Source organism: Pinus tabuliformis, chromosome 4_1, assembly GCF_031772625.1.
Source record: "Pinus tabuliformis cultivar Carrire ecotype Pingquan chromosome 4_1, CPIR1, whole genome shotgun sequence".
NCBI classification, from domain to species: Eukaryota; Viridiplantae; Streptophyta; class Pinopsida; order Pinales; family Pinaceae; genus Pinus; species Pinus tabuliformis.
Window position 1 is genome coordinate 728,312,584 of NC_142303.1, and position 72,089 is coordinate 728,384,672.

General features: G+C 33.5%; 1 pseudogene; it reads right to left on the bottom strand.

Annotated features, from left to right (window-relative positions):
* Positions 1–27,413: 27,413 nt before the first annotated feature.
* LOC149178203 (putative protein phosphatase 2C 25 pseudogene) lies at positions 27,414–28,154 on the bottom strand (annotated as a pseudogene).
* Between the last annotated feature and the right edge of the window lie 43,935 nt (positions 28,155–72,089).

A 72,089-nucleotide genomic window follows, 5' to 3' on the forward strand; every position in this document is an offset into this window, starting at 1 on the left:
TATATGCACAAGCATATGACACATAGTCCTATACAAACATAGAATTCCTATGTTTCGATATTATTCTTAAAAATTAACAAACCAACTAGATGATGATAGTCACATTACTACAAATAAAAAAAATAGTTGTATATAAAAGGAAAAATATAAACCATAAGAATGACAGACATATGTGGAAATATCAAAGGTACAAGAGATTAGAAACATTCAGACCTATAATCCAGTGAAAAGTCTAGTTTCAATTATAACCCCCAAAGTACGATAGATCTATAACACGACTGTGGAAATTTTATCATCAACACAAACCACCTTCACAATGTCAAATAATGGACACATAATTAAACCCTCTATGTTATCTAACCAATGTGATTCTAATAAATAAATAAAAAAGAAAATAAGTTACATCATATAAATTTAAATTCGCTCAATAAGCCACTAGAAATGTCAACAATAATATGAATCAACTTTATTAATCAATTGGGCAGCTTACAGTTGTGAAACACCACCTGTAAGACTGCCACTGTAGTACATGCCCTACCTCATTCATTACATGAGGAATATATATACAACAAACACACATTCAGGGAAGTTGAATAGAATCCTATCAAACAGGAACATAATCCTAATCTAGGGTTCGGTTTGAACTATTTCTACATTAATGTCAACGCTCCCCCTTAATGGAGAAATGGATTCATAGATATTCCTATCACTTACCTAAACAACTCAAACTTGATTCTACCAAGAGGTTTGGTAAAAATATCAGCAGCATTGCCACAACTATTACAATACTTAATATGGATTTATTTTGACTGAACTTTCTCCATGACAAAATGAAACTGCATATCGATATGATTTTTGTTCTTATGAAATACTAGGTTATTTTCAAGTTTGATGGAACTCTAATTGTTGCATTTGATCACTGTTGCAACCTTATATTCTTCTCCAGCATCAAGGATAAGTCTCCTCAACCAAACTGCTTCACATGTTGCTGCACACATAGCTTGATATTCAGCTTCTGTAAAAGACAAGGATACTATGTTCTGCTTTCTTCTACTCCATGTAATGACCTCAGATCCAATGCTGAATGCATGGCCTGTTATGGATCACCTGTCATCTACATTTCTAGCCCAATTGAAGTATGAAAAAACCCGTCAATCTAACATCACACGAATCAGTATAAATAATACCAAAATCTAAGGTTCCCTAGAGATAACTTAAAACACCATCCCAATGGCTCTCAAGGGGCTTTGACATAAAATGGCACAATGCACTGACTGCATAAGTCAAATCAAGCCTAGTTGTAGTCAAGTATATTAGACTTCGAGCCAGTTATCTATAGAACATCGTATCTACCTCCTTAGATCCATCATCATCTTGAAGTTTTAAATTCTTTTGTAAAGGTACCACTGCAACTTTTCACTGATCCATTCTAAACTTTTCCAGTAATCTCCTTACATACTTACTTTGTGATAGAAAAGTTTGTCCATAATCCCTCCAGACTTCCAAACCCAAACAGTAGTGTAGCTCTCCAAGGTCTTTCATCTCAATACTTGTGACATCTTCTGTTTGATTTCTTTAATGAGATCATCAACATTCCCTGTGATGATTAGATCATCTACATATAAATAAATCAAAACAATCATTCCCTCTTTATCAAACACGGTATAAAGATTAGGTTCATTTTTGCTTATTTTATAACCATGTTGCAAGAAAAATGAATCAATTTTTTCATACCATGACCTGGGTGCCTATTTTAGTCCATACAATGCTTTCTTCAACCTGCAAACTAAATGTTCTTCCCCCTATTTGACAAACCCCTCAAGTTGCACTAAGTATACTTCTTCTTTTAAGTCCCCATTTAAAAATGCACATTTAACATCTAGCTGGTGAATCATCCAATGGTGTTTGGTAGCTAAAGAAATTATCATTCTAATTGTGTTTAGTTTAGCTATAGGGGAAAATGTTTCATCATAATCCATGCCTTCTTGCTGCGAATACCCCTTTGCAACCAACATTGATTTATACTTATCTATGCTCCTATCTGATTTAAATTTAGGCTTATACAACCATTTGCATCCTGTGGGTTGTTTGTCTTTAGGTAATTTAACTAAATACCAAGTTTTATTTTACGCAATTGATTCATATTCCTCTTCCATATCAACCCTCCATTCACTATATTGACTAGATTCTTTATAACTAGAGGGTTCAACAACATTCATCTTCCTAGTTATAAAATCATTTTCCCTATATCTTGATGGCAACTGAGCTTTCCTACCTGATCTCCTAGGTGGTGGGGTAGCTTCAAACCTTGTCTGATCATCATTTTCTGGACTGGGCTTGACAGCTACATCATCTTCTTTCCCTTCCTGTTGTTGTTGTTGCATTTGTTGCTTCTAATTTCTATTACCTGATTCATCACTTCCTTCTTCCATTAACAATGGCACATGCCAATATTCATTAGCACTCTCATGGATTCCTTCATTAACCTGAAACACTACATCTCTGCTCATAAAAAATTATGAGTAGAGGGATTAAATAGTTTGTAAGCCTTAAATTTTGTACAATACCCAACAAAGATACATTTGATGGCCTTTGAGTCATGTTTCTTTTTATCTTCCTTTGGGATATGGGCAAAGACTTTGCAGCCAAAAACTCTCAAATTCTTTACTATAGGCTTATAACCAAATAAAGCTTTAAACAGAGTTTTAGAATCTAAACTTCTTGTTGGACTCCTATTCTTTAGATATACTACAGTATTAATCGCTTCAGCCCAAAAGCCATTAGAAAGATTCTTTCCTTTTAAAATACTGCGAGCACACTCCATAAGGGTTCTATTCTTCCTCTTTGCAACCTCGTTTTGTTGAGGATTTTGGGGTACTATAAACTGCTGCTATATCCCATTATCTTTGCAGTATTTGAGTACACAAGCTTTCTTGTACTCTCCCTGTTATGAAACCAACTCACAAAAAGATAGAAAAGATAGATCAACAACTTAGAAATAAGCCTCCTCGAGGGGGCAACCTCCTTTACATTACACAAATGAGAAATTCTTGGATGATACAAATGATAAGACCTCATTTCTATATATAGGAGTCTAAAGGGTCATAATATAATCAGAGCCAACATAACAATAATAATGTAAGGGCACAATAATAACAATAGTGGGCTTCTATGGGGCACAATAATAAAAATATGGGGACTACATGGGCATAATAATATAATAAGGGGGTTGTGCTAATAACAATAAGGGGTTACACTAGTAGTATATGGACCTAACATGCCCCTCTCCTTCAAAAAATGTTGTCCTCAACGCTTGAATAGTTCTTGATGCTTATATATAAATTCTTGTCCTCCCATGTGGAATCTTCAGTGGGTAAGTTCTTCCACTTGATGAGATACTCTTAAATTTATCTATTTCGTACCTTTCAATTCTCGTTTCTGTGACTGCTTTAGGTTCTAATATGATTTTTCCTTCCTTGTTAAGTTCTCACAATACTGTTTGAACTAGGATCTTCTACAACTTTTGAATGAGTTCCCACTCCTTTGGGCATATGGATATATGGAAGGCCTGATTTTTGGAGGAAAACTTCATGGAATCAAATGAATAGCATGATCATGATCACGAATAGGTGGGAGGCCTTTGGGAGTCTCAAATACCTTAGAATGATTGTCCAAAACATTTTGGAAATCTGGAGGAATACATGATTTCGATGTGGGATCCTCTAGTGAATATAATTGTGCAATTACACCCCGTTGTTCTTTATTTAGAAGCTTCGTCATGATGTTAGAGTTGATTATCTTTCCAAGTTTTCCCTCGATACCCCTAAATTCAACTTCCTTTCATTCCAAAAAAAATTCGAGAAAAGTTCTTGAAAATTAAAAGCTATCGTACCCAAAGATTGTAGCCATTGGACTCCTAGTAAAACATCAACACCGCCCATTGGAATGGAAAGAATTGGGCTACTCAATACATATTCTCCGATGGATAGCTTGATATTATGGCACTTTCCAAATAAATTTATGGTTCCTCCACTTTCAACCACCACTTGACACTCCGATGCTAGATATAGGAAGCAATTCAATTCCTTGGCTATCTTACAATCAATAAATTATGGGTACTGCCCGAATCAATCAACACTCTAACCTTTTTCTTCTTGATATGTCCTTCTATATTAATAGTTTGAGGAGTGGTAACTTCTTCCAATGCATTACAAGATATGGTCGGATTGATTTCTTTAGACTCGATGTGATCTTTCAATTCTTGAACATTTTTCTTCTTGATATGTCCTTCTATATTGATAGTTTGAGGAGCGGTAATTCTGTCCAATGCATTACAAGATATGGTCAGATTCATTTCTTCTTTCTCGATGTGATCTTTCATTTTTTGAACCTTTTTCTTCTTGATACATCCTTCTATCTTGAGATTTTTAGAAGTGGTAATTCTTTTCAGTGCTTTACAAGATATGGTCGTATTCATTTCTTCTTTCTCTGGGGTTGGTTCCTAGCGTATATACTATTCTTTTGACGTTTCTCGATCATTTTCTTCCTCCACTCCACAATCAATGTAAAATAATTTCTTCTCAGCACATTTATGACCTTTAATGTATTTGTTATCAAAATTGTAACAAAGCCCTTTTTCTCTTTTTTCTTCCAATTGTTGTGGTTTAACCCTTGTAGGTTGTGGAAGGCTAGGAGAAACAACACTTCCATCCTGATAGTTATGAGGAGTAGACTTCCTTATTGCCATAATTTTGCTTTCAACTTTGTAACAAAGCTCCTTTTCTCTTTTTTCATCCAATTGTTGTGGTGTTTCTCTAAAGAAGGTGTTGCTCTGTGTATCCTCACAATGTGCTATCATTTACTCTGCAAAAATTGACCACATAACAAGTTGTTTACGAGAAAAAAGCCCTTTATACCATAAAAATTGATCCGGTTCTAAATATGGAGATGCAATACATACCTTTTGTAAGAGTGGTACACCATGTAGATAAAAATATTGCTCCATCTGTAGTATCCAATTTAATGTATCCTTTCCATCAAACATCCTCATATCGCCTTGTCTTAATTTCAGGAGATCGCCCGTGAAATGACTGTAACGCCATACTTTCAAATTGCAATGTTTTGAAGTTATCTCCCTGTGGTAGCCCTCTGCGTTCTCTTTCTAATGACACAAGTCTGATCAAGATTGGATTCTGTAAGGAAATGTTATGTCAAATCGTCCACGATGACCTGATTATAGACTAGTTCAGTAGAGAGAACTTGTATGAAGCTCCACATGTCACTATTTCAACCTTAGTACTTGAAACTGATACACAAAAAACTACAGGGCGTTCTCTTTCTGAAACTTCTGATGAAATTTTAATCTGATGCTCAGAACAAAAGCTATGACGATTTTCCCCAGGTCACCTGTTTGGAATGTAATTCAGGAGCCTAAAAAAACTCTAAGGGCATAATAATGTAAGGGCACAATAATAACAATAGTGGGATTCTATGGGGCACAATAATAACAATATGGGGACTTCATGGGCCCAACAATATAATAAGGGGGTTTTACTAATAACAATAAGCGGTTACACCAGCAGTATACAGACCTAACACTCCCCCTTGATCTGAGCGGAGAATCTTGATGCTTTTACCTATCTGCCTTTCAACCATACTTGTAAACTCCTTGAAGTGTTCAAAAGTACACCCAAGTAAATCTAGTACAATCATCAATAAAGAGTAAAAAATAGTATGCACTACCTAACGATCTTGTCTTCATAGGCTCGCATAGATCTGTGTATACCATCTCGAGTATATCTCTCTTATTTCTATCGGGATTCACAAGAAATTCATCTCTGTGCAATTTTCTCAGTGCACATGCATCACAATCAATATGAGCAGATTTTAAAATAGGAAGACCTTCGACCATACCTCTTTTGTGTAAAAGCACCAGATCATTGAAGTTAATATGACCGAACCTCTGGTGCCATAAGTCCATTGTAGTCATGGCAGATGATGCCAATACTTGATGTGGTGCACTTTTGAGATTTAGCTTGTACAATCCTCCCACACGAACACCTGATGCAATAGGTTTCATACAATCCAACGGGTCTTTGATGACACAATATTATTTATAAAACTCTACCTTGAGATTTTGATCAGTGTTAGTATAAACAGAGATCAGATTCTTTTTGATCCATGGAACATATGTCACATTATGGATATGTCTAATATTTCCATCAGACAAAACAATAGGAATATTACCATGACCTTTGATTTGGTACCCTCTATCATCGCCAAGATAGATGTTTGCTCCACTGTTGGTTTCTTTGATGTCTTCAAACCACTTTCTGTTCCATGTCATGTGGATGGATGCACCTGAGTCAACAAAACATGTATCTACTTCATCCTCCTTAGTTGAAAGCACAGAGTCAGATATGAACCGTTAGATGTTTTGACCTTCATCAAACTTCTTCTTCATACAATATCTGGCTATATGGCCAATTCTACCACAATAAAAACATTTTGTCACAGAGTCATTTCTATTGAAAGACGTACCTTAGGGTGAGGGCATCTTTCTCTGTGGGGTTGCATTGCTCTTTGGTGATACATATGGATTTCCTCTGAAGGGCTTCTTCTCTGCAATGAAGGCTAGATCTGAACTCTGAGGTTTATGAGTTAGTCACCTTTCCTCCTCTTGAATGAGGATCCCTATAAATTCTTCAAACATGGGGGCTTTTTCTATTGCATTCAAGCTAGTGATGAACATCTGATACTCGTTAGTCATACCATTCATGGTAATCGTGACCAGATCTATATCTTACATAACTTCACTGATATCACCCAACTTGTTCTTGAGCTCCTTGATCCATGAAATGAATGTTACAACTGTCTCATTCTCATCCATCTCATGGAGAGAATCTTTCTCTTCAAGAGAAACAATTGACTGGTGTTCTTGACCACATAAATATCCTTGAGCATCTTCCACATCTACGGTGCAGTCTTGCAATCACAGATATGGGGAGTAATGCAATCCTTGACCCATAATTTCAAGAGCATTTTCGCCTTAGCCTCACGCTTGTCCCAGTCTTGAATTGTTGTTGTTGTTCCTTCTGCAACGAGTTTTGGCTTCTGATGTAGGAGCATCTAACCCCCCTTTAATTAAAAGAGGAATCAAAAGCGGAGAAGGAGGAGATGTGGAACATATAGCAAAATAGGGAACAATTTTGTTTAAATAGAGCTAGATTGATGGAACTAATAAAGTCTCTAGAAGACTTTAGTTAATGTAATCTGCCATGTATTCATATGTATAGTGAGCTGTAGAGAGAATCTAGGGAGTTGTTGAGTGTTTCATGGAGATGATTGATCAGATCCTTCCAGTGATCCGATCCAATGTTTCCTATATATATATGAGCCACCGTGTTCAATGAATAAGGCAAGAATAAACAGAAAACTGTGAGGATAGAGTAGTCATGTTGTAGTCCAGAGGAGAACTGTTTCTAAGGCTAAAATGCCTTAAGATTTACTCATACTGTGTATAATAAATAGCTGCGTGTTGTGTGAATTCCGTTATATGTGTATAATGCCTTTTCCCAGTTATACTGTCTATATATGCATTAGTGTCTTCAATCTTGTTTGTATGCATGTTGATCAACCATAGATCACTGTAGGATAAATGGTGATCCAAATATATAAATAAACGAATGTTGTGTGTGTCATAGCAGAGTATGGCAGAAACCGTGTTAAGTGCAAAAATCCATCGAAGGCAAGCTAAATTCGAGTTACACTAAGGAACAACAAAAACATAGTCCGAGTTTGAAATCCGGACCTGAAATTTTATAGACGGGACCTATACCCTTATCGGGTCCAGAAGGCATATCAGGTCAGTGCATTGAACTAATCGGAATGGGCCTTGAATGATTACAATTGCAATGATGTGATGGAACATGGACCGTCAGATCAAAAGCCAAATCGATGGTCCAGATCTAATCACTGATCACAATCGGGGAGGTCAAAGGGCTAACAGTAATGAATGTTGCGATAGCGCCGATGTGGTGGAATGTCGATACACTGATAGCAATAAATCGGCGATCGGAGCAATGGAAAGGGTCAGAGCGAAGAGCGGACCCGATGGATATATAGATCTGGGTGAATTATTTTTGAAGTCCGAACAAAGGGTTCGGAGGAGAGTTTCCGTGTGTTTCTATGTTTCCCTTTGTTTTGTGATAAAGTAATGTAGTTCAGATTTATAAAGGAAAATCCGAATAAATTTGTGTCCATGGTTTTAAGGCTTAAACGCCTAAAAAACACTTCTGATGGGGTCTATGGGCCATAACCCATAGGCCTTAGGATCGAATATTGGTATGAAAGGGGAAATTGGTTATACTATTATTTTCCTTTTCATCAAGTGGTATTAGAGCAGGGAAAGCTTTCCTGTGAGAAGGAAGAAGGGAAAGGAGGTACAGTTGTTTAAAGCTCGAGATTTTGTGGTCTTACTGTCATGCAGAGAGCGGCAGTGAAAGGTGAGAAGATTTGCAGCAACCTAGAGCAAGATGTGCTCAATTGGTTCCAGAGAAGAGAACTAGAAGGATGCAAAAAGACTGAGTGAGGATAGCTTGGTGAGGTATCGTGTAGCAAAAGAAGACTGTTACTGCAGAGGTTGGTTGCAGCTCACAGAAGATCATAAAGGTAATTCCACAGAGATGTGGGTAGAATTGCTAAGGACAAGGAGAAGCATATGACTAGGAGGTCATAAATTTTTGTGCCTCGAGAGTCTGATGCAAGAGCATCTAACCCCCCCTTAATTAAAGGAGGAATCCAAAGCAGAAAAGGAGGAGATGTGGACCATCGAGCAAAATAGGAAACAATTCTATTTAAACAGTAGTATCGAGAAGACTTTAGTTAATGTAATCTGCCATGTATTCATATGTATAGTGAGTTGTAGAGAGAATCTAGGGAGTTGTTGAGTGTTTCATGGAGAGGTATTATTGGATCCTTTTAGTGATCCGATCCAATGTTTCCTATATATATATATAGATATGAGCCTGCGTGTTCAATGAATAAGGGAGGAATAAACAGAAAACTGTGAGGATAGAGTATTCATGATGTAGTCTAAAGGATAATTGTTTCTAAGGCTAACATGCCTTAGGATGTACTCATACTATGTATAATAAATAGTTGTGTGTTGTGCAAATTCTATTATTTGTGTATAATGCATTTTCCCATTTATACTATGTATATATGCATTGGTGTCTTGAATCTCGTTTGTATGCATGTTGATCGACTATCGATCACTGTAGCATTGATGGCGATCCAAAGTATATATTAATGAATGTTGTGTGCATCATAGCAGAGTATGGCAAAAACTGTGTTAAGTGCAAAAATCCATCGAAGGCAAGCCGAATTCTAGTTACACTAAGGAACAACAAAAACGTTGTCCGAGTTTGAAATCTGGACCTAAAATTTTATAAATGGGACCTATAACCTTATCGGGTTCGAAAGGCATATCGCGTTGGTGCATTGAATTGATTGGATTGGGCCTTGAATGATTACGATTGCGATGATGCGATGGAACATGGACCGTCAGATCGGAAGCTAGATCGACGATACAGATCTAATCATTGATCGCAATCGGGAAGGTCAAAGGGCTAATAGTAATGTATGTTGCAATAGCACTGATGTGGTGGAATACCGATATGCCGATAGTGATAAATCGACGATCGGAGGTCGGGGCGATCGGAGCAACGGAAAGGGTCAGAGTGAAGAGTGGACCTGACGGATATCTAGATCTAGGTGAATTGTTTTTGAAGTCTGAACAAAGGGTTTGGAGTGGAGTTTCCGTGTGTTTCTATGTTTCCCTTTGTTTTGCAATAAAGTAATGTAGTTAGGATTTATAAAGGAAAATCCGAATAAATGTGTGTCCATGGTTTTAAGGCTTAAAGGGCTCTATGGGCCATAACCCACAGGCATCAGGATCGAATATTGATATGAAAGGGAAAATTGATTATACCCCTATTTTCCTTTTCATCAGCTTCACATCATCATTGTTCACAATTGTCTATCCATTGTATCCCTCAAGTAAGTTTTGTAGCTTGAATTTCCAACCAAAATAATTGGATCCATCTAACTTGTTGTTTTCATTAAGATAAGCTTCTATTAATGAATAAAAAAATTCAATCCCAATAATTAAAAAACAACCGCAATCTTCTTAAAAAAACAACCGTCTATTAAAAAAAACCAAATCCAAAACAAAAAAAAGCCCAGATCCCCCTTTTTCCAATCGCCCCCACTTTCTTTCCTTAAATAATCGTCCCTTTCTAAATAACGATCCGCCTCCTTTTTTAATTAAGGAATTAAAAAATTTAATTTGAAAAACTTAAAAAAAATCCAATCGAAATGGCACCATTCCTCCAATTTTTTTGAAATGTATTTCAACCTCACTTTAATCAAACTGGTTTCAATGCGTCAATTTTCCTCTATAGTGGCTCTCCTCTGTCACAGATAGTGGCAATGCCTCCTCCATGCGACCTTCGATCTATGAACGGATCTCAACAGCTTACCATGCATTCAACAACCTCAACCATGGCCTCAGACACGCGGTGAGCTCTTACTCACTCCAGGGCCTACAATCTCTGCTCGGCCTCAAGATTTCACACAGATGGAAGAGGCTCTCATGCTACACCGAGGATGGCGACCTCCTACACGCCTCCAGTGAAGAACAGGTAGAAGGTTCCCTCTGATTTCTTCTCTGCGCGCACTCCTCCTTCCCCATGCCTCTTGCGGCCTCCACGACAATTTTAACAATTGACTCAGACGATGTCAGCGGCTATGCTAACAACGGCTATCAGGACCCTCGAGGCTGTCCGCAACGATTCTCATGCGGGCAGATCACCTCACGCCTCCTGCGCAAGAATGAAGTAAGAACGACTGGCAGCAAATTACTACACAGCTGCAACTTACCACGCAGTGGCGTCTTCCTCCTCGCAGTCCCGCAACGATCCAAAAAACGGGTCCAATTATGCAGCGAGAAAAACAAACTCGTCCTCTTCTTAGACGGCAACCCACTACAAAAAACCATGCAACATTTTCACCTCAAGGTCGGCGCGATTTTCCAATGCTCACTCACGTCGTTGTGCCCAATAAAAAACGCGTAAGTTTAGAGTTGAAATCGACACGACTGTCACTTTAAAAACCACGCTGATCGCCCTCGGCAACCCATTAATGCCAGAGGCAACCCCAATGAAACTCCCCTAAGCATTCCCATCGTACAAGCATAGGCATTTTAACCTTTTAAACCATAAATAACCCATAATTGTGGCATATCAAAATTTAGACATTAAAGGTGGAAGTAGTCAGCCATGACGAAACCTAGGTCATTATCAAATCTACAGAATTAATTTAATGGCCACATAGGAACCATAAATAATTGATATTTACTGGAAATAGAATCTGTAACATAGAATATCGTAATAAATAATAGAGTACTAAATGATTAGGTTTAAATAAATCACACAAAAAAGCACTTTACAATTATTTCTAAACTAGAAACTCTCCAATGGGTGTATAATGTATAAATATGAAGGAAAAAAAAAAATTGATTGGAAATTGGGGACATGAGCACTTCACACTTCATCAAAATTTTCTTTTGCACTGGCGAATATCGTTCCAATTCTCATGTGATGGTCACTACATTTATGTACTCACAATTTTGTACATTCGTGCTTTTTTGCATGCCTCGAGATTTTATTATTCCATGAAGGTAAATGAACGAGTCTACAAACGTTAAATAATATCCTTTTTAGCTAATATACAATATACTTTTGAAATTTTTCTGTTCTTTTTCGTTGGGTTAAAACGCAATGAAACATTTCTCAACTCGGCCAACTACATAGGACTAGCAGTAATTGAAGTTGGTGGTTCTATCGTGCATTAATATTTAGTCCAATTGAGATATGTGAGGGATGTCTTAATCATTAACACAATTGAAAATATGTGAGTAATATCTATTGGCATCATTATTTTGACAATTTGACATGGGCATCAAAATGTAATGGTAACAGGATGTGGCAACATCAATTTACTAAATATATAGATATATAAAAAGTCTAATGAATAGAACTCATTATAAGCTTGCATTAATATTTACATTATAGATATATTTTAGTTTTGATATATTTAAATATTGCAAATCAAATCATTATAATTTAAAAATAAGTGTTTGGGATATTGAAAAGGAGAAACCTAAGTTTTTTATTATGATTTTTTTTTTTTAATAATATGAGATATATCATAAATAAAATATGTTTGTGTTTATTACAAAATGATATATATTGATATTTATCAACTATTTAATTGATATAGTTGTGTTATTATATATTTCTAGTTGACATTAACATATTTGATCTAAAATGGGGTAAGATAATTGTTTCACACAGTCACTTTTTTTTGTTTTGTTAGTATATTTAACAATTTCAACTTTATATCTAGATAATACACATGACGACCCTGCCTACAAAACTAATCAAACATACCAATCTACAAGTGAAATTTACATTCTCACCTACAATGTTGCTTATAATTAACCATAATTCCCTTATAAAAAATATTAACTCACACTTATACCATAATATTTATGCTTTGAGTTAACTCAGAAAACTCCTAATTACTATCAGGGAATGAATTAGATTCATGAATTATATAATATTTTTAACTCTCCTAAGTCCTTGTAACATTAGTCATTCAAAATCGTATTAACGCATATGTATCCTATTACCATTTTTGCACTGCTTACTAGGCTTCTACATATTTCGTTGATGTTGATAATTTTTGATAATTTCATAACAGACAGACAAAAAAAAATGCTCTATTTTGACTCTGTTTTTAACATAGAAAACTGAAAATCGTTTGCTGGAAACGATGTTGCAGCAACGTAGTTTGGTGTTGCCGCAACGGTGAATAACACTCTGTTTTAACACAGAACAATACTCTGTTTTTTTTTAACACAGCAGAATGCGGTGTTACAACATCGGTGGAACTGGTATAACAGCAACAGAAAAAAAACTTGTGTTTATTAAAACAAATGAACTAACTGTTACAGATTTGTCCCTCTCTCACAACAAACAACCAAAAAAAACAAATTACATTCAAAATATCTGCACTGCTGTGCATTTTTCCCTTTCTATTCTCTGCTATGCTGCTGCATCTACTCTGCTATGCACTGCTATGCGTTTCACTATTCTGGAAGAATTTTTCTTCACGCCGCTGCATGCTCTCCTCTGCTCTTTATCATTCTTCTGCTAACCTCAAAACAGAACTGTTGTGTGATGTATTTATATGCTAAAACATATCTGATTTAAACAATAAATTAATACAAAATATCTTCTAATACCTATCTCCGTAATGAATGCAGCAAGGCGGTTGCAGGGGAATTCAATTCTAAGAGTTTAATGCACATTAATGTGCAAAATATCAGGCGTGATTTTGATGCACTGAACAGCCTGGAGTATTTACTGCAAATCAAATTCCTATCCAGCTTTTCATTGTTGCAGTTGGAATTAAACTCCAACACTTGACCCTTATACATATTTATATAAGTAAGTTCGGGACTTCTCCCCTTTATTCCTATTAATCCTTATATAATTATAGTGTTATAACTTTCGCTATAAACATAATTCTCATTTCAAATGTTCCTTAAGGCATTTATGTTTATGCATTCATCCTACAGCTTACGTGTTGCATGACTTGGATTGTGGCGAATGCCAATTGCACACGTAATTATGTTTGATGGGACTACGTACAAGCCCCTCCACCTACCTTCACATGCCCATACATGACATGTGTACTTGATGAATCAATGGTTTGAATTGTGCCTAGAAATATGATGGTAGAGATTCAGAACGTTTGCACTAGGGTAGAGAAAACCTAATCTTAATCTCATTTGGTCATTTTGCACTTAATATTTGTGGCCAGAGTGTCACTTGGATCTGTTCTCCAACCTACGTTATTTCTTGCCACATTTCCTCTAATATAAAATTAATGAATCATATTTCCTCCACACGCTCTCACTGATTAAATTGATGGATGAAATTTTCATTTCCTCAACTGAATTGGTAAGAATAGATTGCATGTGTACTCATATTTTTCTCTACATTTTCTGGATTCTTGGTTACTAAGGTTCCTTAAACATTTTAATGTGATTTGTATCTTATGCCACAGGTGTATTTTGAAAAATTCCACTGAGTATGTAGTGAATCTCTTTACAACCTACGACACATTAGACTCTATCATTTTTCTCACTTCAAGTGAACTTTCTGTAACCTTCATATATCTCTAAATTTATTACAATTTTTATAATGTTTCAGGGTTTTTAATTTGGCCTCTTGTTTTCATGTCCCGGGTATTTCCTTTCAAAACGATGTCAATCTCTTGCTCCTTAACCATGGGTTTTCCTTCTTAAAGTAATTTATCTCCTTATTTCCTTTGTTTAATTAATTTATCCTTTACACTTCACGGTATAACCTAGGGATTTTAAAGATTATTACCTTAGAAGTTTCACTGTTATGGTATGGCCTATAAAAAGGGCCTCACAGTATTTTTCATATCTTAAAAGTATTTTGTACTAAAATTATTATTTGGGTTTTTTTATTGTCTTTGCATGATACTGCGTTCACCCATTTTGAAATTATATTGATTGCGAAATCTTGTGGTAGCTTGCAGATGGTTTGAAAAAGACGAGGTTATTTCCTTCCATATATATGTGTGTGTGTTCTCTTAAATGAGAATAGCGATAATTTTACAATAAAACCCATATCGATTAGTTCTTATCGTGTCCCTACTACAGTTGCATCATTTGATATATTCATAGGAAATCTCTCACCAAATTGATCAGAATGAATACAAAAATTATTTTTTTTAATATGTTGTGTATGAGGTATATTACAATTTGAGAAAGCCCATATGTGGATATGATGTCTTAACAAGTTTTTTCTAGAATAGTAAGAAGTTGTTCTGTTCATGTTTTTCTTTTTTTTTTATTTCTAAATGTCAAATTATTTATTTATTATATAAAATTTAATTACATCATCCATTTGTTTGAATTTTGACTTCCATAGTAAGTAAGTTCAAACAATAATTCAATAGTGTAATTATAGTCATATTTTTAGAAAGAAAAACACGGGCATCACACATGTATATTGAAATATTTTATTTATGAACTGCGTTTTAATTTAAAATTTTGAAATATTTATATTTTTTGGTTCTTAATATGTCGATGAACTCCATTTGAATTTATAGTTTTGAAGTATTATAACTTTTTTATCATTAATATATTTGTAAATATTTCTTAACCTGCCATATTAATATATATTTTATTTATAACTCACATTAAATTTATCAATATTACTTAAATGTCCCATATTAAAATGTAAAATTTCGAAATATTTATATTTTTTTTTCTTAACATTTCCATGAACTCCATTTGAATTTATAGTTTTGAAGTATTATAAGTTTTTTATCATTAATATATTTTTAAATACTTCTTAACCCGCCATATTAATATGTATTTTATTTATAACTCATATTAAATTTATTAATATTACTTAAATGGCACATATTATTTTTATATTTTCTCTTATTCGAAAAATTTGACTTTTTTTACTTTTAATTATTTGATTTCTTTAAAAATTAAATATTTTTAAATATTTTATTACGATGAAAAATAAAATAATTTTCTCTTCACTCTTTTATACATTAATTAATTTGGATATTCAAATAATCATGCCATAAGTCGTTACCTCTAGGAACAACTCCCCTCCCGTGCGATTGTGTATAGTTGTGTGTCGTAGATTTTATATGTTAGATGATCAGAAGATTTTATGCCTTTGGATTATCACAGGTGGTGGAGAATGTTGCACTCCTATGTTACGGTGGAAGGTGGTTACACTTGTATTTTGTATCACTAGGGAAGCAACCCGTTTTTAGGGAAGCAACCCGTTTTTTTGAAATTCCAGAAGGGTTTGTCATTCCTATGATTCTTCTTGGTGTAGAGACCCACCAGTTTTTCATATCCGAGGACCCCTGCTAATGGCGTGATTTCCGCCTTTGTCTAACACATTCATCGCATTGTACATGTAAATATTCCTTTTTTTGTTCTCCTTTTTTTTTTCTATCACGTTTGTCTAGGATTAGGTTAATCATAGTGATGATTCTTACCCAATTACTTATTGTTAAGATTCTCTTCATGGTTTTCTGGTTTTGAAGATGAGGCATAATAGCCAGGAGTGTTGTGGTTTTGACATGGGTTTTAACTTCAGTTTGAGGATTCAAGCTTTCCTTCTCCAGTAACCCTCACTTCAATAGTTTTTAGGTAACTTACAAATTCTTCTTATCATGGGTTTTCTTTTCATTATGAGGTTATACTCCTCTTTTCCTTTTCCTTTTCATAAGCTAAGTTCAATCAGTTATAATTTTGTGTAAGGGTGGCTTCATGCCCTGTTGTGAAGAGATTTCGTTGTCAAACTATGCTCAGGTGAGAAATTTCTTCGCCTATTAATTTTTACTTAAATTTATTTATTTTCTTTTAACTTATTTTCTCTATGTTTCTTCCCAGCAAGATTTACTTAAATTTATGTCTTTTCTTTAACTTATTTTAACCCATAAAGAGACTCATCACTAATCTTATTTCTCTGTTTTCTCACAGGTACCCTAACCTGGTCCTAAGCTCGATATTCAAACCTACACCCAACCTTCATGCTATTCATGTCATTGCAACCAACAGAATAATTCCAAGCATGTGGTTTTAAGGTATACAGTGAGTGCCTAACAAACAAATATGTTGGAGATTTCTACAAAAATTTAAATAATCCCATACTAGCAACTTCAAATGTTGTAAATAACTCTTATAAATTCTGACGAGGGAAAGAATAAAATTTAGGCACTAAACTACACAGAAGTTCCTAACCGACCAGCCATATATAAATCCATAAAAAGATTTGTCTTGAGATCCAACCCACCGTGTTGTTTTGATGGTACTCTGGGAATATGAAATATTTGTTTCTTTGTTTCTTTTATCCTCCTCAGTTACAAGAATTGATATGTATTTGATGTATTTCCAATTTTTTTTAATTGTAAGAAAGAACAATTAAACCAGTGGACATCTCTCAGTAATTTTATCAAAACCCTCGAAGAATTTCTTTATATTCATGAATCTATTTTTCAGTTAGGGTGCTTCCCTGTAGAGGGTTCTTTGTTCGGCTTTATAGTTAACTCGAAATTTTCACCAAAAAAAAGAGCATTGTATGGAACCCCATTCTTTTATACGGTAAAGAATTTATGTTGCTGTATATATGTAAATTATTTCTGTTCCAATCATGTTTCAATTTTATGCTTAATTTTCAAAGAAAAGAAAGACTTTAACACAAAAACTTTCTGTTCCAATCTTGTTTCAATTTTATGGTTGATTTTCAAAGAAAAGAAAGACTTTAAAATAAACACTATAAATAATCTGACATATATAAATTGATTTATCAACTCTAAATATTATCCTCTGAATTCTCTTTTCATCTAATCTCAGAGAAAAGACTGGAACATAGAAGTTTTCTATTTTTTTCTAAACAAATCATTCTAGTGTACTGTTGAATTACATGTGGGTGCTTCGTAGTTGATGTTTTGTTCATCCTCCAATAGTGTTCGTTGATAATCGATTGTTTTCTAACGAGTTGAAATTGAATTACATTGATAGGTTTCCATGGATTTTATCCTTTCACATTAGGGGAAGAGGTTCTTTTGATTGTGTTCTTATAGGATTTTGTGGGGAGTTAAATTTATTACAGAATATATGATTGAATTCTTTTGACCACCTTGATGGAACTTAGAAATTGTTTATTTGTCTTAGTGATTATATCCTTTCACATTAAGGGGGAGAGGCTTTTTTGATTGTGTTCTTATAGGATTTTCTGGGGAGTTAAATTTACTACAGAGTATATGATTGAATTCTTTTGACTTTATTGATGGAAATTAGAGATTGTAGTTACAGGAGGTTATCAAACAAGAAAGGAAAAGACACTGAATACAACCACACAAGTAAAAATTCAAGATTTGCATCGTAAAACCCTGACAGGGTGTCAAGAAAACATCCATGGGGCTAGGGATTGGAATTTTTATTCAATCAATAAATGATTCTCCTTATAATAGTTTGAGCATTAATATGTTTTATATATGAGCCTCCTCAGTTAAATAACCACTGATTCGGTATGAAACTAACTTGTCAATAACTATTGCAATTTACCCAAATTTACATTAATTAGTTGTCAATTACAAACAAACTCCACCATGACAACAATTTTCCTAATCCCTTGCCCATGCCCATTCATCATCTCTTCTACAATCCAAGAGAAGCTAAACACCATTGAAACTTCTCTATTGTAACTAGCTTTTTCAATATGTCTGCACAGTTCTCCTGTGTATGGACCTTTTGAAGAGCTACTTTTCCGCCATCGATCACATGTCTCAGAGAATGATACATTACATCAATGTGCTTGGTTCTGCTGTGATAGGCAAGATTTGTAGCCAAGTGAATAGCACTCTGATTGTCACAAAGTACATTAACTTTCTCCTGCGAACTTCCAATCTCATCAAGTAGACCCTTTAACCGGATTGCTTCTTTACTGGTATCTAAAACAGCTATATATTCTGCTTCGGTAGTCGTCAACACAACTATTTCTTGAAGCTTTGACATCCAACTAATTGCTCCACCTGCAATACTAAAGACATAACCTATAGTAGATCTTCTTTTGTCCAAATCACGTGCATAATCAGCATCTACATATTCGCAGACTAATCCTTCACTACCATTAAAGATGATGAAATGGTCACTTGTGCCTCTTAGATATCGAAGCACCCATTTCACTGCTCACCAATGTTCTTCAGCTGGATTTTCCATGAACCTACTGACAACTCCAACTGCGTGTGAAATGTCAGGTCTTGTAGATACCATCTCATACATTAAGTTGCCTACAACATTTGCATATGGTACATGAGACATATATTGCTTTTCTTCATCAGTTCTAGGACTCAAAAGCGAAGAAATCTTAAAATGGGAAGCTAATGGAACATTAACACGTTTCACATTGTTCATATAGAAATTTTCAAGTACTTTCTCCACATACTTCTACTGTGATAACCAAAGCTTACCATTTTTCCTGTGTTTGTGTATCTCCATGCCCAAGATATGTTTTGCTACTCCAATATTCTTCATATCAAACATCCTAGATAGCTGAACCTTTAACCTGTTGATCTCTTCGATGATTTTTCTTGCAATAAGCATATCGTCAACATACAAAGCTAAGATAATGAATATGCCATTGAAACTTTTGAAGTATGCACAATGATCATACTCACTTCTAATAAAGTTCTAGATCACCATGTAGGAGTCAAACTTCTTGTACCATTGGCTAAGAGACTACCTTAGACCATACAATGATTTCCTGAGCTTGCAAACTAGTCTTCTGCTGCGACCTTGTACAAAACCTTCTGGTTGTTCCATATATAACTCTTCATTCAAATCACCATGTAGAAAAGTTGTTTTAACATCTAACTGTTCTTACTCAAGGTTAATTAATACAGTTAGTGCCAACACAGTATGAATAGAAACAAGTTTTACAACTAGTGAAAAAATCTCATGAAAGTCGATACCTTCAACCTGAGAATACCCTTTTGCTACCAATCTTGCCTTATATCTTTCGATACTTCAATCAACTTTTCGTTTTAGTTTGAAAGACCATTTGCATCCAACAACACTTCTCCCTTCAGGAAGTTCTACAAGATCCCAGGTATTGTTCTTGGCTAAGGAATCCATTTCTTCTTCCATAACCATTTTCCATTTTTTGCTATCTGTATCATCTACTGCTTCCTGATAACAAGAAGGTTCCCCATCTTCAGTAATCAAAGCAAAAGATGAAGTGGAATCTTCATACCTTTTGGGAGTTTTTCTTTTGCTTGTAGACCTTCTTAGAGTGACTGGTTGCTGAATAGGTTCAGAAACTTCAACAGTATCTTCAACACCATTTTCTCCAGAAGTCTCATCTTCCTTTTGACTTTCACAGGAGGGTCTACCCTCCAACTAGATTTTTTGATTTGGCGATCCCTGTTCCTGTTCAATTCTTTCAAAATTTGATTTTAATATAGAAGATTCATCAAATGTTACATCTATACTAATGACTATCTTTCACAATGTAGGATCCCACAACCTCTATCCTTTCACAGTATAGTCATACCCAACAAAGACATAACATTTTGATTTTGGATTTAATTTTGAACGCTGATTTTTAGGAATAATAGCATAAGCATCACAACCAAATATCCTTAAATGTGAATAATCGCAAGACTAACCTGACCAAACTTCTTCAGGAATTTTACAATTAATTGCTACTAAAGGTGATCTGTTAACTAAATAACAAACAACAGATACTGCTTCTACCCACAACTCCTTTTCCAATTTAGCATTTCTGATCATGCTTCTGGCTCTTTCCATAAGAGCCTGATTCATACGTTCAACAACACCATTTTGCTGACGAATATAAACAGTAGTTTTGTGTCTAACAATTCTTTCATCCTTACAGTGTTCTTCAAATTCTATTGAAGTAAATTGACCACCATGTTTTCAGTTCTTAAACATTTAATTGATTTTCTTATTCTTTTCTATACCATTGCTTTAAATTGTTTAAAGATATTGAATACATCAGCTTTCTTTTTCAGCATAAAGACCCAAACTTTACAAGAGAAATCATCAATAAACATTAAAAAATATAGAGCACTTCCATATGATACAACAGGAGATGGTCCCCAATAGATCAGAATGAATATAGTCTAAAATATCTTTACTATTATGATTTCTAGTTTTAAATAGTTGTTCACACTGTTTTCCATACACACAATGCTTACATAAATCCAACTTGAAAGATTTCAAATCGGAAAGAGATTTACGTTTCATTAGTATCTAAAGACCATTCTTGCTCATGTGACCCAATCGCTGATTCCATAGGCGAGTACCTTCTTCTTCTTTTCTTGACACAATCATTGCTGCACTGACCTGAATACTTCCTTTGAGTTTGTAAAGATTTCTAACCTTTTCTGCTTTCATAGCAACTAGGGCGCCTTTAGAGACTTTCAGCACTTCATTCTAACCTGTAAACTTATAACCATCCGAATCCAACACTCCCAAAGAAATCCTTTTTTTTTACAATTCAGGTACATGTTTAACACTAGTTAATGTTCTAACTGCATTATTATACATTTTAATCCTGATATTTCCCATGCCAATAGTCTCACATGATACATTATTACCCATAAACACAAAACTACCATTTACATCCTCATATGAAGTAAATCAATTTCTATGTAGACACATGTGGTGAGAAGCACCAGAGTCTAACAACCGGCTTTCAAAACCATGAGAGACATTACATACAGGTAAAGTTTCATCTATCATACATAATTCTTCAACAGATAAAACTTCGTCTATCATACCTAAATCAACCTGATTTGCTTCCTTCTTCGGGTTATCAGACTCTCTTCATTTCCAACAGTCTTTCTTTGAGTGTCCAATTTTATTACAGTGCCAACATTTTTCCTTACACTTCTTTCCCTTTGATTTAGATCTAGAAGACCCCCTTGTTTTTTCTCCTCTTTCCATTGACAGTCCTCTAGCTATCATGGCTTTTGATGTTGCTATTTTAGTACTGGATTTCCTTCGTACTTCTTCAGATAAGAGAGCTCCCACAACTGATTAAAATTTCAAAGAATCAACGGTGCTAAAACTGATTGAAGTTACGAAGTGGTCCCATGACTCAGGCAGAGAACACAACAAGGTTATAGCTTTGTCTTCTTCCTGAATTTTAACTTCTATATTCGCTAATTGGCATGTACGTGTATTAAAAACATTTAAATGCTCTGTAACTTTTGAACCCTTCTTCATTCAAGGATTGTACAATTGTCTTTTCAAATAAATTATATTGGTTAACGACTTTGTCATATATAGTTTTTCCAGCTTTTCCCATAAACCTGAAGTTTTACTCTGTTCAATAATGTTGAAGAGAACTTCATCTGCCAGGCATACCCTGATGGTACTGAAAGCTTGGACATCCAAGTCCTTCCAGTCTGAAACTTTCAAACTAGCAGGTTTCTTATTTGCCCCATCTAATGCTTTGTACAACCCTTGTTGCACTAGCAAATCCCTAACTTTCAGTTTTCATAAAGCAAAGTTGCTCTTGCGAGTGAATTTCTCCACCTCAAACTTTACATTCGACATCTTGGCCATTTCTTTCCTCTGAAGGTTTCGGTCTTTCAACTAGGGTTTCCAAAAAAAAATTACTTGGATTGTCTTCTTCCAACAAAGGATTTTCCAAGTTCTTTTTTAATTTTTCTTACTTGAATTTTCCGGAATTTTTTTTCAGAGATTGCCCAATAAAAAATTCAGAATCTTATTTTCACAAATTTTTCCAAATTGACTTAGAAAACCTACAACTTTTTTTTTTTAAATCCCTTTAGTTTAATTTCAGTTTCCTGGAAAAATATTTGTCCTTCAATTCAAAGAATTTTGGAAAAATCTTCATTCTTCAATGCAAAGAAATCTTTCAACAAACCCTGAATTTATTCACAATTTTTGAAAAAAAATTCGAGGCCTTCCAAGATGATCTCTCTTCGATGGGTAATTTTCATGTAGCACAACCTCTGATGCAATAGTAAGATGTAGGTGGCCAGTAACACGTATGTACCCTAGTCCATGCTTCTCCTTGTCGGCATGTAGGTTCTGGCAAATGGAAACACGCAGCCCTTGCCCCAGTTCTAGACGAGAAATGGGCCTCCATAATTTTTCTACACACTAAACGGGCAGCAACGATGGTCTTCACACAAGCTACATAGCAGCATGAAGACCTCCTCACCAGTCCACGCAGAGAACAACTCTATCTTCCTTGACCAGCACACAGAGGGCAGAGAGTTAGGTGGTCTGGCAGCGTAGAACTGGGCCTCACGTAGCAAATGACCTCCCTATCAGTCCATTCCATTCCACGCTCCTCCTGGGTTATCTTCCTCTACCAACACGTGAAGGGCACTCTGGTTCTACTCGACGGATGGCAATGTTCTTCTCGACGGATGTCGACAGGCAAGCCTCCTCTCCGGTTCTGCTCGACAGCTCTGGGCCATGCCTCTGGACAAGCCAGTGGTAATATGCAGAGGGCAGAGAGCAACTTCCTTTACCACCACTGCAGGTAGCACACAACACTCCTTGACGGTTTGCAAGCCAGCAACAACTCCACGGGCTCTGGCTCCCTTGACCAACACAGGTTTTATACAGCCTTTTTTTTCTTTCACAAGGATTTTCCTCCAAATTCAACTCAATTGCTCTGATACCATTTGTAGTTATAGGAGGTTATCAAACAAGAAAGAAAAAGAAATTGAATACAACCACACAAGTAAAAACTCAAGATTTACGTGGTAAAACCTAACAGGGTGTCAAGGAAACATCTACAAGGCAATGGATTGGAATTTTTATTCAATCAATAAATGATTCTCCTTACAATAGTTTGGGCATTCATTAGTTTTATATATGAACCTCCTTAGTTACATAACTACTGATTCGATATGAAACTAAATTGTCAATAACTAACGCAATTTACCCAAATTTACATTAATTAGTTGTCAATTACCAATAGAAATTGTTTATATGTCTTAGTCTAAACTAAAAGATAGATCAAGATTTTGAAGTGTGGCCGGAGCAAATGGCTTCCACATATAGACAACCATAGATTTGTTACACTCAGCCCACTTCCAAGGTTTTTCGCGTCATAAATATACCCTGTGAATGTATTAAAGAGGAAGTTGTTGAACTTGGGAATCCATTTGCAAAATTGTTAACACAAAAGTCAATGTTGTAACTAATTGTAACCAATATTTTGTTGAATTTATACATTTTCAAGCATGCTTAAATAATGAAACTTAATGTCCAAATTCATCTATGTGCTATAAAATTATTTTGCTGAGGATTTGGGTTTTCGTTTGCTTCTCCATCTCCATATATGTTGTCTTCATACTAGGCGATATATTTGGAGTCTTCCCATATTTTGATTTGCCTTTATAGGTTTTTTTCCGTTATATTATTATGTAGAGCCGAAGTCAATATTCTGAATCGTTTTAATACGCTCCAATAATTACCTAACCATTGTTTGTAATATTTATCTCTTAGTGTACTTTTTTTGTTATATTGTTATGCGGAGTCGATGTCAGCGTTTTAATACACTCCAGTAATTGCATGACCATTGTTTGTAATATTTTTCTGTGTGTGTAATTATTTAAGATTTTAGTTACGTATTTATGTCTGGTCTTGGTGTCAGTTCATTTATGATGTAGATAGCATAACTTCCTCTCTGAAAACTTATAAGTTGAGCCCCATTTTTAGACAAGATTAATCTATTTATAAACTTCAATCTTTTCTTTTCTAGGCTGAAATTCCATCATGTTCCCTGAGAAATTTGTCTTCTAGATTGATTCTTATCTGAATTTTCCTTTGCTGCAAGCAAAGAACTCCTCGTGGCTTTTTTTCACGTTTCTTTTTAACGTTCTCCCTACACTGGTTCTGTATCATCATCCTTGGAGTTCCATAGCCAAGCAATGATTCCGCTGTGTGGTGGCACAATGTCTGAGTGCTCATACTTCATTTCTGTATCAAAACGTTCTGACTTGTAGGCTTTAGTAGGTAGGAAATTTGTTCTTCTACAACAACGATACCAATGACCTTTTTATTTTGACCTCTCAAGTAAAATAACTCAGAGATTTAAACAAAAGGAGAAAACAAATATTTTTTTGTGATATTGATCAATTGAAACCAAGAATTCTCCTTCATCACAATGAATCTTAGCATAAGCCCCTCAATCAAATTCCATGCTGCAATGAGAAAGACGGATTTCAGAATTATAGGTTTTGATTGAAAATTTGTTAACAAGTGTCCTCACAGTGTAGATTCACCCATCGAACCCTTGCACTTGCTATGCAAGCGTCCATATAAACGAAAATATTCAAGCTTGGTTTCGTTGCGAAAAAAATCCATGATTTTGGAGCTTGATCAAGATTTTCCTGTCAGGTTTTAGCTTACCATTTTAGATATTCTGATCTAAGAGGATATGTTGTATTTTTTGGAATCACCCTCTGAAGTGTTTCATATAATCAATTTGTTTTTGGCATTTAATTTGATGCAACACTTTTACCAACAATGAATTTACTATTTTAGCATGTTATAGTTGATTTGCGTTAGATTTTTCATAAGATGTAACAAAAGGTTTCGATTAGATGCCAGTGATCGACATACTAGATAATCCTGTCATAAACAAAATTGACCTCCCATTAATTCTCTTCTTTCATCACTGATAATGCCATCTTAGATCCCCAGTTACGACCTGTTAATAATTTGGAACTACAAATAATTTTTCTTTTCTTCCATTAATACATAAGGAAACTCCTCTCTTTATGTCTCTCTTAAAAAACTATAGATTGTAGCAACTCCATGTTATTCATGTAATTGCAAATAACCAAAAAATTCCAATTAGATCGTTTTTATGTATACAATGAGCGCATTACGGAGAAATATATTGGAGATTTCTACAAAAATTTAAATACTCGAACTTATATTTCTTTGAAGGCCTATTCTAGCAGCATCAAAAGTTGTCAATAATTCTCATATAGTCTAAAAATGAGAGAATACAAATTAGTCACTAAAATACGCAGGTCATGACTGACCAGCCAAATATAAATCCATCAAAATATTTATGGTAAGCTTCAGCCCGCCCTGCTTTGATCCCAGTACATGAACATTTAGCAGAATAAAATATGTGGAGTTTTATTTAAAAGGTTAAAACACCCCATTTAATCACCTACCTGACCAGCCAAATATATAAATCCATCCAATTCTGTAAAATAATCCCCAACCCTCCCTACTTTGAGTTTGGTACATCAACATTTAGCAGAATAAATTTACAGTAAAAAATGTGGCATTGTCAAACATGAAAAGGGAAATGTCTTTGCGTGAAGCTATAGCCTCTCTGGTATGCTGATTTTAGTCTCTAATCTAATAGGGACATTAAAGTGCGTGATATAATGAAGGTAACTAGTCTGTAAATAAACTACCTGTAAAATTTGTCGTTACCTGTATTTAAAACAAAATTTGCAACCTGCCATGATATCAAATTTGAGTTTATTTTAAAATTGCAATTTTCATTGTATGAAATTTGACTTAATTTTGAAAGAAAAATCATGACACGTTTTCGTTTAAAGGTCTCATTTGGTTAGATTCAGACCATCATTTTGAAATAACTATTTTTGGACCTTCCCTTTAGTTCAATTCAAACGCTCTTTGGTGTTTTAACTAAATATGGACAATTCTGACCATCTTTTCAAAATAACTATGTTTGGAGGTTCCCTTTAGTTCAATTCAAATGACCTTTGGTGTTTTAACTAAATATGAACAAAGAATGTTGAGAACATGAACTAGGATGTTGAAAATAATTATAAAATTATTCGTGATACCAAACAGTAAGAAATAAAACACTCGAAACAAACTTGAAAGGATAACACTTTGAGGAAATGAGTTTTTATTTATGAATTTCAAGCCCTTTAATGTATTGTTGGATTAATAATCTTAATTTATGGAATGTTGTGTAAATTATTAATTAAATTTGATTCCATTTTTCTCTTTAGAAATGTCATAATAATAACCCTTGTAACATTTAAAATGGGTTTATGTTATTTTTTATTATGTAAGCGATAAGTTGTTCTTTTTATTCAAATTTTTCGATTATCATACTCATGTGTTATCAACGATGATTACATCGACATGTTATAATACTAGTAATTGTCCCAAAAGCTACAAAGAGAGGCCGATAGGATTAACAAATTGGAATTGTTGAATTTTTCTAGAAGAGTTAATTGGTTTGTGGAAAACCTTGTTTTCTTGGACTAGATCATTGTGCAATTACTTTTCTTTAGATGTTTTGTTTATATCTATATTACAAGGAACACATTGAATGTCTTATTTCATTTTAGAGTAAGTTAATTACACAAAATCAAGAGGTTAAGTTAATTACCCAAAATCAAGAAACCTCTATAGATGGCCAAGCATATACGAAGAATACATCTCATTCATATGCAATACCAAATCCATCTTTTTCTTTTCTTTGAGGAAAATTTCAAAAGCATGAGCACATGCTATTTCATATGCACAATAAACCCAACTTCTGAAATTTCAATGCTTGGATGCATCAAATTCATATGCTACAGTAAACCCTTATTTTCCTTAAATTTCAATCCATAAACACATCCATTCATGAGCCATAACAGAACCACAAAAAACAAAACCTAGCCCTGCAATGCCAGAGCATTATCCCCATTCAAAAGCAAAGAAGTAGAAAATATAAATTCCAGTGTTGCACAGTCTTGACTGCGCAAACCCAATCAGATGTTATTTCAATCTTTTTTGTGTCTAGTCCAGCTGTTATCCATTCTTTCATGTGTGAATCGCCTATTGCCCTAGTTATCGCTAAAGATCCTTGAACTCGCCAAACTCTGTGGCGGAGTTCCACAATTCCACTCAAATTCTCTATCCATTGTCTCTCGTCCTCCCTTCCAGCTCGATGATCACATGTAAGGGCTTCAGAAGCACCATCTCTGCTAATAACTGCTCGACAATCCCCAGCGTTAGAAACCACTAAGTTACCATTTATAATGAGAGCAGTTACACAAGCAGTACCGCTGCCAACCTCCTGCTTCAAAAATCCTGCATCTGTTGTTAAGTAGCCAGCTCTAACAGCCTGCTCAAGAATATCCGTTGTTTCATCTTCCAACCCGAGCATGGCATCCACAATATTTTTCCCAATATTTTTGGTGGCGAAAGCTGTAGCTTGCTTACCGCTATGACCATCAAAGATGCCAAAGAAGGCTTGTTTGGAATGACCAAGAACATTGACCATGGCCTTGTGGGTATCCTCCATGAATTCTTGCCAACCCTTTCTAGACAAAACCGCATAATGAAAACCCTCTAAGTTGACCTCCATCATCTCCTTTATCGCTGCGCACGACGCATTCAGTTCCAGCGAGTAGAGCGGAACATCCAGCCGTTGCAGGCGTTTCATCTATAGCAAAGGCATGGGGCACTGGCCACCAATAAACAACGACCTGGTTGAGACGAAGACCGAGGGAGAATTCCCCGCAACAACACAAGACATGTTCACAATCTATGGATGCCGCATCATAAAGAGCTATTACTTCAAGATGCACCAGATCACGGATTTGGGGGTTTGGGGATTAAGTCTGCGGAGATACAGCTAAAGAGTTGGCCCCAGGTAGTTTTAATTGGTGTATGGGGTATATAATTTAATACTAATCAGTGCTTGCAAAAAGCCAGGGAAGAAGAACAGTGCTTGCCAAAAGCCAGGGAAGAAGAACAGCAACAACAACTGGCAGACCAAAGAAATGATTAAATCTGAGGCCAAGAGTGACATAAAGCGTTAGAAACCGCTAAGTTACCATTTATAATGAAAACAATTACACAAGCAGTACCAATGCCAACCTCCTACTTCAAAAATCCTACATCTGTTGTTAAGTAGCCAGCTCTAACAACCTGCTCAAGGATATCCGTTGTTTCATCTTCCATCCCGAGCATGGCATCCACAATATTTTGCCCAATATTTTTGGCGGTGAAAGTTGCAGCTTGCTTATTGCTATGACCATCAAAGATGCCAAAGAAGGCCTGTTTGGAATTACTAAGAACATTGACCATGGCCTTGTGGGTATCCTCCATGAATTCTCACCGACCCTTTCTAGATGAAATCGCATAATGAAAACCCTCTAAGTTGACCTCCATCATCTCCTTTATGGCTATGCATAGCGCATTCAGTTCCAGCGAGTAGAGCGGAACATCCGGCCACTGCGGGTGTTTCCTCTGTAGGAGAGGTGTGGGGCACCGGCCGCCAATAAACAACGACCTGCCTGAGACGAAGATCGAGGGAGAATTCCCTGCAACAACACAAGACATGTTCACAATTTGCAGATGCCGCATCAGAAAGAGCTATTACTTCAAGATGCACCAGATCACGGCTTTGGGGGTTTGGGGATTAAATCTGCAGAGGTACAACTAAAGAGTTGGCCGCAGGTAGTTTTAATTTGTGTATGGGGTATATAATTTAATACTAATCAGTGCTTGCCAAAAGCTAGGGAAGAAGAATAGTAGCAACAACTGGCAAACCAAAGAAACGATTAACTCTGAGGCCAAGAGTGACATAAAATAATGGGAAAAATCAGTAAAAATATCTTCAAGAGTGACATAAAAGAATGGGAAAAAGCAGTAAAAATATCTTGCCATGCCACGGAGTGCACAACAGAACTCAGAGGTGAAAAGAAGGAAACTCAACCGATATTTGGAAAAAGCAGTCACACTTCAAATCAACAGTTGAAAGTGTCTCACCTTATCGAATGGAGCAAGGTAAAAGTGTAGACGATTGTTGATGCATAGGAAGGCCTATCGGCCTAGTGAGTGGTCAAAATAGATTGTGTGAATTGAGTACGAGCTCAACCCATCGATCCCTCCCTTTGAATTTTTTTTTGAAACCCTATAAGGATGAATGGTTATAATTGAGGATCCAAATCTTAAAATAAGATGTAAACACTTTTTTTTTTATTAGGAATTTTAATATCTTGAAATCCCCCAATGAAATCACAAAAAGGTTCTAATAGATTTATATAAAAATTGTTTATCATGTTATTACACTAAAAAAATGATATTAAGTTCAATCTACAAGGTTGTGATGCATATGTTGAAGGTGGTTTAGAGTTAATCTGACTTTCGTTTTTGGGTCATGATCTTATACTAACGTGATTTGAAGATGGTTTGGAGTTAATTTCAAGTTTTTAATATTTTTTGTTTTTTTTGGGATTATGACCTTATGTTAAGGTGATTTGAAGGTGGTTTGGAGGTAATATGAGATTTTTTTTTTTTGCATTATATTTTTATGTTAAGTTGATTTGGAGTTAATGTGGTTATTATTTTTTGTTGACAAGAATCATGGTTTTTTATATTGAATGGGAAAAGCAAAAAGCTCATAAGTTACATGCGATTGATACAAGGAGAACCTTCTTCCATGATTTTTGTTTCTAAATATATGTATCAAATGATTCATTCTTACATTTGGTGTTTTAATTATTCCATTGCAACTACTATAACATCACATAAAGAGATCTATAGAAAAAAAGAAAAGAGAGTTGCATTCCTAAAATTTATATGATTCTGGAAGCTTTAGGAGGAACTATCTTATTTAGGTGTGTCATTGAGGCTGATTTAGTTTCTTTCTCATCTCATTTAATATTGAAATCAATATTTTCCAGGACTTTTACGGCAACATGATTTTTATTGATCTATATTTTTGTAGAGAATAAAGTATTCTTGTTATGCTTAGGCATATTATAGATTGAAAATTTAGATGATAAATCCCTATAGGACTTCATTATTTTCAAGACATATGAGACATGAATTATATATAGAGACGACACATAGAACTCAAATCACCAGGTCTTTTCCACCAAACAATCATCTTGACTTGATATTGATTTGAAAATCATTGATAAATCCATAAGAGACTCATTACCCTCAAGTACGAGACAAAGAAGCAAAACCAAATAATTTAGGAGAGCTATGAAATCACCACTCTTACAAGAGGCACAAGAAAATTCCACGATAGAGACAGAACAACAAGACTAGGGCTCGAGGAAAACATGTGAGATGGCTAATCAAGAGGCACCTGCAAATGACCATGAGGGAACCCAAGAACATGACCTAAAAATCTTGATAACAACTACCCAATACAAAGGAGAATAATAGAAGACCCTCATAGTTACCTGTCTTATGCAAACAACATGATTGAAGAACCAAAATAATGGTTCTCCTAAAGGATGGGTTGGCACTCCAAGAACCAATCCAAGTGGCAACAAATAACTCTTCACCATCTACCTCCATGTTGAAGTGTCATTTTTCATTGTACTATCCTCAGGCACTGGTGTTATGGTAATGAAACTAATCCTCCCATATGATTGATATGCTCTCACTCAGAGGTACCAAAATGTCAATGTCCTAATAACCGGTATTGATTCATCCTTCCCTAGAGGAAGAGTGATATGATTAAGACCACCACTAAGAATGATTAAGGGTTAATACATACATGAAATTTCAAAGCTTCCCGGTGTTGACTCAATTTGGAGGAACCTATATCCACTCAAAGATGAAAATGTCCCAAGATAGATTAATTGAGGTATTCATGTGATGAGTTAGGGAGGGGTTCATTTCTACGTTGATCATACCAATTTAGGTCCCCCTTGAGGATATATGTCCCAATGTTAACCATCTCATCTGGTTTAGTATTTTTCCCTCAAATCATTGCAGAAATGATATCCTCGAATGTGATTTAAAAGATTGAGGTTTCTTATCATTATTTGAGTGATGTTTACATGTTGACACAAATTGTTATTTATGATTCTCAGTAATGAAGGAATCTCTCATTTGAATTCCAGTAGATAATTCAAATTAGTCTTTCCATTTGGAGGCATATTTTTATGTATGGTACTTGATAAGGAGGGAATCCTGGATTAAAATAATTTTTTGTATATTAATTTTCACGACTTCGACAACATTATTGGTTTTGTTTCCCAATCCTAAGTGTTTTTATATTCTTTTTGTTCCTCTGGATGAGTAATCACAGACCCATTTTTTAATGTTATTATCAAAAGTTATTATTATTTTGAATTTCTTTATGTTGAAATTATTTTTTAGTTAATGCGGGGCTTTCTTTTTTTATGTGTTTATTTGTTAAAAGTAAATAAAGAAAAGTTCAATATGTGAATAATGTGTTAAATTGACCAAGGGTTCTTTTTTCTTTTAAATATAGCTTTACCTGAAAAAACCTCCTTTTTTTATAGCTCTCTCATTAGTTTTATCAAATATATTCTCTCTCACATGTATTTGTCCTTGATCTAGATTTGCTAGATTTCCACTCACATTCTACATGTCGCTATTCCCAAGAAGTAATCAAAACCAAAATGCTACTAAGGGACTCTAATTTCTGGATTTTCCTGATCTTTTCTGGTGTCCAAGTTATGACACTGATACCATGCTTTCCAAACGATGTAATTGGGCCACTCTGGTATTGATTTGTAAATCAACTTCAAGGGAGGATAAAAACACAACGAAGAGTTATTTTCCTATCACTGAAAAATGTGATAAATCAAAACAATATGGGAGGTCCATGGGATCATAGCATGGAACAACTTGCAATTGTAATTCACATAATGGGGTAAGGATAAATTATAAGATTGGGGATGCCTATATGTTAGGCCCCTATACTACTAGTGTAATCCCTTATTGTTATTAGTACAACCCCCTTATTATATTGTTGTACCCATGTAGTCCCCATATTGTTACTATTGTGCCCCATAGAAGCCCACTATTGTTATTATTGTGACCTTACATTATTATTGTTATGTCGGCTCTGATTATATTATGACCCCTTAGACTTCTATATATAGAAAGAAGGTCTTGTCATTTGAATCATCAAAGAATTGTTCATTTATGTAATGTAAAGGAGGTTGCCCCTCGAAGAGGCTGAATTCTAAGGTGTTCATCAATCTTTTCTATCTCTTTGTGAGCTACTTTCATAACATTTGGTATCAGAGCTTTAGATTATATGGTTTCGATGCTCCAAATAGGTCATTGTGGCATTTGCACTATAACTTTCTTTTTCTATGGCGTTTCAGACGATAAAAAAAAAACACATTTGGGCTGAAATCATTCCGAACCTCGGGTCTAAATTTCAGAGCTTTTGGTGCTATATTTGCAGAGATATGATCTAAGGAAGTTGGCCTTTTTGCAGACTCCCGAATTACATTCCAAACAGGTGACCTAGGGAAAATAGTCATAACTTTTGTTTTGAGCATCATATTGAAATTTCATAAGAAATTACAGAATGAGGATAGATTGTAGTTTCTTGTATACATTTTTCAGGGATGAATGGAAGAAGGATGAAGAAGTATGACCACTCATTAAAAAGTTGTCGACGATCCCAATTCAAACAATATTGCCAGAAATTGAAGAGGAAGGAAAAATCATATTGGAACCTGGAGCAGTCATAGAAACAAGAACCCAACAGCTACGAAATCGATCAATTTCAGATTATCTCATCAAGTGTAAGAACTTACCCACTGAATATTCCACATGGGAGGACAAGAATTTTATACAGAAGCATCAAGAACTACTCAAGCGTTCAGGACAACACTTTTTGAAGGAGAGGGGCATGTTAGGCCCCTATACTACTAGCATAACCCCTTATTGTTATTAGTACAACCCCCTTATTATATTTTTGTACGCATGTAGTCCCCATATTGTTACTATTGTGCCACATAGAAGTCCATTATTGTTATTATTGTGACCTTACATTATTATTGTTATGTCAGCTTTGATTATATTATGACCCCTTAGACTCCTATATACAGAAAGGAGGTCTTGTCATTTGAATCATCAAAGAATTGTTCATTTATGTAATGTAAAGGAGGTTGTCCCCTCAAAGAGGTTGAATTCTAAGGCATTCATCTATCTTTTCTATGGCTTTGTGAGATGGTTTCATAACACTATAGGGAAAAAATCTTCTTATTTAGATGATTAAGTGCAACAGGTGTTGATAAGAAGGTGTTGTATGTCTTTTTTGATTATGTCTCAAAGAGCTAAAGTTTGGAAAGGAATGAAATATTTTGAGAAGTGTCATGTAATTCCTTGGTAATTTTGTTTCAATTCATATTGCTTAGTATGCTTTTTTTTTTTTTAATATTAAGACGCAACTGACATGCACCTATTACAACTGCTATGGTATATGTAAATTTGGACTGACATGCAAGTTTAATCATCCAATGACAAGTATTTCTTTTAGTTTGTCAGCTTCTTCCCTTTTAGAGATACTAATGGCTCCATATCCTAGAGGTAGTTTCCAAACAATTGCACATGTTTAGTCCATTTTAGAATCCACACAGGAAATTACAAAGAGTAGAGAGAAACCCTTAAGAGAGCCTACTAGCTCCAAACAAGATTCAAATACTGTTGTTTTAGGAAATACAAATGAAAATGCTTCTACATATTCTGATGTTGCTATTTCATCAAGGTCTATATAAATTGCATTGTGCTAAATGCAACTTGTCCATGGAATAGTTTGTTAAAATTAGAATTTTTATTTTGAGATAACATAACATAACATAACATATAATAAAAAATAAACGCCAATAAAAAAACAAAGTTACATAAAATTTTACTTCTTTATTCTATCCACTATTTATTATGCTATCACTTTACGACATTTCCTTTACAACTTGTAATAAATTACTGGTTTTTTCTTTTATAAAAATCACAATTTTTCACATTTCAAAATACAAAAAATATTTATTTTACTTTTAATTATTTATCTATATTCAAAATTAATAAAAAAAAAATCTATTATTATTATTATTGAAAAAATAATTATTATAAGAAAAAAAAGACATTTCAACGAGACTTACATCACAAGGTTACCACTATTCCCCAACAAAGCAAATTATTTTATTCCCTCAAAAGATATTAAGCACGAAACAAACACCATTTTATGTGCCCATGCGAATCAATGGCGAGTTAATTCTCACTAGAGGGCATATGAAGGATTTGTCCCTAAAAATCATCGTACTTGCTACGATCCATACACTTTTAATACCCTCAAAGTTTATGTTTCTTTTCTTTGGTGGTGACTATGAATGAATATGGTGAGGTCTATGGAAGAATGATATCGAGAGTAAGGTTATATGAGATGTTGGAATGAATTTATTATTAGTTAGTATAGATTCTTTTTCAAGGATTTAATTTGAGTGGGAAAGATTAAATTTCAAGTGTAAATTTATTTTAAAGTGTAAAAAGTAATGTATAATTTTTTTTTAAAATTATAGTTTTGAATATTACAGAGATTACATAACATGTTTTCAGTTATTATTTTATGAATACATATTAAATTGGTTTTTTATTATTAATATATATTTAAGTGTACATCAACATTAATTCATATTAAAATATTTCATTCGCAATTTATTGGATATTTTATTCTATACAACATTAAAATATTGTATTTTAATATTTTCTTTATATATAAAGCTATATGAAGTTGATATCACTAGTTAAAATATTTTATAGAAATGTAAAGTTCAAACATATTACTCTCTTTCACAAACATACATACACATATTACTTCTAATTACATTACATAAAATTATACTAGGTTATATGGAAAATTAATTAAATATGCATAACATATTTTTTTCTTTAGAGAATGTTTATTTTTATTTTAAGAGAGATGAACATACTTACACACAGCCTTCAAACTGTGATTTAGAATGAGCCTTTGCAGCTCAATGATTGACATTTTTATAGATATAATATAATATTAAGAATAAATAATTTAATATAATGAGATGTATAATATCTATGTCTTGAAATTGGTTATGGAGTATAATTTAAAAGAGAATTTTTTTGCTTAAAAGTTGGTTTTCTTGAATGTAATGGAATATGTTAATAGTTTAAGATTCAAAAGCATCCATTAGGATTGAAAGGTATATCCTCTTATAGTAATGATGGGTTTATTTTAAATGGTAGAGTTTTCCTTATTAACAGTGATAAGTAAGCTGGTATTTATAAATAGTAGTCAATGAAAATTATATTTTTCATAAGTAAATTATGGTAGGTATTATGATGGTTTGTTAATACATATTTTTAAATCTAATAGAAATTATTATAGATATATCTCAATAATGGATCTATGGAATATCTATATTGATCAAATCTATTGAAAGTGCAAAACTTTAAGAAAACCTTAGACGTGATCCCTATCCATGCTTAAGGTGTGTGTGCGTGTGTGTATATATATATATATATATATATATATATATATATGGTGTGTGTGCGTATATACATATATATCGATATCTATATCTATATATATATATACCTGTGTGTGTGGGGGCCGGGGAAGGGGCGGCGGGGGGTGAGGAGGGGGGTGGGTGCGGCGGGGGGTTGATTACTTTGAAAATTGATCTAAGCTCTTATATTGTGTAAAGAGCACACTTAAAAGAGTCAAAATGTGGAATAGTGAAACAAGTTGAAATGTCTTAATGTAAAAAGTTATTTTTGATATATAATTGTTCATATAAAATTATGTTTTCTTTTCTTTTTATTTTTAGTATAAAATTATGTTATTTAAGATGGACATCAAGGTATCTTGTTTATGGTTAGAGTGGAATACTTTTACCTCATCCCTTCATACTTGGTTGTAATATCTACCACAAATTTAGATAACATAGTAAAATTAAAATTTTTAATGTTTTGTAATATTTTAAAACTAATAAACTACTTTTATAAAATACATTTTTTAAAACAAATTATATATATAACGAAACTTATTTTAAATTATTTTAAATATGATAAAATTATATAAATCTTAATTATCCATTAAATCACATTAGTATCGCATTGTCTATACTAAGAAAAATAATCTTTATTTCGACTTTGCTCATTCCCAGCCTCGAGGTGTTAGTTTGGGATTTCTTCTCTCAAAGAAAAATAAATATAATATTATTGACTATGCATCACTCCTATGCTTATCCAAAGACATAAGAGTTGATATTAAACCGATCAATGTTGATGCACGATATCGAACTCGCCTTGTATAAAGGAAGCGTATTAATTAAGCTAAGAAACTTTCTTTCTTAAGGTTCTTATGAAATGATTCGAGATGTTGTTGACAAATTTAATAATTTTTATATCATTTAAATTATGAATATATAAAACTTATCAATATTTAAAATCATTTATATTATTAAAACATAAAATCTACGAATATTGATTGGCTACATCTACCATACAATTTGCATTGAATATAAATGCCTTTTTCCATACAAAACTTTGCGATTCAAATATAATATGATATATTATATTTTAGCATATTGACCAATTAGTTTACAATTCAAATATAATATAATATAGTATATTTAGGATATTGATCAATATAACTAATCATAGATGCTTCAACTACGCCATTTCCTCTTTATTAAAGATGAAAATTCAAATACAATATATTATAGTTCCCAATATAAGTAACCATAGCTGATTGAACTACGCTTACAAACATATATATAAATTCCATTGGATAATTTTTACCTGATAACTTCTTAGCGTTATGAATTATCTATAAACTAAGATCTCGATTTCTTTAAATTCAATACTTTTGGTCGTGCCCTACAATGGTGTCTAAATAAGAATAGCTGGCATATACTATATTATGATAAATTATGATTTTGGTCGTGTCTTACACTAAAGTCTAAATAAGGATACTTGGGATTTACTTTATTATGATAAATTATGATATGTAACTATACAGGACCTCTAACTCCATGGAATTGACAATGAAATGTTTTTCACCCCATGTGCAAAAAAAGGCTATCAATTAACATACATTTTTTATTGATTTGTTGGAATTTCTGGACAGGAGTTGTACCTTTCAAGATGTAACTAAACCATGCCTAAGGATGGGAACTAAAGGAAGATGGACGGTATCTAAGCCTAAGGATGGGAACTAAAGGAAGATGGACGGTATCTAAGCCTAAGGATGGGAACTAATAACTCAAAGCGAATACGCCAGCAAGAGCAAGTAATAACACGCCTATCAAAGCACGCCGTTCCGACCGAGCCCTGTTCCCACCGAGCGATGGACCAAGTGAATACGCCGGCGAGAGCAATAGCACGCCAGCACTTCATGGAGTCTTATCTCACAAAGCAATATAATTTATCATCCTATCACGGTCACAATATTAGTAAATCTCAACTTTAAGTATTTTTTATGACATAATTGAGGTATTAGTTAACATGTAGTCCGGAAAGCCGCACTCTATTCATAGTGACCTAACATGCCTGAGGTAAATAAATAACGCTTTTCTTGTATAAAATCCCACATGCTTTTGTCTGCAGCAAGTCGGGATAAACTTTATTCCAATGTGACTCAGTGATTACCAATTAGTCCAATGAGCTTGTTAGACACATGATTAATAAAAGTTTAACATATTTTAATTGAGGTATTGGCTTGGTAGTGTGCATCATTGTTTTTCGTCAAAACTATTTATCATGGCGTTTCTAAGATGCCTGGGGTAAATAAATAACGCTTTTCTTAAAAAAATCCCACATGCTTTTGTGTGCAGGAAGCCGGGACAAACTTTATCCAACGTGAGTCAGTGCTGGATATTACAAATTAGTCCAATGAGTTGGTTAGAGCCATCATTAATAAGTTTGTTAGACCCATCATTAATAAAAGTTTAATATATTTTAATTGGGGTATTGGCTTGGTAGTGTGCATCATTGCTTTTCGTCAAAACTATTTGTCATGGCGTTGCTAACATGCCTTGGTTAAATAAATATCGCTTTTCTTAATAAAATCCGACATGCTTTTGTGTGCAGGAAGTCGGGACAAACTTTACCCAATGTGAGTTAGTGGATATTACAAATTAGTCCAATGAGTTTGTTAGACACATCATTAATAAAAGTTTAATATATGTTAATTGAGTTATTGGGTTGGTAGTGTGCATCATTGTTTTTCGTCAAAATTATTTATTAGAGGTGTTGTTATTTTATTTTTTTAAAGTTGGTACGAGTATGTTGAATTTTTCATTCTTATTCTGGATAATACAAGATTTGAATTCAATATTTTTTTGTTTAGTGAAACTTTATTTCTATGGCAGTTATCAATTTAGCTACCCAACAAACATTATTAGTTAAAATAATATTATATTTTCTGTGATTTAGAAAAAAAAATAGTTTTCAAGTTAAATAAATTCAACATTAATTTTACATTTAAGAACATGGTCATATTTGAAACATTCAAAATGATCCTAAAATAAAAGTATTTTTTTGTTTTCTTGGGACAACTACATTAAATTTTAATTTGGTAATGTGTATTATAATATTCTTTTTATGAAGTTTTTTTAATAATATATATTAATTTTTCTATATTATTTATTAATAATTATACTTAATCATTAATATTATTTTATAGTTTTGTGTAAGGGCATAGAGTAGACGTGATATGGTGCTTTCTAAAGACTTTTTGTGATGAAAAAGTCACTAGTTTGAAACTTTGTTGGAAAAAGTCGAGTCATGCTAAGGGCTAGTGTGCTTTAGGCCTAATGCGATCCTTGGTTGATTTTGATGGTTTAGATTCCACTGGTTCATGCCTACTCAAGCCACAAGTTTAGCAGGTCAATCATCTCTCACATTAACTAGCAACTAAAATATATTAATTTTTTAACATTTTTTTGATGTATATTTTTTTGGGTGCATTATTTATTAATAGCTCTCTTTCATTTTTTATAGAATAAGGAATATTTATATTACTAACATCTCTTTTTCATTTTTTTATAGAATAAGGAATATTTATATTACAATGGAAAATATGAGCATGCATTGGTGATTTTTCTTTTCTTCCACTTGGGAAACCAAACATGTAGCACAAACACAGAATTTTGAAACTATTGAGAGAGTTCATAATATGAGAATATGATAGTACACAAATTGTACACGATTATGTAGAAAAAATAAAGTAGACTTGAAATCATAGTAAAACTATAGAAAATTAAATTGTTGGTATGATAGAGTGGTTTGTAGTCATTCATTCAACAAGAGATCCATTTCGGCTTGATGACCAAGGTTCTCCGTCAGTTTTATCTATACGGATCCATGTCTCTCATTGTTTTGGTTAGGAGTGTGATTTTCTTGTTAATTTGGTGCATTTTCTCTGTTAGTTCTTCCATGCATATGATGGTTTCCTATTGAGTGTCAGCCATGTCTATGAGGACACTTTCCATTATATTTTTTATATGATAATATAATATGATTGTTTTCATGTAGGAGGAGTCTCTAACTCTGGTAGAGTTCCGAAGTATGGGATCCAATCTCTAGTTTCTTGGTCCATATGCATGCTAAGAATGTACATCCAATCTTTCCTTACTTTTTCTTTCACGTAAGGTATTTCTCTTTAGAGAGATGCAAAGATCATATCCACTTATATTTCTAGAGCTTCTCTAATCTCTAATTGTGCATAAGTTTCTCAAACAGAGGGAGGGATGAAGTCTAGTGAATAGGGAGGACGAGAGTGTCTCCTCCTTCCTCTGTGAGATGACCTATCATAATGAAATTTGGCAATAGAATGGGAGGGGTCAATCGAAAGATAGCAAAAAGAGGGAAAGAACATAGGAGCAGATAAAATAGGAGATGGGAGGGAAGGGAGAGTAAGGAAGAGGCTTCAAATCCCAAGATGAAGAGAGAAATTGACATGAAAATGCTTGGATAGAGATGGACAACGAGAATGAAAAACAAGGAGGTTAGATTGAAAACTTAAGAAGGGAAGATAATTAGGAAAACATATGGGGAAAGGGGATGAGACTATAATGAGACAGGGTCACCCAGAATTCAAAAGCCTAGTGGGGAGAGAGAAACCAAAATACAAATGAAGCTTAAAAATGAAAGAGATCCAAAGATGAGAGAATTAAAAATTGAGGTGATATTGCAAAGAGACTGAATGAAAGCACAGAATTTCTAAATTTTTAATATATTGTTGGAGGTTTCTCACGAGAGAGATAGAGGTCTAGAGAAATCTTACTTCACTATCAATAGTAGAGCCCCCGACCACATTTTCTTCATGTGTTAATTCTATTAAGGGTGAGAACATGAAGTTGTGTTACACCTTTGTGAGAAACACCTTCGAAAATTTCACATTCCCAATTTTTTGGTTGAACAAATATTTTTTTTTGGCTGAACATTATAAATTTATTTGGTCAAACTATTTTACCAACATTCGGCTGAACTTTGGATTGTTTAGACAAACGTCAACCTTTGGACGGAAATTTTGTTGGAGCTCAAAAAATCAGTAAAAAAATAGTTTGGCCAAACAAATTATTCAGCTAAAGTTTTGATTTTGCCAAACTATTTATTCAGACGAATTATTTGTTCGACTGACTTTTTATATATATATATGATGGTTCAGACCATGTTGTGAAGTTTTTTGCTTTTCTAATTTGCGATTGTGTTTGGTTGAGCCGTTCATTGGTATTACTCTATTAATTTGTGATCATGGCTGGTTGAGTCGAGCGTTATTAATGTGATGTTAATTTTTTTTATTATGGTTGGTTGAGATGAGCATTGTTACTGCTATGTTAATCTGTGATTGTTTGTTGGTTGAGGCGAGCGATGTTACTGCTCTGTTGCTTTTTTATTGCGGTTGAGATGAGATGAACGCTCTCAGTAATCTGTTAAATTTTTATTGTGGTTGAGCCAAGCCAAAACTAAGCACTGTTGTTAATTTGTGATTTTAGTTTAGCGAAGCCAATGTCGAGCGTTGTTGAGGTTCGTTTGAAATTTTCTTTTTACAACAACTTTTAACAATATCACAAATATTATAATTATTTTGTTTTTTGCAGCGTGGCGCAAGAGGAATTTTGTTTGGGTGCACTCATCAATAGAATCTATCTCACCCTCCTCATTCTGCCTCCTTGTCTGGACCAAGTAAGTCGTCCAAAACACTAAAACACCAAAAGGTTATGGAGATGAACTTTGATTAATATATGGAGAATCCAACTATCATAAGTAGAAATTGTGTTTTATTCATCTTCAACCGATGGTTAAAATTTCATCACGAGAGAAATTCTCAAGTTCATAACTTTTATCTTTGGATTTGCTTGGAAAGCTTACTCAAATTTTTTTTAAGAGATTTATTCATACTTTCCTCATAAATAACACTCCATTTCCTATCAAATTATGGCATGGTTAAATAGCGTGAGTCGTCCACACACCTCCTCGACCACCTCTTTACTCATTCTCTTTTTGACATAGACAAACCTAAGAATCAGATTTAGTGGAACATGATTCATGTTGCTTATACAATACAACATCTAAAACTTCATGCCCAATTACTCAAACCTTACAATGAATTATGATTTTTGTTTTCATTTAGTGTAGCTCACATCCACGTGGCTTGTAAGTCCATGTTGCAATGAAAACAATGCCATTGGTTTCCAGTATAGCGTACCAATTCCCAATGTGACTCTTTTGTCAACTACTATACTTTGGTTAGGTGATAATATTTTTTAATAGAAACAAAGATTGATATGGATAATTCATTATAATGTTTTCAAAAGAAAAATTTAACATTCCCTTATCTTAATATTTTATTATTTAAATTATAAAAATGAAGGAAATATTACTTTTTTCCATTGACTATTGGCACATATCCTCTTCTCTGTCTTTGTGAGAGCAACATAATCCTACTATCACTGAGACCATGAACTATAACATGTGTTTATAGTAATATTTTATTATTTACATTATAAACATGAATGAAATATTAATTTTTTCCATTGACTGTTGGTAGCTATCCTCTTCTCTGTCTCAATGAGAGTAGAGGAATCCAACTATCACCGAGACCGTGGACTATAACATGCCCCCATCTTAATATTTTATTATTTACATTATAAACATGAGTTTAAGTTTACATAGTATTGTAAAATTCTCAGAGGCATTCAAATTGTCCAAAGTCAACCCTCTAAATTACAATTTCCCTATACACTAATATATATGGGAGGAAAACAACATAATACTCACCTCGTTAAAAATTGTAAAATTGAGCAAAGAATTGTTCTACAAATAAACTGTCATAAATAAAATATTTTAATGAGTAAAGGTTCCCTAAAAATTATCTATTCGGTGAATTTGAAAAAGAAAAATGAAGTAAATAGTCACCAAGTTCCATAGGCCATAAGCCTTGTGAAGATGGCTAATCTATATGCCCTTTTTGGTTGAGCGCTTGGCTAAACCACGATCACAAACTAGTAGCAACCACAATCACAAATTAACAACACTCAGTTGATGGTTGCTCCTACAAATAAAACCAAATGGCATAAAAATAACCATTTGAATATAAAGTTTTCATATTATTTGGTAACATACTTTCCTTTCTTATATTGTTGTATGTTCATTTATGTTTCCTTTTTAATTATGTGTAATTCACTTTTCTTATGGGTAGGAACATCCATTCCCATATAGTTTTTAATGTTGTCCTTTCTAGTGAAATTTTGTGCACTATTCTTCAAGGTTTTCTATATAAGTGCATAACTACATCCACCATTCAACATGAAGGAAAGTAGCCGTCTCATCAAGTGGCAGAGCATAAAATCCTAATTATAGTTCTAAATCTTGGACTTGAATAGAGATTTTATGAAACCTTCCTACTCCTTTTACCTTTCATCCATCTAATAATGTAATTGTCAGGTCATTTGTGGGCTACACAAATAGGCTTAGCTTCTTAGTGAAATCAATATTGATGTAGTATGCTTTGTTGAAATCCATGAGTATCATTACATTTATATCATTTATGATTCCCATGAGGTTTAGGTTCTTAGGTTGTAATTTCCCCATCATGATAACAAGTGGAACTCTGGGTTTGGTTCCCTATTTTCTTGGAACATGGGTCTTATTGGCTTTTTAAGATGATGCATAATACACTTAATTGAAGGTTATTGTATTTTCTCTTTTCAAGTAGTAGTTTCTTTTTGAGATACATCTTTTTCATTTCTATTTTGTTGGGTGCATGAGATTTAAGCTAATTAGAATGTTGGCATTTCTTTGTCATTTATTTGTGGTATTTTACTTTTAATGTTATTGCATTGCTAATTAGAGTGTTTCCATTGCTTTTTAATCTATTTTTCGTGTTTTAATTTTAAAGAGTGATTGAAAAATGGATTATTTTTAAATAAAATTATATTGTGTAAGTATTTAAAAAATATTGTAAATGACCCATTTAACAAGGTCACTCGACAATAATAATTTCAAAGAATAATAACATTATAAATGCATATTCCCTAAATGTTACCTCTAGCTCACATTCGCCCAAATCATTGTTGTCAAATTATCAGTTTCAATCCTCCACATTATCAGTCTGTTCCAGGTCACTTTTGCATGCCTATACAACATGGCTTCTTCATTTATGTTTTTTTTTTCATATGTGCAATTCACCTCAAGCTTTCATTTTTTCTTTGTACATTGCTCTTATAAGCTTCCTAAGATGTGGTAGAATACACTTAATTGGCTTGTTCCTTTCAAGTAGTAGTTCCTTTATTAGATACATCCTTTTTCATTTCTATTTTTTTGGGTGCATGAGATTGAAGCTAAGTAGAGTGTTGGCATTGCTTTGTCATCTATTTTTGGTGTTTTAATTTTAATGTTATTGGGTTGACTTGTTCTACATTGATTTATCTCGTAGAACAACCTTAATGCCTCCTGCTAACATAGTTTCCTTGTTTGTGTTGTTATATGTTCATTTATGTTTCCATTTTCATTATGTTTAATTCACTTCAAGATTCACTATTTGCTTGGAACATGGGTCTTATTAGCTTCCTAGGATGAAGCAGTATACAGTTAATTGAAGGTTCATGTGTTTTCTCTTTTCAAGTAGTAGTTTCTTTTTGAGATACATGTTTTTCATTTATATTTTGTCAGGTGCATGAGGTTGATGCTAATTAGAGTGTTGGCATTGCTTCGTCATGTATTTTTGGTATTTTAATTTTAATGTTATTGGGTTTACTTGATCTACCTTGATTTATCTCATAGAAATATGGTCCAAATTCTCCAAAATGCTCCGAAGAGAAGCCCTATCATTATTAAGAGCGCCTAATCGATTAGAAAGTTCTATGATGAGAATATGGGAATATGGTGCAATGCCAAAGTACTAGAAACGATGCACCAATCATTAATCCTAGTATCATATCTCCATCCTCTCAACACATAACATTTTAATTGACAACATGAAAAATTTGATCAATGAAGAGGACACCAATGAAAAATAAGATGATATCATGGTCATTGAACAACCTTTATGCTTCTTGCTAACATATTTTCCTTGCTTATGTTGTTATATGTCCATTTATGTTTATTTTTTTGTTATGTGTAATTCACTTTGCTTTCATATTTTCATGGAACATGGGTCTTATTAGCTTCCTAAGATGAGGTAGAATATCATTAATTGGTGTTTCTTGTCCTTTCTCTTCTCAAGTAGTAGTTTCTTCTTGAGATACATATTTTTCATTTCTATTTTGTTGGGTGCATGAGATTGAAGCTAATTAGAGTGTTGACATTGCTTTGTCATCTATTTTTTGTGTTTTAATTTTAGTGTTATTGGGTTGACTTGTTCTACCTTGATTTATCTTGTAGAACAACCTTGACGCTTCTTGGTAACATACTTTCCTTACTTTTGTTGCTATATGTTCATTTATGCTTTCTTTTTCGTTATTTGTAATTCACTTTGCTTCCATATTTTCTTCGAACGTGGGTCTTATTAGCTTCCTAAGATGAGATAGAATACACTTAATTGACATTTCTTATATTGGGTTGACTAATGTTATTGGGTTTCTAATTTGAGTGTTTCCATTTTTTTGCCATCTCTTTTTCGCATTTTGATTTTAATGTTATTGGGTTGACTTGTTATGCCTTGATTTATGTCGTAGAGTTCAACCTTGATGGTTTTTGGTAACATAATTTCCTTGCCTCTGTTGTTATTCTCATTTATGTTTCATTTTTCATTATGTTTAATACAATTTGCTTCCCTATTTTCTTGGAACATGGATCTTATTAGACTCTTGAGATTAGGCATAATACAATTAATTGAATTTTGTTGTACTTGACCTTTTTAAGTAGTAGCTTTTTTTGAAATACATCTTTTTCATTTCTATTTTATTGGGTGCATGAGATTGAAGCTAATTAGAGTGTTGGCATTGCTTTATCATCTATTTCTTGTGTTTTAATTTTAATGTTATTAGGTTTCTAATTAGAGTTTCGGAATTTCTTTGTCATCCACTTTTTGTGTTTTGATTTTAATATTAATTGGTTTGACTTATTCTACCTTGATTTATCTCGTAGAATAACCTTAATGCTTCTTGGTAACATATTTTCCTTGTTTTTGTTGTTATATTTTCATTTATGTATCATTTTTCATTATGTTTAATTCACTTTGCTCCCCTATTTTCTTAGAACATGGGTCTATTAGCTTCCTAAGATGACATATAATACACTCAATTGAAGCTTCTTGTAGTTTCTCTTTTCAAGTATTAGTTTATTTTTGAGATGGACATATTTTTCATTTCTATTTTTTGGGTGCATGAGATTGAAGCTAATTAGAGTGTTTCCATTGCTTTCTCATCTATTTTTGGTGTTTTAATTTTAATGTTATTGCGTTCAATATTTTTACATTGATTTGTCTCATAGAACAACCTTGATGCTTGTTGGTAACATACATTCCTTGTTTCTATTGTTATATGTTCATTTATGTTTCCTTTTTCATTATGTGTAATTCACTTTTCTTCCCTATTTTCTTGGAACATGGGTGTGTTACCTTCCTAAGAAATACTTTCAAATTTCAATGATTTGAAGCTAAGTTGAATTAGAAATATTTGTATGTTTGGAATGAACGTAAAAATAAATTAGTAAGTACTTTAAGGCTTCAATTGAGTTGAAACTAAGTTGAATGAATTAGAGATTTGTATTTGAGTTGAATTAGAGATATATAGTTTTTTTCTTCTTGCAATTCTACAACTATCCAGCCAAGTAGAAACAAACTTTCTTGCTACCTAGCCCTTTGACATATTTGTCTAAATTGTAATCTTTTGCAGAACCTAACAATATCTATATAAATATATTAAATTCATTTTATTCAATTTGTTTTTTTACAACGATAATAAAACCCATTAAACATGGTTGAAAAATGGAAATTATGCATAGGAGTTTCTTGTTATCCCAATCCATGGAAAGAAGTGATTACTTATGTACTATGTCATATTGTGATGAACAAATTCCTCTAGAGGAAAAGGAATGCACTTGGAAGAAAAAAAAACAATGAAGCATATTATATTGCATTGATAGAACGCTTAGGAAAATATAGGGAATATGGATCCAATGGAATTGTATTATTCACTAATTTTGAACTTGCATGCAACCAGATGAAAGCCATGTACCAATTTAAAAAGGAGAGGTTAAAATCACTGCATGGAGAAGAAAAAAATATTGTCACTTAATTTCAATCATTTAGCATAAAACATTATGCAAATGTTAATAGGATGTTGAGTGATATATTGTATGTAGAAATGGCATTTCAAGAGTTGTGTGTGAAATATGAATTACTGTTAAGAAGTTCTCCATGCATATTTATTGATGGACATTGTAAGATATATTTGATATGTGTGTGTTTTTTAGTTATCAATGTCTCATTTTTAATGACCATGTGGTTTTTCAATTCTATACCAAGTGTGCCCCCACTATGTAAGCACAACTTGATGAAATTGACATGTTTTAGAAAATTTTGTATTTAATTTTCAAAATATGCATGCTTTAACATTTCTATTTTTAGTGTTGACTATATTTTAAACAAAGAGCTTTAGATTGTTAAATACATTTTCTGAATTCTTTCAATATTTTTAAATAAAAAATTTAAGATCTTAAAATGCATGATGTAATTTGACAGGCTAAATCAATTAGATGCATGAGTTAACTTCAAGGTTTATCTCGATTTTCTAAATTCTTAATCTATTTAAATAGAAATTTCAAGATTTTTAACTGCATGTTGTAACTTCAATGGTTACAACAATTTTCTGAATTCTTCATCTTTTTAAATAGCATTTTTAAAAAGAATTCTAAATCCACGAGGTAACTTTTTAAATATCATTCATGTCTATATATCTATAGATATCCATATCATTGGTGAGCATTTTCCACATTATTCTTTGATTCAAACAGCAATAAAGTCGTATGCATCTACTAGAGCGGGAGGTTGAGGTCATGAATCAAAGAGAATATCAAATGAATTGGGGGAGGTCCATCATTCACATCGTGGCATATATATATATGTGTGTGTGTGTGTGTGTGTGTGTGTGTGTGTGCATTTACTTAAATGATAAATAAGAAGAATCATATGTATGTACACATAAATATTGAAAATTGATTTTCTATCTTTTTAGATGCTTCGCTCACAATTTCATCACGTGATGGTGGTCAACATTCTCTGAGTGGTTATGAATCTCAAGGTGGCCAACATTTTCCGGGTGGTCATCAATCTCATGGCGGTCAACATTCTTTGAGTGGTCAACATCATTTAGGTAAATTATACATGTCTATATTGCATACATGTATGAATACATTTATGCACATGTATTTATATTTATATAATTTTATATATTGATCCAGAGGGTGAAAATGATTGTCCAAGTAGACATAAGTGAAGATAGATGCTTCAAGAAGAAGGAAAGACACCAACTACTTTTTATCCATTTGATATTCTAAATCGGCTTCCTTTGGAGACAAACCTCCAACAATGCACATTACAAAAGTGTAAAACTCATTATTCGAAATTGAAGAAATACATTGGGAGTTTTGAGCTCCCTTCAGAGAGTAGAGAAAGCTTAGAAATAATTATGCACTCTCTAAGATCCCTTCTTTATGTTTACGAGAATCTTGGCCTAGCTACATATTCACTTATAAATATGATGAGGCCAAGGTTAATAAAAGGGTTATGAGAGAAGACGCAAAATTTATTTTAATTTCAAAGAAAGACCGAAAAGAAATATGCTCAAGGTACAATATTTCAAAGACATTGCTATAGCTTGTCATTTGTATGATAGGCTCCTTGTAGCATATGGAAAGATGCCATGGAATGATGAGGTTCTAGTTTATTTTTCAAAATTAATTTATGCAAAAAACATTTCGGTGTGATAGCTAATTATAATGAACTTCCATCCGAATATTATAGTATTGGGAAATGTCAGTTATATAATTGTAAGGGTCAGCAATAAAGTCGTATTTTATCCAAGTCGGTATCCTGAACTTTTTTTTTGTGTACAAATGAAGCACATTTGCAAGAAACTATTTTAATATTTATCCCTTTAAATTGGAAATATTGAAAAAGAACAAATTTATAATTATTTTAAAGTTTTACAGTAGCTATAGAATTAAGTATTATCCCTGGTATTTTTATATTCATAGTAAATAGATTAACAATTAGTTATAGGTGAATGGGAAAGTAACCACATCTACCTATGAAGTATGTCTATATAGATTGCCATAATATCTAAGTTTAGTTGTGCATGATTTTTCATGCATGTATAAGTATATACGAACAAGTTTAAAGTTCCAAGTTAGAAAATATTATATTTAATATGTATAATATAAACTCCAACTAAATACACTGAAATAGTAGAAGTTGGATGCAGGTATATGTGTGTGTGTGTGTGTGTGTGTGTGTGTGAGATAGAAATATGTAATGAAACTTTATATATATGTATATGTTTCATATAAATACTTATGCATAAACTGAAACGATCATAAAACTAACAACCATAAGGTAGTATAAATCATAGAACTATTCCTTTTTGCATGAGACAAGTTAAGAATAAATAATAAACAAAGAGAAGTTATCCTTCTTAAAACAGAGAAGACTAGAAGTGGACAGTAATATATTTATAGTTAAATAAAAACAAAATTCGGAAAAATACCGCGATGGGGGTGGAAAACTCGAGGACTTTGGGGGTTGAGCCGACCTCCTACTAGTTTATACATGATGTTAACATGCAAATGGGTTTCATGGTAGGGAACATTGGAGTAGGACTGTGTTAAACATACCATCCTTGCTCAAGTGCATTTACAAGAAGGAAGGTGGGAGAGGGAATTTTTACAAAGCTCGGTGGGTATGGTCATGATATTTAGACAATGAAAATTTTGGGTGAGCAACTCAAAGCAATGCCTCCTTGAAGCAAATTGGTGGGGGGATAAGGAAACTTGACATCCTTTGGACTTTGATATCTGGGTGTAACACAACATGTATGTACCTCTACTTATGTATATATTCTTATTCTTAGTGTGGTGCCCTCCTCACCAAGTGAGCCTTGAAAGCCCAACCAATCGATGGCTTTTCTGAAAAGAATTGCATAAATTATATTATGTGTTAGGCTTTATTCCAATATCCAGTCCCAGTGGAATTGGTAAATTTAAGGGGAGGTTTAGGAAGGGATTGGTTAAGCTCCTACCTAAATTACTTATCACGGGATTTATCCTGTGGATCCTATTCGATTCTTGGCTTACATTCATAGTGGTGTGTGGTAGATGGTGGGTCTCCATTGGTGACTAAGTTTGTTGGGACTCATGTATTTTGTGGGGTAAACTAGTTCTAGGTACCCAAACTATGTGTGAGAGAGGTGGGGCAGTGTAACGAACTAGACTCATAGGTAATTGCTCATTATTGTTATGGGAAAGCATTAAATTGATAGACTTGGCAGGAAATTAGGAGTTGTTAGAGAAAACAGGAGGAGCAGCAATATTAAAAGAATTGAGTGGGTGTCATGGATGAGTGGTTGCATAGCACCACACAAAAGTACCACACTGGAAGGGGTGGTAGCATAATCAAAACGCAAACCCAACCTCATCGTCGATACCAGAGAAGGGCGGAGGTGGGGTGAAGCACAATTTCTAACGAAAAATTATTGAAGCCGCAACATGGAAGTCGACCAACACCACAGAGGAGAGGTAATTATTTGCGTGTAAACTCAAGCCCCCTAAGGATGTTAGTGAAATTATAGCTGGAAGGCATGTTGAAAGTCCGATGAGAGGAACATGAGGTGATCATGAAAACCTTGGTGCAAATTCAATATTTCAAGTGTCAACTTTGGGAAAGAGTGGTGGTGGTGTGGCATGGGCACATGCACATTATGGAGAAGTTGGAGCATATGGAAGCCTGACTAGCTCACTTATAGCAACACACTATTCTTTTCCCCACTTCATACTTTGAAATAGTGGCAATGGTCAACTACCCTAGTTGGGGTGAGACCAATAGACTCTCAAGTAATGTCCCTGTACATTTTTATTTCAGCAATTAATAGAAAGTTCTAACTTACAAAAGAAAAATGACTTTTCAAATTACTTTAGAAATGTATAGAGTTGAAGGCTCTTGGTTTGTACAAATAATATTGTGAGGATTGTAAATAACCCTTAGAGAGCTAAATGAGTAAAAAAATAAAAAATTCTTATTAGGGTAGAGGCTTGAATCCTTCAAATTACTTCAAATTCACGAAGAAAATTTAACTTGAAAATACATAATAAAAATCCTAAATAGTAATTATTTCAGAGTAAAACAATCTGAAAATTGGATTTTGAGCACAACAATCACACCCAAGTAGAAGGAGAAGCCAGGGGTTTGGAACCTATTAGCACTCGGTAAATTTTCCTAACCTGAGAAGGGAAATTCCAAAGGTAACAACAAACAAATTTTAAGCTACAATCTAACCCTTCTACCCTTAGAATTTCCCTCAACCTAGGGAAATTTACGGAGTGCTAACGGAACCTTTGACCTGAAGAACCTTGCCACATAAAATAACAACGTTCACGCATTCTCAAATTCCAGGGTTGTTAAAGAAACTATGAAAAGAAAATTAGTTACAGAGCCTCGAAGAACAAACGAAGTGAATGAATTACCAATGGAAATGACGGACGAATAGGTAGTCAATGGTAAATGTAGTGACCCTAAGCATCCGTAAACCACTGATCTACTACAAGCTTATCTCTGTCATTCGTGCCAGGGCTGGCACATATCTCCAAACTCCCATATCGGAGAACCTCGTGGAGTAAGGATAAGTTGCCTTGTGTATCATGTTTCTCGAAGAACTTACATTGATGTCCATATCCATAGTTTCGAAGGTTAACATGTTCAAAACCAAGCATGAATAAACACCGGTATTTAATAGTGTCAAAACATATGAGTTGTCATTTCATTAGTTCAAAGAACCTTATCAAAGACTACAATCTGAGTGTTCACACATATGACAAGGGATGCTGAAAAAGGTATGTTATCATAGTAGAGTGAACTTAGAGTGCATAAGTATGGTTATGTATATGTGACAATCGAATAAAGAGGTTAGTATCGTAAGAATTAAAGTGGTTCAACCAAAAACATAATGGTCGTAAAGAAAAAACGTTTTTATTATCAAAACAACAAATTATGTAATTGTGTTAATAAACTATATTGGTAAACCTAATTATTTATCTATTTATCTATCTATCTATTTATTTATAAGTTTGTATTTTATTTAAAAAATCAAATTTAAAAATAAGATTAAAACGTATACAAGATAGAATAAAATTATGTTGAGATTCAAATTAGAGTAGTGGGTCTATTCATAGGAAATCTCTCTCTAAATTGAGAAGATTTACTATATTAATAAGATGGTGAAAAATATTTGTTTGTTTGGTATATTTTTTTTAATACATTGTGTATGAGGTATATTACAATTTGAAAAGGTCTATATGTGAATATGATCATTTAACAATATTTTATAGAATAATAATAAGTCTCTATTATTTATTTGTTTTTTTTTCCAAAAACTAATTTATTTATTTATTGTATAAAATTTAATTACATTATTAATTACACATGTATATTAAAATATTAATTTTATCAACTATATTTTAGTTTAAAATTTTGAAATATTTATATTTTTTTATTATTAATATGTGGATGAACTCTATTTTAATTTATAATTTGAAATATTTATAATTTTTAACATTAATATATTTTTAAATACATGTCAATATATCTTAACCTACCATATTAAAATATTTTATTTATGAATTACATTAAATTTATTATTGTTATTTAAATGTTACATATTAATTTGATATTAAAAATTAAATGAAGCATACCCATTTTTCTTATTTTTCTTATTAGAAAAATTAACTTCTTTACTTTTAATTATTTGTTTTCTTTAAACATTAAAATATTTTATTATGATCAATATTAAAATAATTCTCTTCCCTTTGTCTTAGATATTATAAATATGAAATTAATATTAAAATTAATTAATTAATATAAATATTCAAATAATTAATTTAAATTTTGTATTGAAGTATTTAACCAAAAAAATCTATAAAAATTTCACTTTTCACACTTCACAATAAAAAAATTACTTCTAATTATTTAACTATATCTAAAATTAATACAAAAATATTTATTTTATTATTGTTGAAAAAAAAAATTCAGCGAGACTTACATCACAAGGTTACCACTATAACATTCTAATTATATTAAGCCACCCAAGCAAATAAATCTTAAAATTGAATCAAGCAAAGTATCTTATTCCCCATGGAAAAATGTTAAGCACGGAAAAACACCATTTTACAAGGTTACCACTGTAACATTCTAGTTGTATTAACCCCACCAAATCAAATAAATCTTAAAATTGAATCAAGAAAATTATTGTATTCCACCAAAAAAATGTTGAGCACGGAAAAACACCGTTTTATGTGGCCATGTGAATAAATCGCCTGTTAATTCTCACTAAAGGGCTTAGGTAGGAATTGTCCCCAAAAGTCATCGTACTTGCTACGATCCATATACTTTTAATATCGTGAAATTTTATGTTCATTTTTTTGGTGGTCACGTTGAATGAATGATGGTAACTACTACATGACATTAAGAGTAAGGGTAAGAGTAAGGTTGTAAGGTTACATTAGGTTATACAAGGAAATTGATAAATTATTATCAATTAGTATAAATTTATTTTAATTATAGATTTAATATGAGTTGAGAGAGATTAAATTTCAAGTTTAAATTTATTTTGTGTTGTTTATATAACATGTGTATTGAGTTATTTTATGAGAATACATTAAATTGGTTTTTTATTATTAATATGTTTTTAAGTATATATTAATATTAATTCATATTAAAATATTTTATTGGCAATTCAAATTGGATATTTTATTCTATATAACATTAAAATATGTTATTTTAACATTTTTCTCTATATAAATATATATAAAGTTGATATCACTTGTTCAAATATTTTTGAAAAATGTAAGGTTCAAATATCCTATTATAACACACACACACACACACATACTTCTAATTACATTACATGAAATTATATTAGGTCATATGGACAATTAATTAAATATGCATAACATATTTTTTTCTTTAGAGAGTATTTGTTTTTATTTTAAGACGGATGAACATACTTATACATTACCTTCACACTGGGATGTAGAATGAGCCTTTTGGCTCAATTATTGATATTTTTATAGATTTAATAGAATATTGAGAATAAATAATTTAATATAAATGAGATATATAATATTTATGTCTTTAAATTGGTTATCGAGTATAATTTAAAATAGATTTTTTTGGTTAAAAGTTGGTTTTCTTACATGTAAGGGAATATGTTAATAGTTTAAGATTTAGAGATATCGATTAGGAGTGAAATCCTATCTTCTCTTTTTTTTCCCATAGGAAAATTCGTAATTTTATTAATAATAACAAAATTACATCTTGTAGATGCTGAAGTGCATATTCAAAAGTAGGTCAAAAGAATGTTGTCAAAAGAAAAACCAGAAAGAAAGTAATCGGAACAAAATAATGTACATTTGGGGAGAAAAATATGCTTTTCTCCCTTTTTTCTTCTCAACCTTTTGCCACTCCCCTTGAGTCAGTGAGGACGAAAATAGTACGAGAGAAGTGTCCCCCACAGGGTGAGGATTATCCTTGTCTGAATCGGAGTGGTCTGAAGAATGATGTCTTTTGGCTCCACTGGTGTCCGTTGTGTCTGGTATCTTCTTTAGCATGGAGTCCATCAAATCGTGTGATACAAATTCCTCAGTTTTTTGCACCTTGTGTGTCTAATTGTTCGCTTTGGGAATGGGGTGTTCTTTTTTCGTAGCTTCCTCCTCAACAGGGACATCATCAGGATCTGGTGGAGGGATTGTTGCCTCCTCATCCTCTACTATTTCATATGGATCCACTGTCCATTGCTAGCCTCTTAGTTTTGGTGATTGTTTCTTATTTCTTCTGGTGTCTTTTTTGGCTTGTGGGTAGGTACTGAGAAGGTGACCTGTTTGTTGACAGCCACGACACTGGAATGCCGTATTCTCATAATCTAGTGGTTGTTTCCACTGTGTGTTGTTATGGATCAGAATTATGCTGTCAGGTAAGCCTTGACTAAGATCTACCTCTACACAAATTCTGGCAAAGGTATGTATGCCTCTTGTGACTCTTTCCACGTCTAGCTTGAGGAATTTTCCTATCTCATTCCCCATTCCTTCAAAGACTTTGGGTAGCCAGAAGTGTAGCGGGAGGTTGTGTATCCTGACCCATACAGGCATTTTGGAAACCACCATAGTAGAGGCATCAAAACCTGGGAACCAGGGAATCATGAAGAGTCCTGCATTGCCCTAGAACCATGGTCCCTCATGGAGGACATATTCCCTTTCCTTAACCGTGTCGAATTTGACAATAAAAAAACCTTTGGAGCATAAATGGATGTCACAATTTGTTGTCCATATGGAGTAGATCCATTTTTGTAATGCATCTGATTTGGGCCAAAAGCCATTGAATCTGCATATGACAGCCCTTGTATAAAAATCAATTTATAATTTATTTACCTCAGGCAGAGAGATAGTCAATACTGGAGTTTGCGTTTTTTTCTCCACAATGTAGGGTTCAGGTAGATCTTGTGGTTGTGTTGGCTTCTCCCTTCCCTTTGACTACATCCTTGAAAGAACTTGTGCCCTTTGAGCTAGATCCAAAGCTTCCATCTCTCAGCGTCATGTTTAGGATGATGGTTGAGTCTGACACAATTCCATAGCCCTGCACTATGTATTGGTCCTGTAAAATTTGTCCTACATATATCAAGCTTTCCGTGTTTGCTGATATGCCTGTATGTGCTTGTATTTCATACTTTATATCTTTTATCAGCCTCCCCTTCTAGGTTCGCTTGCAAATCATTCTTCCTTACAGCGTTCTGATAAAGATTTTTATCAGATCCTAACCGGAGTCCTTGTTGGACATTGTTGTTCTTGGCCAGGGTCCATCTGCTATTTGGGGCACTGAAGCTGTAGGATCTATGCATTCCAGATCATGATACTCTTCTTGTAGCTGCAGTGATGAAACCACATTGCCCTGTTGCTTGGGTCTGTGTGTGTTCCTTATCCCCTTCTTGCCTACAACCTATTGGGATGGTAATAGGGATTCCTCAATGCTGATAGATGAAACCCTTCTTGGATATATGTTCGAATATATGTAGCTCTTTCGTGCTAGCCTGTATATGAGTAGATCGATATCTTTGACAGTATCGAGCTTGTTCAAAAGGGTAGTAAGCAAAGTTGTTCTGGGTACGCAGGAAAATTTCATCGTCTCTTCCCCTTTGTTGAGGGTTCCAAGTACAACAATTTCATGTTCATTCGGAGCCCTACTGAAGGTGAAACCCCGGATGTATGCTCATAGTTGTCCTCATTCGGGCTCTAGTTAAGAGACGACAGATTTCTTAAAAACGATTTTCCATCGTCCAGATCTCCCAGCATGCAGTTGATTCCTTTCTGCGATCGGCCTTTCGATCCATCAGGCCTGATGGGGAACACCTGGCCGACAAGCACTGTAACCTCCTCATCGCCGACTCCTTTCGGCCCCCTAGGTCTCGTCTTTGTCGTTACCGTCTCAACAATGGGACCGGGGTTCAATGCATGAGGAGTATAAGCACCTGCATGTACGCTGCCAAGGGGATTCACAATACTCCTAACCGGGAGCAGGAAATAGGACTTCTTGTCCCCGATCTGCAACAAATCATGCAAATCGAGCTTATAATGATGGTGTTCTAGAAGATACAGTACCCCTTTCATAGAACCACCGATTTCCCCCATAATTTCCAGAGCGTGTTTCTTTTTGTCAAAATCATAGTTAACCTTAAATGTGCGTTAGCGAGAAATGTTCCTGCTTGCACCGAGTTCATACAAATTGATGTCCTCTATCAATTTCTTGCTATCCCTGCTACGGGTTTTTGAGTAGCTTTGCATGATCGAGGCCATTCTCCGATTCGATCCTATAAACTTTCTTACTTTTTCATATATAGAGATAATTTTATTTATGCTTGTAACTCCTATCCTATGAGGGGTTTATTTTAAATGATAGAGTTTTCATTAATTAAAAATCATAAGTAAGCTAATATTTATAAATAGTAAATAGACCATATTGTTCCTATTGGACATTAGTCATCATCATCATTTATAAATAGTAGTCAATGGAAATTATCCTTTTGATAAGTAAATATCTATTCTTCAATCTAAGAGACACTAGTATAGTATAGATCTATATCAACGAAGGATCTATGAAATGTCTAGATTGAACAAATCTATTAAAGTACAAAAAAAAATTAAGAAAGGTTTACACCTTAGACTTGATTCCTATCAATCCTCCCTAGATCCATGCTTTATATATATATATATAGATTGCTTTGAAAAGTAACTTGAGCTCTTAAATTATCTAAATTGCACACTTAAAAGCGTCAAAATATAGAATAGTGAAACTACTTCAAATATGTTAATATAAAAAGTTATTTTTGATATATAATTTTTAACATAAAATTATGTTACTTTTCTTTTTATTTTTAGTATAAAACTATGTTCACATGAACATCGAAGTATCTTATTTATGGTTAAAGTGGAATACTTGTACTCTATCCCCTCACTAAAATAACATAATAAAACTAGGATTGTTAATATTTTATAATATTTTTAATTAAAAATAAAATAACACTTCTGTAAAATACATTTCTTATAGCTATATATATATATATATATATATATATATATATATATATATATATATATAACCTTATTTAAAATTATAAATATTACAAATATGACATCTAAATCTAATTCAAAATGATTATACATATTTAAATCCATAACATTATAATTAACTTTATTCTTTTTTAAATTGAAAAAATATTCTTTAAAATTATATATATATATAGTAATTGAACCATATTTTAAAATATTATAAAATTATATGAATCTTAATTATCCATTAAATCACATTAGTCTCACAGTCCCTGTACCAAGAAATATAATCTTTATTTCTGACTTTGCTCATTCCCAACTTCGAGGTGGTAGTTTGGGATTTTTCCTCGGGAAAAATAAATATACCATTATTGAGTATGCATCACTCCTCCTCTCCTTATCCAAAGAAATACGAGTTAATATTAAACCCATCAACGTTGATGCACAATATCTAACTTGCCTTATATAAAGGAAGGGTATCAATTAAGGTAAGAAGCTTTCTTATATAAAGGAAGGGTATTAATTAAGCTAAGAACCTTTCTGTTATATAAAGGAAGGGTGTTAATTAAGCTAAGGACCTTTCTGTTTTAAGGTGCTTATCACATGTTTCGAGATGTTATTGACAAATTTAATATAATTTAAATTTTGAAAATATGAATTGTATGAACTTTTGAAATAATTTATATTACTAAAACAAAAAATCTACGAATATTGATTGGCTACATCGACCATATAATTTGCATTGAATGCCTTTCTCCATATAAAAGTTTGCAATTAAAATATAATATAATATAATAAATATAATATATTTATCATATTGATCAATATAACTAATCATAGATGCTTCAACTACACGATTTTCTCTATATTAAAGTTGACAATTCGAATACAATATATGATATTTCCCAATATAATTAACCATAGTTCTTGGAACTATATATATATAATTCTTTGGATATTTTTTACATTTTAATTTCTTAGTCTTATGCATTATCGATAACCTAAGATCTGGATATCGTGTCAATATCTCTAAATTCAATATTTTTGGTCGTGCCCTACAATGGAGTCTAAATAAAGATACCAGGGATGTACCATATTATGATAAATTATGATTTTGGTCGTGCGTTGCAATGGAATCTAAATAAGGATACTTGGGATTTACTTTATTATGATAAATTAGGATAGGGAAGGAAATGATAGGTAACTATATAGGACCTCTAACTCTGGACATGCAATTGACAATGAAATGTTTTACATCCCATGTGCAAAAAAAACCTATCAATTAACATACATTTTTTATTGGTGGGTTTCAGATTTCTGGACATGACTTGTACCTTTCAAGATGTAACTCCATGGAGGTGTTATCTCACAGAGAGTAATATAATTTATCATCCTATCACGGTTAAAATATTACTAAATCTCAATTTTAAGTATTTTTTTATGACATCATTGGGGTATTAGTTAACCTGTAGTCTGGATAGTCGCACTCGATTGATATTGACCTAACATGCCTTGGGTAAATAAATAACGCTGTTCAAAATAAAATCCCACATGCATTTGTGTCCAGGAACTCGGGAAAAACTTCACCTAATGCGCGTCAGCGCTGGATATTACAAATTAGTCCAATGGGTTTGTTAGCCACATCATTAATAAAAAATTATTATATTTTAATTGAGGTATTGGCTTGGTAGTGTGTACCATTGTTTTTCGTCAAAACTATTATGGACGTTGTTAATTAAAAAAATATTTTATTTTCTAGTCAAAACTATTATGGACGTTGTTAATTAAAAAAATATTTTATTTTAATTAATTTAGAAAAGGAGATTAATTTTAAAGTTAAAGAAATTCAAGATTAAAAAAATGGCCGTATTTGAAGTATTCAAAATGATTAGAAACTAAAAGTATCTTCTCTTTTTATGTACAATAATATTCAATTTTAATAAATTTCGTAATATTTATTATAATATTATTTTTTGAATGTTGTTTTTAATAATGTATATTAATTTTTTTATATTATTTATTAATAATTTTATTTTGTTCATTAATATTATTTTTTAATATTGTTTATAGGACATACAGTACATGATCATAGGTTAGTTTTTTAAGGGTTTTTGTGATGAAAAAGTTGGGAGTTTGAAATTTTGTTGGAAAAAGTTTAGTCATGCTAACGGTTAGTGTGGTTTAGGTTTGATTAAATCCTTGGTTGATTTTGATGGTTTAGATGCCTCTAGGTCATGACTACTCAATCAATTGATTTTGATGGCTTAGATGCCCCTGGGTCATAGCTCCTCAATCCATTGATTTTGATAGCTTAGAAGTCCCTCGGATAGGGCTACTCAATACACATGTTTAGAGTTTTAGTGATATCTCGGATTAACTAGCAAAAGTTTTTTATTATTTTTTTAACTCTTTTTTAATGTATACTTGTTTGGGGTGCATTATTTATTAATAATAATTATAATCTTTTTAGAATAAGAACTATTTATATTAGAATAAAAAATATGAGCATGCATTAGGGATTTTCCCTTATGTTTTGCCGCTTGGGAAACAAAACCAATAGCATAAATTAAAAAATTTGAAATGTTTCATAGAGTTCATAATATGAGAGCATGATACTATAAAATTTGTATAGTGTTATGTAGAAAATATAAAGTAGACTAGAAATTATAGCAAAAATGTTGAAACTTAAACTTCTGGTACGAGACTGTGGTTTGCATCCATTCATTGAGCAAGGGATCCCTTTCAGCTTGATGGCCAAGGCTCTCCATCAGTTTGATGTAGACGGATGCATCTCTCTCATCCTTTTGGTTAGGAGTGTGATTTTCTTGTTAATTTGGTGCATTTTACCATGATTTCTTCCATGCATATGATGATTTCCTATTGAGTACTCGCCATGTCTATGAGAACACTTCCCATTAGAGTTTTTATATGACAATATAAGATTATTTTTTCATGTAGGAGGAGGCACTAGCTTTGGTAGAGTTCCTAATGTCTGGGATACAATCTCTAGTGTCCTAGTCCATATGTGTGCTAAGAATGTTAATCTAAGATTGTCTTACTTTTTCTTTCACATAAGATATTTCTCTTTAGAGAGACACAAAGATCATATCCCTTTAACTTTCTAGATATTCTCTAATCTATAGCTCTGCATAAGCTCCTCAAATAGAGGGAGGGATGATGTCCAGTGAACAAGGAAGATGAGACTGTTTCCTCCTACCTCCGCGAGATGACCCAGCTTAATGTAGTTTTTCCATAGAGGGGGAGGGGTAGATCTTAAGATAGGAAAAAGAGAGAAAGAAACATAGGAGGAGATAAAATAGGAGGGGGCGAAGAGTGAGAGAAAGGAAGAGACTTGAGAGCCTAAGATTAAGAAAGAAATTGACAAGAAAATGCTTGGATAAAGATGGACAACCAGAATAACAAACAAGGAGGTTAGGTTTAAAACTAAAGGGGGAGGATAATTAGGAAAACATAGGGGAAAGGGGATGAGACTATAATGAGATAACATCACCCAAAATTTGAAAGCCCAGTGAGGGGAAAGAAACCCAAATACAAATGAAAGAGAACTAGAAATGAGAGAATTCAAAATTGGGGTGATATTACAAAGGGGTTGAATTGAGGCACCAAACTTGTAATTTTTGAATGCATTGTTGGAGGTTTCTCATGAGAGAGATAGAGGGCTGAAGAAATCATAATTCACTATCAATATTAGAGCCCCTGGCCACATTTTCTTCATTTTAATTCTATTAAATGAAGAAACCTTGTTATTTTTTCCTCACGCCATGGCTGGATGCTTATAAGTAGGTAGATGCATTATCTTCTCACAAGGAAATTTCCTTCTCGCCACCTCTTAGAATTATTAATCTTATGCACTCTATTAAGTTCCATAATGATCAACCTTCTTTGCTCACTATGTGAAACCTTATGCAGTTATACCTTCCCTCAAGCTCTACATGAAAAAATTCTACATCATAGCAACAACCATAAAATTTCCATATGCTCATCCCTTTACTCGGTGGTGATGTAACCATGTAGGATTCCAGGTGGAAGGCAGTGTTCCCTCCTTTTTTCTCTTGCACGTTTTCATCTCGAGGCTGAGCTGGATAGACCATCATCACACTCCCTAGGTGGGTCAGAGTCATGTTCAACTATTATATTATAAGTCTCCTTAAGTTGTTCGAAAGTGAGTTGCTTCTAGTTTCAATCCAGAACTTCCTCTTTGTAGTTCAAGATTGCATTTTCTAACTTTTATGCAATTTTTTTGCGACTCTTTAGGATATATTAGGGAATGAGTTCATTGATTATTGTTAATTGCTCGACTATCTTTCCTAATTTGCCTAGTAGTATCCAATTGTTTGTGGCTTTGTTAAGACTAGAGGAATTGTGGGATTTGTTGATCATGGCGATGATTGTCTTGGAATCCCCCTCTATTATAAGTTTATTCATATTTAAGAGGTTGGATATTCTTATTCCTTGGTCAATAATGTATATTTTGGTTGCATTATTGGTATCATTAACTAGGGCTTTAGCATATACATGAAGAATCTGTCCTTGTTCATTTTGAAATGCCCCTCCATAATTGGATAGCCTCATATTGTCTTTGGTAGCTCCACGAAATTTTATTTTGATGAATCCATTTGGTTGGGGTTTCCTTTTCTGGGGGCTTGTTTGTCTACAAAGGGGGTCATGTAGCTGATATAATATTATTGGTTGTTACAACCCTAGAAGGCTTAGAATAGTTGATTCTTCTTATTCTCTTCCCAAATCCTGAGTGGTCTAAGGGGAGACTGAGATTGTTTCTTTGATATTTTTATTAGAGGTTACTAAATGTTATTTATCTACTCATATTTTTCCTTGAATAATTTTTTGTTGGACACCTTCCATATCTCCATACTATGAATCCTGACAAGAGTTTCTGGGATCTATTGATGATTTTGTTTTTGAAGGTTATTGATATCCATTCCTCAAGTGTGGAGTGTATGCTAGTTGTCTTTCTATCATTTTTACTAAAAAATATTGTTAATATGTCCCACAATTGCGAGGAAAATTAACACCCATTTAGAAGGTGCTCCATAATTTCTATATTTGAGAAGCATAGGTCACAACGTGTTGGACCCTGAAAATCTCTTTTTTGAAACCTAGATGTTAGGGTTTTGTTTTACAAGAGAATCTAGATGATAATTGCTATTTTGGGTCAGATTTGTTAAAAAATATATATTACAAAGAAATGGTACACATAAAATATTGTGGAAACACAAAAAAAAATAACACATAAAACAAGAGAGGTCCAAATACACGTGGTTCACCCAATTTTAGCTACGTCCATGAAGAAGCAACTAGTCCTTCCTTTATATTATCTAACAAAATGAAAAGATACAACCTACAGTAGATCCATTGTAATTTTCTCTGTGCTCTCACACACTGTCCTCTCTCTTTCTCACTCATTTAACCACAATACAATTCTCTCATATAAAATGAGGGGTTTCCTTCTAGGGAAAAAAAAACCCTAGATTAAACACAACTTATACCATCAGATCATCTGCCTAATGAATAGCCCAGATTGACTACGAAATTACAATATTTTAGAGGGAATTTTTAGATCTATTTTAGCTTCAGGGTGTACAACATTCCTTACATATACATCCAATTGAAACAAAGGCCTATGAATCAGGAATATAATTAGGCCCCACATTGAACAAGAGTTATGATTTCCATAATTTTTTCCATTTATTTTCCTCATTCAATTTTTTTTTCCTACTAGAATGTTGTAGGCTTCTTTGATATTTAAGTTACTTTTATAGTTGTACCCCCATTTGAGAATAGCATTCCTAGTGTGAGTTTTGATTTTCCTTAGAGCTAACTCCCTTTCTAGGATTTGATATGAGTCTATGTTGTTGTTTTCAGGCCATTTCTTTCTTCTTCCATATTGTCCCCATTGAATTTTCCCTAATAATTGCATCCAATATTGTTTTACCAGACTTCTTCCATATTATAGTAGGTACGTTTTTATGCCTCTTAGGTATTCTCTCTAATCAATCTTTGGCCATTACTTTCAGGAGTCTTCCCAAAGACTGCTAAGTTCCCATCTTGAATTTCCCAAACAACTATGATTTTATATGAGATACTTCTTTTTCCATGCTTGGTTCCATAAATAGGAGCCTTATAATTTTCCTTGCAATCATATTAGTTGATTCGTATCAATGTATATAGGACATATTTCTTCTTCCATAGTTTTCTCCAGAGAGCTCTTGAGTTCTTAATCCATCTCCACCACATTTTTTCTCCCATTTCCTGGCTTAAAATTTCTAGATCCCTTAGTCCCAAGCCTACTTCTCTTTCTGGTTTAGATGATATTAGTCATTCAACTAGGTCCCATTTCATCTCTTGCTTGGCTGAGCTCAGTAAGAAGGATCATCGAACGTATTGGATATTATGTAGAATAGATTTAGGAGCAACAAGTGAAGAGATGTGATACAAAGTAATGTTATAAAGAATGGATTTAAAAATAATAAACCTCTTGACTAGATATAAGAATTTGATGGTCCAACATGAAAACTTATGCCCTAATTTCTGTAGAAGGTCGTGCAAAAAATTTATTTTGAGGAGATTTATGACCAAAGACACATTGAGGTATTTGGATGGAAGGGAGTGGCACTATATCCTTGGAGATCTAAAGATGTTGACCTGAATAGCTAAAGGAGTCTTGAAGAAAAATACCAAAAATTAGCAATATTGATGTCAATTCCAAAGGCACCTACAAATTTAGAGAGGACAATATAAAATTCCAATGCTTCTTTGATTGTGGGTTAACCCATGTGAAGGGTATTGCGAATGAATTCTTGGTGGGTGGAACATGGATTATCAGGGAGGCCTTTGCGGGAGCCAATAGAGGAAGCATGACTAAGATATCCACCTAAAGTTTCCACCATGAGTAGGAAAATGTAAGGAGAGAGGGGATCACCATGTTTGATTCAACAAGAAGGAAATAAATTCAGCAAGGCTGACCCATTGATCAGAATAAAGAAAAATTCTTTAGATATAAGTTGCACAAGCTAGGAAATCTAGGGATTAATGAATCCATAGGATTCCTGCATGATGTATATAAACTTCAATCTAATATTCTCAAAACCTTTAGGTATGTCTACTTTGACATTCATGCATGGGCTTCTAAAAAAGGAGAGGGAATGATTGTGTTCATCTGAAGTGTTGATACTATTAATAATCTATCTTCCCTTCACATAACCTAATTGTTCTTTATGGATTATGTAGAGTATAATAGGTTTAATTTTATTTGCAATTACATAGGATATTATCTTGTAAATGACTTTGCAAAGAGCACCAGGTCTAAAGTCAGTGCAGATTTGAACTTGAGAATTGTTAGGTATGAGGGTCATGTAGGTGGAATATATAACAGTGAGTAGGTTTGAAGATTTCCTTAAGTCTTTTTCTATTTTCACCACATCCTCCCTTGTGATATTCCAATAATTTTGAAAAAAACTCATCTGTGAATCTTTCAGGGCTTGTTCTTGGGGATTTCCATCACATGTTTTCTATATTTTAGGGAGTGATCTCTCTCATAGGCATATAATTTTGTTCTTGTGTTATTATATTTGGTACGTGTATAGTTATTATCCTAATCTCTTGACCTCTGGCTCTTATAGGTTCTACTAGTAGGTCTTATAAATAATGATTGAGTTTGAGACTATATCTTAATGGGTTCCCAGTTTTTGATTTTCTACATTTCTAAGGATAATGATTCTATTTCTTTGTCTTTGTTGTATCATTGACGTACGTAATAACTCCTTTAATAATTGAATTATGGACTTTTTCTTCCATACTATTTCTTCTTTCTTTAACTTTTCTTCAAGATGCATTTGAATGATTGTTTCCCTTTTCTAGTTCTTCGGTGTTTCCTTTTATATGATTTCCTATACGTTTTTTCCATTTCTCTTTCCAACCTCCTCTTTTATTCTTGTATCTTTCAAAATTGTACCATATTCCCTTCTTTGAGATTTTGTTTTATGAATTTTAGCTTTCATTGGAATCTATATATATTGGTTCTCTTTATGGTGTCTACCTCCTTCTAACACCTTCCGAGATTATTTTTGAATGATTATGTCTCAGTAAGAATACTTCAAAGGGAAAATGCTTCTTTTTTGGCATCCCTATCCAATCTAAGAATAATTGTGTGGGCCAGTGATCAAAGCGATGACACGGTAGGATAATTTCTGGAAAGCTTAATGTGGGTAGGAGGTTTTCTAAGACTAAGTATCTATCAAGTCATGATGAATCTTGTGATGGTCCTTCACTTCCTCCACTTCTATTATACCAAGTGAAGAGAACATTGAAGGATTTAAGATACAAAAGTTTTAAATTTTGTAAGAACTCAATAAAGAGCTATGATTCCTCATCCAACTTTCTAATTCCCCCTTTTTTCTCTTAAAGAAATTTCATAAGGTTAAAATCCCATTTCTATGAAACACTTTTTTTTTACCTAACTTGTCATAGACAATAAACATTTGTTTTTTATCCCATATTTATAGATCTTACAAGTTGAAATCTGAAAGTTATGGTTTTATGAGTGGAAAGAAAATTTCAAAGAGTTACCTTGTTAGGGTTGAAAAACATAGCTATACCTCTAGAGGCACCATTGGAACCATTGGCTATAGCTTAACAATATTTCCAAATACATTTTAAAATGTGTAGAATTGTTTGAATGGAAAATTCACTTTCCTAAACCATGACAATAGTAGGGTTTTTTTTTTAATTTTGCTCTTTATGAATCTATTTCGACTTAACATTAAAACTCGTGATATTGGATGTTATTATTTTCATTAGGAGGTATTAGCAGAGACTAGAATACCTCCTCATTATGATAACTCTACCTACATTCATAAGATATTCTCCCGTTTTATAGATTAGCTGCTTATTGCTCTTCCTACCTCTATTTATGTATTCTTTCCCTTTGAAATGTTCTTTATCAATGTCACTTTTACCTCTCAAAGAAGTATTCACAGCTTTAAAGCTATTACCCAGAATTTATTTGCTTGCTTATTTCTCCCAACCACACAACTTAAAAGCAATTCAATATTTTAACCATATAAATTCTAGTTAAATTAAATATTTAAATTTATTAATTAATATTTTTAGTATATAAATTAATTCAATCACCTAAAAAAATTTAATATTAAATAGTTTCAACAACTAAATTGGTTTATTAAAAAATATTTAAATTAAAAAATATAATTATATATAAAATAGAGATACAGTTTTAAATAGTTTCAGCAACAAAAGTTTTAAATTAAAAAAATATAATTATATATAAAATACAGACACACTTTTAGTATTATTATTAGTCCCTATCTTCCGTATAGCAGGGACTATAGTGATCGTTTGACCGCCTATTAGTTGATCAGTTGACCCGTTTTTTTTCGGTTTTCTTGTATTTTAACCAAAGTTTTATCGTAACAATTTTATTCACGTAAATTTTATCCAAAGTTTTAACACTGAAAGCATTCTACCTCTTATTAGAAGCTTCACGTGGCCCGATGCAAGAAAATTGCGGCAATACCATTTTATCCAAAGTTCAGACAGCCAATATACTTCGAGGCCCTTTCGAGGTCCTTTCCACATGTATATCAAGGCCCCTTCCACATGGCTATTAGCATGCAAGGCCCCTTCCATATGGCTATTAGCATGCAACTCTGGTATGGTAAAAGATAGTCGGTGCAGAAGGCTCAAGCAGAAACTAGGGCCACTCCTTCACTATTTTGTTGCCGCCTGCCCAAAAGAGTCTGCAAGATTTCAATTCCAGTCTTTGGACGTGCTTTTTTATCTACACGCTTCAGTCTGCAAGATTTCAATTCCAGTCTTTGGACGTGCTTTTTTATCTACACGCTTCAGTCTGCAAGATTTCAATTCTATCCTTTCGATGTAGTTCATAGCTAGTTTCACCAGAGAAAGGCAGTGGCATTGTAGTTTGCGACCTGACAGACCTGGTATGTATCAGACTATCTTTATGTATTTGGGCAAACTTCAGATGCAGCTAACTCTGGAGAAGTACCTTACTTGTTATTTTATGTTATTCCGCTAGCTGCAAGGGATCTACCTACAGAGGATCATGGAGAACCTGTTAATTGTGACCGATAGAGAACAAAATGCTTCAAAACCTTTTAAAGCATAAATTTAGCACCGTGGCTTCAAGGTGAACTTACCAAAACCTTAATCAAAAACTCAACGAGAAATGCATCCATTTCGTTCTTTAATTTCCTCTGCTTTAAATGCATATATTTTTTTTCTTTAACTGTTTCTATTTACTGCAGGCGATATTAATGATATTGAACATGAAAACCTTACTCAAAAACTCAATGGTAAATGCCTCATTTAGTATTCTCAAGATCTTTAAGGTCTCTGGGAAATTTAAGATAGCAGATAAAGCATTTTGACACTCATTAAACTCAGCCATGCCCGGCCCAAGACTAATGTCCTGTATGATATTCAAATATCAGTGAACATGAAAACCTTACTCAAAAACTCAACGGTAAATGCCTCATTTAGTATTCTCAAGATCTTTAAGGTCTGTGGGAAATTTAAGATAGCAGATAAAGTATTTTGACACTCATTAAACTCAGCCATGCCCCGGCCCAAGACTGATGTCCTGTATGATATTCAAATATCAGTGAACAACATCCTATCTGTTACACTGCCTATAGTGCCAATAACTCAACATAGAGGAAAACATCTGAACCTCAGCATCCTGATTGACAAGGGGCCCAAAATGCTATAGTTAACTTAAAATCCCACCAACAAACCTAAAAGTATGTCAGCGTGGAACAAGGTCTAATGTGTTCAAAACAAATTTAACAATATCGTCAGACATATGAACAGGGTAACATTGAGCCATGAAAGAAATGAGATGTAAGCACTCCGGAATAGTTACAAAACAATGGGAAAACAACAAACTTAAAAGCACTTTATCCATTTGAGGACCACGACCAAGACAAAAATCCTGCCATTCATTAAGAAAAACAATAACTATTACAGGGAAGTGAAAGTAGCTAAGTACCGTGCATACCTTTGACGCTTCAACCCATTTGTTTTCTATGAATTTGAGATGGGGCCACAATTGGGCATGATTAAATACCATCTCTTCTTTTGTCTGCAAGAAGTATATTATATACTGTTGATTGTCAAGGACCTTCGTGACCACACCCACCCACCACCCATCATTCTCATAAGCATCAACTTCCTCATACAGAGTATACTTATCTGTACTCTGCTCTGGTGGGTTTGGCCTTATATGACGGCTATCCACTTTCTCCCTCAGTTGTTTTGTCTCATCTTCATCGCTCACAAGGTCCCTGTACTCCACTATGAACCCTGCCCCTGCTTTTCCACAAAACTTGCACAGAACCAGGCCCCTCTGTACCCCTCTTCATCACTGGACACCTCTACCAGGTCACCCTTGTTCAACTTCATTTTTTCCTCCTCACTAAACACTGCAAAATCTAGCTGTGCTCCCACTCGTACAAATTCCTCCCTTAATTCTTCACCTGACCAGCTTCCAAACTCAGGCCTCATGAAACACTAGCCATCTACTCCTCCATGCATATGTTATTCAGCCCATCGATCCTTCAGTTGAAAGAGTCAATATATCAACCTAGGAATTATGCCATGATTGCTATAATTCATGGAGGAGGAAGGAAAAGTCTTGTCGATCCTGAGACTGCAATGTGTAACATTTATTGGATCATGAAGGAGGAAGGAAAAGTCTTGTCGATCCTGAGACTGCAATGTGTAACATTTATTGGAGCATTAGGGCGCGTGGTGCATCTCGAACTGTAATGAAATTGTTAAAATGTCCACATTGGGACATGAACAAAATGAGTATTGGGGATTGGATGGAAAGGAGGCAGGGGCATCAACCTTCTTTGTCCACATTAAATTGAGGGTGTGAGGGTGTTCATAGTGGCGATGTATAAATACGAACAAGTGTTTACAATGTTAAAACGTGCATCAACGCGTCAAATTATGCAAGCCTCATATAATATAATTAATTTTCTATAAATAAATTTATAGGCCCATCTTGGCCACTCATCCAGAGCGTTGATATCATGTCCTTCCCCGTGTAGTCGTGCTTGTCGCTTCCGTGATAGAGCCAAAGCTAAGTACTAGGCGGTGAATGCACATGGCTACAGATATGCCTGCGGTAGATTTACCCCAAAGAAATTAGAATTTAAGTTTCGTTTGCAAGAACATTCTGCGTTAATAGCTTAATTGTCTTGAGTTTCTGTCATTTGAGGAAATAATCGAATATATTTCTGTGATAAAGCTCTAGCATTTCTCTCATTCCAGGGGCCGCAGTCGTCATTCCAGGGGCCGCAGTCGTCTGTCAGGTTTATCCTGTTGATAGCCCAGCAAGGTTTGAGATATCTCATGTTCTGCAATCGATATCAACTCAGATATCAATTCTGATTTCTTTTAAGTGAGATAACTGCGCGTAGTCTTCTATCATTTATCGCTCTTCTGTGTTTGAAATTTGCAGTGAAATGGCTCCTTTACAACTGGCAACTGTGTTTTGTTTGTGCTGGATAGCTGGTGCGGCTTACGCAATCGATGGTAGCTGGCAATCAGCGCATGCTACTTTGTACAGTGGCAGTGATGTCTCGGACACAATGAGTAAGTCTACGGTGTGAGAAAACTGTTGGAAGTTTATGACAGTAGCTATAAGCTCAAAAACATTACATTGAATTTGGTGGTTTCGCTATTTTTCTGAACTTTAATACCATATATTACCTTACTAATTACATAGTGTAATTTTTGACAGATGGTGCCTGCGGCTAGCCAAGAGTATGGTTGGAATCAGGGATCAAAATTGAACACGTCAGAGCCCTTCAAAGGGTCTCTGGCATGTCAGAGAAGTAGGGAGAAAATTTTACCAGTCAAAAAAAATTTTAAAAATGATTTTTGTCATTTAAAAAAAAAATTGGAATAATATCTTAAAATTTTTTAAGAAGTGTTGTCAAATTGTCAACTTTTTTTTTAAATTTCATTTTTTCTTAAATTAGAATTTTAGGAATGTTGAATTTGTAAATTTCTTTTCATGTTAAAACTTAAATCCCATTTCAAAAACTCCCATTTCAAAAACAACAGTTTCCTTTTGAGTTGTTTTTTTTTATTCTGAATATGATGCAAGTTCTTATTAATTATTATGTCACAATTACCTTTTGATACCATTACATTTGGCAGTTTCTGAGTTGCTCCCATTTCAAAAACAACAGTTTCTTTTTGAGTTGTTTTTTCTAATTGTGCATATGATGGAAGTTCTTATTAATTATTATGTCACAATTACCCTTTGATACCATTACATTTGGTAGTTTCAATTGAGAGCGACTAGATGTCAATATGGGCCATGTATTAGGTCTGTAATTTCACTGGGTTGTGCCTGAAGGCTGCCCAAAGCAAGGTTTGACGACGATTTAAGCTGGAGAGGAGCATAGATTCATCATTCAGCAAACGCCTGTCAAGCAAGGTTTAAGCACGATTTATGCTTGGAGAGGAGCGCATTCAACAGGCTTCCTAACATACTGGATTTGATTTGTTTGCGGATTCCCAATTCCTGGTATGTTTTCATATTAAAAAAGGAGATACCAAAAACATATACACCTTTGTACACTCTTTTGTTGAATCCTAAACCTGTTTAGAATTTTACTGAATTTTTTCATTCATCCAATAAATTTAAATTTGATTGAGCTACTTGTATATTTTTTTTTTAGACAAATTTCAGATGCTATATTATGGCTGAAAAGAAGGAGTCAGTTCTCCAAAAAACATACAGTATTTTCTGGCTATTCTGGGTCCAACGAATTACAAAAGAGATCCTTTCCTTGACCCTTGCCTTAGTAGTTCTATCACTAAGTATTCCCAGGCTACTGTAGATCCTAACAAACTGTAGAGACCAAAATTTACATTTACACTTCATACTTAGTCTATTTCAATATGACTGATCTGTCTGGCTGTGGATTCTTCTGGGCGAGAGTCTGGATCAGGCTGCTTGACGCTGGAGGAGCTGGGGGCGTCCTTGTTCTTCTTATCCATCATATATTGGAGGATTGAGATTGATTCCTCTGCATGACTGCAGCGGTTGGCCAGGTTTCTAAATTGTTCATGAAGTGAGGATACTCGATGCAGAAAGAGGTTGATTTCAGCTCTGTACTTCTCATTCAGAATCTTGAATTGGTCCTCCATTCTTGTCTCCAGGCTTTTAACCTGGTCTTCCATGGCAAGATGCTGCGCT